Source organism: Lonchura striata, chromosome 1, assembly GCF_050655825.1.
Source record: "Lonchura striata isolate lonStrDom1 chromosome 1, ASM5065582v1, whole genome shotgun sequence".
NCBI classification, from domain to species: domain Eukaryota; kingdom Metazoa; phylum Chordata; class Aves; order Passeriformes; family Estrildidae; genus Lonchura; species Lonchura striata.
Window position 1 is genome coordinate 105,229,589 of NC_140703.1, and position 72,089 is coordinate 105,301,677.

General features: G+C 43.4%; 1 protein-coding gene and 1 long non-coding RNA gene across 3 annotated transcripts; both read left to right on the forward strand.

Annotated features, from left to right (window-relative positions):
* The first annotated feature begins 4,203 nt into the window (after positions 1 to 4,203).
* LOC110483240 (uncharacterized) lies at positions 4,204 to 12,267 on the forward strand. Of its 2 annotated transcripts, XR_002467537.4 has the most exons (3): positions 4,258 to 4,488; positions 4,665 to 4,838; positions 5,046 to 12,267. It is a non-coding gene; the product is annotated as an uncharacterized LOC110483240 (long non-coding RNA). The 2 variants fall into 2 exon arrangements; XR_013339530.2 differs by having other exon boundaries at positions 4,204 to 4,488; positions 4,665 to 12,267.
* Positions 12,268 to 15,562: 3,295 nt separating this feature from the next.
* On the forward strand, positions 15,563 to 48,517 carry PTCHD1 (patched domain containing 1). Its single transcript, XM_021553022.4, has 3 exons — positions 15,563 to 16,277; positions 28,532 to 29,192; positions 46,862 to 48,517. The coding sequence occupies exons 1-3, from the start codon at positions 15,849 to 15,851 to the stop codon at positions 48,514 to 48,516; spliced, it is 2,745 nt and encodes a 914-aa protein (XP_021408697.1). The 5' UTR covers positions 15,563 to 15,848; the 3' UTR covers position 48,517.
* The last annotated feature ends 23,572 nt before the right edge of the window (positions 48,518 to 72,089 follow it).

The following is a 72,089-nucleotide window of genomic DNA, read 5'->3' on the forward strand; positions in this document are numbered from 1 at the left end:
CAGCAGTTCTGGCTTCAGTAAATAAGCAGACATAAGCATGTAGACACAAATGTAAAAGTAATAAAGGGTCATATTGGAGCTTTTCTATATTAGGGCTGTACAACGAATTTCATGTGCTAATTCACAAGAGAAGGCTGGGAGCATAAAAACTGAGGAACTGAGCCCTATCCCTTCCTTTTTTTGACCACTTATTTCCTTCCTAGACATGCCTTGGCACATCCACTTTGTAGGCACAGGTTCTCGCCATCTTCTTTGTGTACCTACCTAAGTTTTTTCCAAGCTGGTTTCTCTTCACCACCAGTAACAGCAGTGCTTACTGCAGCCCACATGCTAACATTTTATACATTTTTACATCCCTTATACATTTTTAAGGGCTGTTGTGGACTAAGATATGTTTCATGAAGAGACAGAGAAAATAAGAGAGAGCAGGAAAATAGAGCTAACCAGGGATTAAAGTGTTAGAATATCAATACAAAAATGTATCTGTAAATTATGCCCTTTGCTATTTTTAGCTACCATTTCAGAAAGAGCAATAATGATGGATACCACCTTTGCACCTCAACTCCTCGAAGGCAACTTGTCCTCACGACTTTGCCACTGCTGCATGAATAGGAGATGCTCTCTAAGCAGACAAGGAAGGCAGAGCAGCTCTGCATGGGACTGTGCCCAGTGATTTAGCTGCAGAGCTGCCACTTATTTTGCCATGTTGCTGTAGAGAAGCTAATTAGCCCCACTGAGAGTCAAGCTTTATTAGCCTGAGTGCATGTTTGTTAACCTTGTCTCACCATCAGGGACAACACTTGGCCAGCACAGGACAAGGGTCTCTGCACAGATGCCTGCACACAGACATGCCACATGTTCTGGGTCTGTCCCTGGTGCAGTGCTCTGCCCCAGTATCTCCAGTGCCACGGCCATGTGGGGAAAGCAGGGGCATGATTCACCCTGCTCCCCATTTCTTTCCCACTACTTCTTCTCCCACATGCAAACATTGCAGAGGGCCTGCACCAATTCAGCAGAAACAGCATTCTGCCCTACAGCTGCTGCCCACCACAGGAGTAACCATATACACTTCTGGGACAGCAGTGCAACTTCAGCTTTGGCACTAAGCTGATGCTTATTCTCAGGAAACACTGTCACCAAGTATTTGGCACCTCCACTCCTGCTGCTCCAACTGCACTTCAGGCCCAAAGTGCCAGTGTTGCTTACTGCAAGCAGGACTGAGGAAACCTGGTGGTGGACCACCCCTTGAGGTATCTTGGCCTGAACCTGCCTCTCCACATAGGATGTAGGAGGCTACACATGCATGGCAAGGCACCAAAGGTGCTCAAGATTGTGGAATTGCTCAGGGGCTGCAACTGGCTGATTCTGGAGCAAATGTGGAGTGTGTATGTGCATGGAGATTACATCAGATGATGACTTTAGGCTCTCACCCTACAGAGGGAGAAAATAAAACAACATCCTTAATCTGAAGAGAAGAAAATAAGGGAAACAATCTGGTCAGAACCACACAGAATCGCCAGGCCAGAGACAGGAATCAAAGCTGCCTTGAGTCCTTGCTTACTTCTTGAATTAAAATCCAGCCCTCCTGCTCTAAGCATCCTTTTGGTTACTACTGAGAATATGAACTAAGGTTGTGTGTCATCTTTAACAGAAATGCCTCAGATGACCCAAGGCATTGGGAATAAGTTCCTTAAGCCTTTTGGCTCATTCCAGTTGTGGAGCATTTCTGAAGTGTGTTGCCCTTCTGTACTGAAACAGCTACACAGATCAGGACCTGGGCACAAAATTCTCTCCATGGCACCCTAAGCCTCCAGGTCTGCCCATGGCCTGCCTTCTCCAGCCATCCCTGGGCTCGGATGAGCACATCTCTGCAGTGACTCTAACAGGCACACACTGTCTCTATGGCAATGAGAGACAGGAAGAGCCTGGGAAAGATGCTGCAGAAAGAACTGTCTGGCACCAGGAGGAGACAGCAGAATGTGCAGGAGACCAGAGAGAAACATTCCCTGCAGGCTTAGGAAAGTGATGTGACCACGGGATGACAACAAAGAACCCAAAGGAAAATAGCAATAAGCGTCAGTTTGTTCAAGTCAGGTTTTCCTTACCATTAATATTTTCATTACCTTTTATTTATAATAGATTAAATTTTAATCACACAGTACTGTAAAAAGTGCTTACTGCACACCACCCAGCTCAATCTCTATCAGGCTCCTGAGAACTGTGAAATGTAACATTTCCACCTTTCTAGTGCAGAAATGCACTGCATGTTATGTACTTTGCTGTGGCACAGGAAGGGTTATTTTGAAATAACAAGCACTGCGTAAGAGTACTTTCAGGTGCTCTCTGTATTTGTGTCAGGCTTTTCCCTCTTTGGAAGAACTGCAGTTAAAAGGCATTACATTAGCATAAAAACCATATTTAACTAAAAACATAACTACTATTATAACTGATGATTCAGAACAGGAAAGGAAAGAAGTAAGACTTCTAATTCACTCTTACCTCTTTATTGTTTCATTTTTAACACTTCATTCAGACAAGAGCAATGAAATGGCCTTGCCAGGCTCAGTCTCTGTTTATAGCTATCTTTCAGTTCTCAGGTACTAGTGCCTTCTTGCCTCATACACAAGAACAAGAAGATGTTTAAAAATGTACATGTTTTAATTTTGTCAGGATTTGACGTGTCACCAGAGAAAATGCAATAAAAGTCTACAAGTTTCTGCTTCTGCTACAGACCAAACTACTGATCATGATCAAGACAATATGACAGGGATTATTAGTCACATTAATTGTTACAATTCATACTCACAAATTGGTTTTAATCCTGCATGAAGCTATTTGCTTTCAAAATCCAAAACAGAAGGGTCAATATTTTACTTAAATCCCTAAAAATAAGTTCTCTACAAAAGCTGCTGAATTTTGTCTCTTTAATTTCAGGGAGCAGATTAAGAAATGGGGCAAATTTTTACTTGCACCAAATAAATTAAGAAGAAATGCAGCGTATATTTGCAGGCTTATTCACCTGTACTGTACCCCTACTGCGTGCTTTTTCACAGCCACCTATTCTCTACAAGTAGGTAGGAGTTAGGGAGAAAGTGGGAAGAATGAAATATTGGGACAAGAAGTAAATAATCCTGAAATCACTGGAGAATAGTATAGTATAGGTAGTATATTCAAGTTCCACATGTGTGTGTAAACAAAAGAGCAGGACTTACATATAAATCTGCATATGGTATATGGGACTTCTGAAACAACTCCCTGAGACATATATTGCTGCCCTACTGCTGTGCTTTTCAAAACCCACATCTTTTCTGAAAGAGAAAATGTCTGCACCTAGCAGATTCTAACTTTGTGTGGGTGTGTAACCGACTTGGTTACCAAAGAAACTAGTTCATGTTCTACACCACTGAAAACTAATATTACTATCAGAACAAATAATTGGAAGGAGAAGAAAGGAGAGGGAAAGGGGGAAAAAAAGAGAGAGAGAATTACTGCACTGCAGATTTGTAACAACCAATTAATGGCCAGGGAGAGAAATGCCATAGCCTCTGTCACAAAATTTTCAGTCTCCCTACACCGACCAAACAAGCCTTTGCTTTCAACGCAAATATTTCAAAGCCAAGCCTACACTGCTGTGTTCACGCACCACTGCACTGCCTACACGACGTGTTTTCTGCATAAGTGAAGGAAAGTTGCAGACATCTTGTACTGTTGCCAAGACACTCTGACACTTGCTCAGAGACACTCTGCTGCTGCCGCTGCTGCTCGGGAATCCTCTGACTCCCTGCACTCCAGTGCCGCACCTGGGCACTCCCGGGCTGCTGGCACCTTCTGCCTCGCTTTTCCCTCTGTGGAAGGTGAACAAAACCCCAAAGCGCAGAACCGGACCATTTCTTTGGGGCAGAAATACTCTATTACTTCATGCTCGCTATGCTGGCCGGGTAACACCCATATGTTTAACCCAGCCTGGCGCCAGCACCACCAGCTGCTTTTTCAGGGATTTTTGGCCGGTTTTCCCAAAGTGCCACACCAGTGCTCTAGGTGGCTGCCCGCGTCCGGCGGCAGCTCCTGCGCGGTGCCGCGTCCCGGCGGGGCGAGGCGGGAGCGCCCGGCAGCGCTGCCCGACACCGCCGCCCCGCGGCCCCGCCGCCTCCGGGATGCCCGGAGCGCCGGGAGCCGCTCGGAGCGCCCGGAGCGCCCGGGGGTGCCCGGGGGTGCCCGGACAGCCCGGGGGTGCCCGGAGTGCCCGGGGGTGCCCGGAGCGCCGGCAGCCGCCCGCGCCTCCCTCCCCGCTCCCCGTCCCGCCTCCCCGTCTCCTCCCGCGGGCGAACGCGCGGGGCCGCGGGGAAGGCGGCAGAGGAGCGGTGGGAGCCTACAGCGGGTCTGAGGCGAGGGGAAAAGGGAAACAGGACGCAGCAACAAAGAGCGGAATGCTCGGGATCTGACATGGACGTAGGACGCAACTGCACCTTGTGCAGCTGCCCGGCAGAGGTGGGGATACGGCCCCGTCATTTGGCCGAGCGCGTCCCCAGAGAGCCAGCGAGCCCCTTGGTAGGCTCTTTCCAAGAACTGGAGGCAAAGGAACCCCAAAACATCGCAGTCAGTGTAAATGGAAGCGCTCTTTTCCTTATAAGAACTAATCGACTTTTTTTTTTTTTTTTTTCCAGGTAATCCTCTGTTTACAGTCTGTGGCTGATGCATCAGCGGGCTGGTGGCATCCCCAAAGAACGCTGAAAGCAGCAGAGACTCAGCAATGGCAAATGGGAAGAAATTACAAAGCTATACCAAGAGAAACTGGAGCTTAGCAGCCACTCTCGACCCTGAACAACACCTTACTGAAGGTTTCCCTTTTTCATTACCTTTTTTCTCACATCTGTGAGTTTGATTGTGCCAAAGCCTAGCCATTCTTCATATCCTACTCCCTTTCCTCTATCAAGCTGCAGCCAGTTTCACCTTTGTCCAGGCCATTCCATGCCACCTGGACCTCTGGCTACAGATCAGTGACCCAGGGATTAGTGTCACTTACCTTGATTTTCTCTTTCACTCAGAGGATCTCCCAGCCCTGACAAGAAGACAGATAACAAATTCAGAAGCCAAAGCTGAGTTCACCCACCTTACTGCAGCTGTTCTCCACTCAAGCCCTTTCCTCCCATACTTTTACCCAGACAAAACTCTGCTTTCTCAGCTCTCCAATATGAGTCTTCACGCAGCCAGGCATAGCAGTGAGAGGCAAGGACAAAGTCTGGTGTGCAAGGGGGTGTACAGCTATGTAACTCTTGAGTCTGTTCTTTAAATCATCTTTCCTCTTGTTCCAGTCACAGCAACATTCCAGCACCTACAGCAAAAGACACAGGGTCTGGCCTCCAGGGAACAGACTCATTCCACAGTTCTGATTCCTTCCTTAATTGACCCTGGACACCTAAAAATGAATGGCTTCATCCTAAAAAAAGCTAATGTGTCAGCATGCAAGTAAAATGTATATTTACACTAAGGCCAAATTAATGTCATTTTGGGACCTGAATTTAGGTCCCAAACAGAACATTTCAGTGCCTGACTCTGCAACAGGAATTCTCTTTAATACATATCTGTATATAAATTCTGGAATGGGGCTGGGGGTGGGGGAAAATGTCTCTAAAACAAATGGCTTCCCACCCCCAACATGAGTCCCTGAATACATTATTATCAGAGGACTCACTGAGAGATCTGAAGACCTAATATACAGGCTTTGGCCTCACAAGCTGAGAAGGAAACTTTTCAAGGGACAATAAAACACTCCCTTTACTGTGATTGTCACTAGTCTTCTGTGGCAACAGAAGAGACACAGAAACACAAAGAGGGGTGATGTGTGGTGATGGGGAAAGACATTTCTCCCCGTTCATTTTCCACTCCTGTAAGTAATGTGTTCCTCAAGACCAGGATTAATCCTCTCACTGTTTTATCCCTCCTGCTGGTCCCAGTTCCCCTCTGCACCATTATTCTCCATTAACTGCCTAAGATTTCTGTATCTTCATGCACCTCTCTTCCTCTCCATTTCAGTCAGGCTAATTCACCTTCCATCATATCAGAGAAGGATGCATTAAAAGAAAAAGAAAAAGTAACCCACAAAAACAATCTCCCTCAACTTCGCAGAATTGCCAGGGACCAGAGCAGCCCCTGGCTTCCAAAAAAAGCAATTGCAAAGCCCCAAACAGCATGCTAAATACCGTGTGGTTTAAGCAGCCATCTCTTAGGAACCATCTGCTTAGCATGTGCAAATAGTGACTCTGGAGATTATTATGATTTACCGAATTTTGGAAGAATTTTGCAGGAACAGCAAGAGAAGGCTCTAAGTACTACTGTGACATAAGTATCACAGAATAATGAAACATTGATTTTAGTTTTAGGAATAGAATTCATCTCCCATGAACCAAAATGTAAGCTTGCAGCAGCCCTGAGGGAAAAAAAATTACTCTTAATGATTTCCTCAAATGTACAGTAAATTTCATTGAAATATAGAACAGTCTTTCCTTGTATGATATTCCCATGCAGTCAAAATAAAGTGTGTGCTTTCAGGTGCAAAGCCAAACTCAATTAGTATTATACACAAACCAGAATATACCCTGAATGCTGATCAGAGGCAGGCTGATGATTCATATTGCCATGGTCTGCACATTCGGATTTGCAAGGAAAGCCAGTGTACAGCTTGATAAGGGGTTTTGATCCAAAAATAGGCACAGATGTGATTTTAAACATTTGCCTTAGAAAATTAGTTTTAGACACTCTTCTTTAATTGTGTGTCATCTAATGCTGATGGGCACTTACCCAGGTAGAACACCAGCTCCTCAATTAGAATGTAAAGCAATATGTAACATTTACAGTAGTGTAATTCTATATTCATGAGCAGAAAGAACTGCTTGGAATGCAGCTTTCATAGAAAGCAAGCCAAAAAACCCTATAAAGATCAAACATGCATCATACAGGAGGATAATTCTGCTTCTCTTTTTATCCCAGAAACATCAGGAACAATTGGAAAATCAAGCCAGTCTTATGAAAAGTATGTAAGAGACAAAGGAATACGATGTTTTCTTATTTTCAATACACATCTGCTTAATTATCTGCTGGTTTTGAACTGAAAATGCATGCCTTAAGAATAACTGACCTCTCTCAAAAACTGTATGCATTTCACCTGCTCATTAAAGGTACACCTGTGACTTACTGATACAGCACTGTACAACCCATGCTTTGTCATGAGAGACTTTTAGTGCTTAAAAATAAAAACAGACAGACTGTTGTCTTACCCTAAATACAGTACTCTTAGAAACCTTCTACTGTCCTGCATATTCTTCACATGGCAGTGTGGGGTAAGCAAGTAATGGGACATTTTAGGAGTTATTTTAATATGGTTGTGGTATGTTTTTAGTGAACATGTGTTAACATAAGGGGTGTTAGAATGGCAAATCCCTTGCATTATGATAATGTAGCTATTCTGTTTTGTCTGTTGTTCTGCTTCTTAAAGGTCCTAAGAAGCTCCTCTTGTATTTTTCTCCTGATTATAGCCATTCCCTGGCTTCATCCACAGGTACTTACAGCAATGCAGGGGAAGGATGTGTTTGTGACAGATAGAAAGGACAGCAGCACAGAGGTACAGCAGCACAGAGGTTCTTCCAAACTGCTGACAAACACATCCCTGGTGCATTTTTCTGGTGTTTGTTGAGAAAGCACTGGTGCAAGGCTGTAACAATGGCAATCTGGGATCCATGTTTGCGGAAAGTTGAAAATGGGCTGGTTAAAGAATAGGTAAAACTCACTTTCTGTGGTGTCAACAACTTTCTCTTTACAATTCATTCTATTACTTGGCTCATGACAAAATTTTAAAACAGTTGATAAAACATAACAAAGTGTAATGTTAAGAATGATATTACAGTAAGGGTTCTGAATAAAACTCTGCACTGGTTTATCATACTATATTTCCTAAATGCTGTTCAATTGATGATTATGGTCATTCCAGTCCCTATAAGAGGCACACAACCTTTATCATCCCAGTTTTAAAGATGGGGAAACTGAGGTAAGGAGAGAATAAAAGTGAGTTGCCTACAGCAACACAGCAGTTGTAGAACCTGATTCCAGCAGCTTTCAGTCCTTGGTCTGTTATCTATGCTGCATCCTATAAATGATGCAAAACCCCTGTGATATTGTCTAAAATCTACTCAATCTGATACCAGTCCATAAAGACATTCTGAAAGACTGGAGAAAAATTACAGGGTTTTTTAAAATGTCCTTTACTGAAGGTCTCTTACTTTATAGCCAACACTGTCAATATGACTCAATATGCAATCTAGATGCGGGTGGAATAATGTGACAGAGCAGTTTGAAGACAATTCTGAGTCAGTGTGCTGTCCCAAAGCTGTACATCTGTAATATATATTTAGATAATTGTTTTTACTAATAGCTTTAGAGACACAAAGCCTAGCCAAAGGCTATAAAGGGGATGTAAGTCAGAATATAAAGAAGTAAAGCACGGGAGAAATGGGTTGATCAGGCCTGTCTACACAACTTGGCTGCTCTGCTAGGGAGTTCCATCAAACCCACATTTTCTCTTGAAAGAGAAAGTAGATGAGCTAAGTAGGAGCTGTTCATGTGCTCAGTAATGAGTCTCTTTACATCACAGATCACAGGCTATTTTTCTTATACTTCATCAGAGATGGAAGTGTGACATCTAACCTATTCTTTGCCCATATCTTAGAGTCACAGAAAATAATGCTGTCTGACAGAGTCCTCAAAGATTCCTAGTCCATTCTTCTACACCAAAGTGGGATTAGCAATCCCACTTATGTCACACCTTTTACTTTTATCCATCGTAACCCCACCAGTACAGGAAATTCTGCACCTTCTCAGGTGACCCTCCTGCTCCACAGTACTATTAGAAAAGTGTCACCATGAAAAAGCATTTTTAGTATCCAACTCAAACATCTCCTGCTTTTATTTAAGCCTATGTAAATAAATATAATATATATATATAAAAATAAGCATTTACATATATTCCATATACATAGTGTGTGTGTGCCTTCACATGTGCATTTATGTGTGCATATGCATATATTCATTCCTAAATCTGAAATCAGATGCTAACCTATTTTGATATCTCTATGTGTTTTCTTCTGCTTTCACTTGCAGCCTACTTCTTTTGCCCATTTTTGTATGAAGGCATATAAACAAAAGAGAAACACTCACACTATTCTAGGAGTTACACTCTGCCAAAAATCCCAGGATCTCCAGACATATTTACTAAACTCCAAGTTAATGTTTTGTTTTATACTAAACCTTGTCTCTTAAAGCAGTGCTTTACCTTTAAAATAGAGATTTTATACACTTAACTGTGACAGTTAAACTAAAAATACCTATTTTTCAAAAATAATTTATCCAAAAATGAAACTTCTTTTCCATTTTGGTCCCTTGAACCCTGAATATTATAATTCCTTTTCTAGAAGTATTCCAATATCAGAATAATCAGGGTTATTCCAATAAGAATTTAGAATTGCACACCCAGGGTAATACATACAGCAATGCTTCTTCATTGGCTCACAGACATTTTTCCCAAAGAATATATTGTTTAAGTCTATCCTCTCCTTTAGACAAATTCATGTTCATGATAAAATTTGTGCATTTCCTATTTTTTTTAGAAAGCTGCATCGTCCAGTTATCTAATACAACTGCATTCAGTTAACATCAACCAGACAAAGACACCAAGCAGATTTATTGTGTTGTCGTCTGCTTGTTTTGTTTCTTAAAATGTAGTATGAAAGCTGTAAATTGACTCGTCTGCTTACATTTGCTGTAACATTTCAATACATCAGGACCATTCAGACTGCATTTCAAAACAAGAACTTAATCCATCTTTCTGCAAGGAAGGACAGTTTTTTATCAGGCCATTATTATTTATTATGAAGGAAGGACCTTCCCCTAGGTCTGGCAGAAGTGTCAGCAGACATTCTTTTAAAATAAACAGGGGAGAGGCCATGAATAGTAGTCTGGTCAATCACAAATATCAGACAGTGGAGTCAAAAACACAGCCGGAGAGCAACCCAAAGGTTTCAGCTTAAGAAGCAAATCTGGATCTAACAAAATGTAGGGGAACTCAAACAAAAGCAGAGCTGTGGTTTTGTGCAGCCTATGCCAATATGCAAAGGAACAGATTCATCCTTCCCCTCTACTGAGCTTTCATTGAAGCAGAGGGGTGGAAAAAAAAGGGGGGGAAGAGGCAAAAAGAAAAGAAAAAATAGCACAGGCTCACTGGCTCCCTGTTAAATTCCATGGTTTTTTTTCTAATCTATTCATATTAATGGTGCAATTGGGGATTTCCTGTTTCTGTATCATCACTGCCAGGAGCAGCCTAATGGAGCATCTCAGAGACAGACTACAGTTCCAGCCACACAGGGCACTTTCCTCCTTTTATTGCACTCTGTAGAAGATGTCACACATGCTTTCTCTTAGCAGTCCTCATTAATCAGCAAAGAGCTGCCGAAGAGTGACCACCAGGGCACTTGGGAGAGAATCAGGTGCCAGCTGTCAAAGTATTTCTTGGTGATTTACATCATTTTCGTATATCTCTCTTTCCACTTGGAGTAACAGGCCAGAGAGGAGCATTTACATGTTTGTATTTTACAGGACAGACTGCAAAGAAGAGATGTTGCCATGCAGGAGCAGGAGGGAAGATTTCTTTCCTTTCAGCAGATGCAAAAAGCTATTTCAGTTCCTGTGATTTCTCCCAAGATCTGCATTAGCAAGTGCAGTGTGTGGAGTGTGTGTGTGCTCTCACGGTGGCAGCACGTCAGGGCACTGGGGAGTGTAATGGCAAAGGGCATGCCCAGCCATAGCTCCTCCTCATCTTTGTCCCTCTCTTCCCTTCCGTTCAGTGAACATTTGGGGCTTACACACACTGAAGACAAACTTCCAACATGACTGATTTTGTCAGTAGCCTGTTTCAGGGAGTTAAGAAATCAGCCATCTTAAATTCCAGCAATGAAACCTGTGGATGCAGTTGGCAAAAAGTGTGGCCATCCCTCGGCAGGTTATTGCTTCCTGGTTCCTCCGCTGGGTCAAAAAGGCAGCTCTTCTTGAGACAGCCCCATCCTTCATGACCCAAAGGACTCGTGTAGAGAGGGAATACACAGGTTGTGATGCTGCTTTGTTGTTCTATTTCTTCTTTCTCTGGTTGCACAGTTTAAAAACTCACTTTAGTTGTGGGGTTCTTAAGCTCTAATCATGCTGTTTGGGTGCATGATGCCCCACTCCTCGGTCCCAGCCAAAAGAAGGTGGGACTGAGGTAAGGAAAAGAGGCAAGTGAATTTTCACTGATTAAATATAAACTACTAACTGCCCTGAGACCAGCTTTCAATTTTCCAAGGTTACTTCTAGAAAGCCCTTTTTAGTCTAAGAAAATTGTCATCCTTCTGGGAGAAATGCAGCACATAAGAGCAAAAAGAGTGATACTTTTGTATAATATCCCTACTGTGATGGAAGTCAGGCTGGAAATAAGGTGGATGCCTCCTTCTGCTTCATGTTTCTGATAACTGCAAATGGACGAAAGTTGCAAGTTGAGAGGATCCCTCACCAATCAGCAATGAGAGATTAACTTTATAATTAACCTTGTCTGTGCCCTCACCAATTTAATTGGCATTGGCCCAGGTCTCAGACCCGAGGCCAAGAAATATAGAGCAGAGTTTACTCCTCTCCCCAGCCATCCTGGACTGGCTACATGTTGTCTTGATCCTTTGGCACAAAGCACAGGGCCTTTCCATCTCACCAGCAAGACTTTCAGCCAGTATAAATGAGCATAACATAACCAATGTCAATAAGAAAGGTTTTGCAAACCTTAAGAGTCTAACAATAATTATTAAACTCTCCTTGAATTTTTTTTTTAATTCCCTTTTAAAAAAAGTCTTTGCTACCCATCTCCTCACTGTGGGTAACCTCCTCTCCAAGCTCCAGCTGGAACCTGCATTACACTTTTCTCAGTGCCCTGTTGCAAAAAACATTCCCTGCACATGCTCCTAAAATATCTTCTGTGGTTCCTCATGCCTAACTAAACAATGCAGATTCCTGATTCTCTGCATACCTCCCACAGCCATCCCAGCTGCTCCTGACACCTTTTCTTTCCCCTAGGCCCTCTTCACTCATCTGAAGCTACTCATCAGGAATGCCCTCCTCCATCACTTCTCTCAGTTTTTTCTTTCATTGGACCACTTTTAGGGAGTTAGGAGAAAGTTATTTTAAATAAAACCTTGCCAACTTCTTTCTCTCACATTAGTTTTAAAACTTCCCATCGTAACACGATTTGAGCAGATGCATAAAGATATGCTCATTTCTGGATGTTCAGCCCTCTGGCCTGGGCTGAGGGTTGTTTGAACCCACCAAGGCCTTGCAGGCCCTGGGAATGACACCATGGCCTCATGCTAATCCACATGATCTGTTTGACCTTGAGAGCTTCTGAGTGTGGGTCAAGGCAGCCTTTCTGCAGGGATCTGAGAGTCAACAAATGCTCCCCAGCAGACAAATCTGCTCCTGAGAGCAGACCTGAACCCTGTGCAGATGCTGCCTTCGAGTCACATCTTCCCCATCTCCCTTTTATACTCTGTCCCCAAAAGTAGCTACCCTGAGGCGTTTGCTTTGAAAGGACATAATCATATTTTTCCCCCCTCATTATCCCTATTCCCAGCATCTGCACCTCATTGTACGGTCATCTCTTCCCATCATTCTCTCTTAATTTAGTTTGGAAACTCTCTGGAGCAATGAGACATCATTATCTATTTTGTAAAGCGCCATTCAGAGCCGTAGCAGAGTGGCACACATACGTGACAGAAATCCTACCCTTCCATTTTGCTCCAAGAGAAATGCAGAGCAGGGTAACACTCAGTGCTCACTGTGCAGCACGTGCTGCCAGCTTTCCCTGCAGCAGAGGCCAGAGCTCACCAGGCTTTGGTCTTCACAGAGTGCTGTGGGAGGCGTCCTGCTGTTCCACTCCTGACAACCACGTTCCCACAGAACGCATTTTGATGGCAACTTCTGGCACGCTCAGGAACAAGGTGATTTCACCACCTGCAAAGTCAGCAGTATGCAGGTTTCCCTGCTGGTTTGGGAACATCCACAGGGTGCTCGCAGCATTGCAATGTACTCAGCGCAGTTCCAGCACACAAAGCTGGTCTCTGACATGTCCAATAGCATATGTCAACATCCCCCCTATATTCATCCCCTACAGGCAACCCCACAGTTAAAGGCAGGGAAATTCCTTGGGCCAAAGAGAGTAAGAATTTTGTGGAGTGAAATCCTATGGCTTTTCTTGGAAAGACATAATTTCCAGTGCAGCTAACAGTGCAGCCTGATGCTGGTTACAACAGGCAGTAAAACTGAGACTGCTCTGGGAAGACAGAGGAACATGCAGCAGAATTGCTGATACATCAGTTTTTTCCTCTATGCTCCTGCAAAAATGCATATATATTGTTAATGGTTGGGTTCAATTATGTCAAATGAGTCTTCCTGGGGTCACCTATAGCTTTCCCAAAGTTAATGTGCTGAGAACTGGGCTAGATGTCAATTCCTCAAACTAGTTTTCATGAGATACCTGTGGAGTGGGGACACGGCAGATACCCTGGAGAACTGTGAATTGGCCACTGGATGGTTACTGAAACAATTAATAATCTCCCTTCCTTTTTAATAATTATAAAATATCTTTAATGGAGACCCAAAAAAACCAGCATAGATGATACTGCCTGCAGCAATGACAAAAGTTCTTTACTTGTTGCTAATGATGTAGAGCACTAGGCACATCCCGACGTTCCCTCGACACACACAGGGGTGAGTAAGCCTGTGTTCAGATCTGTGTACAGCCATGGCAGGGAGGGGAAAGTGCTGGACGGGGAGCCAAGAGACCTGGGTTCTGAGCCTGAACTAATAGTGCATGGTCACCTAAACTCAGGTCCAGTCCTCTCTCACGTCTGTGCTTCTGATTCCGTGTTCACCTTTGAAATGCTCTTTAAAATATATTCAAATTAGATTCTCTTTCTTAACCTTATGTAGGACTGATACAAGCAGTGGGGACCCACGTCTGTGGGAGTGGAACTTAGCAGGGGTATGATTGTGTTACAAACCCCGGCATGCCTGGACTGGGCACTGTAGATGCAGCTGCAGCACTGCCCTCACAGGCAGATCACTCATAGAGTAATTCCTGGTCTTGGGCATGAAACCCAGAAGAATCACGAGATGCTGGTTCTGACCTTGGCCGTGCTCAATCAAGCCACTCGCTCGCCATGTTACAAGTGAAACATGGAAAGAGTTTAGCATTCAAGCTGTGTGACCTAGCAGTGAGGAGACAGGAATGATGTCAAGGTTTTGTGCATGAAGCGCCCATGACAAAACATCAGCTTAGGTCAGACACTACTGAAATGTAAAAGGGAGAATGACTGTCAGCCTACCAACAACCAGAACAGGGAGCCACTGCCGTTTTATGCAGCAATACATGTAACAGCTGTCAAACAGAAACGTCCTTTTCTCAGATTTGTAAAACCACCAGCCTGGGTAGTAACTGCACGTTCATTACCAACACCTTCGGATTGGGAAGTAGCAGCCTGGGCCAGGTTAACAGCGCTAGGAATCAGCGTGCCCGAATATGCCAACACCCAGAGCTCTTGTTCTCGTTCCTGCTATTTAGATACAATTTGTGTTTAAAAACGAGGCCGTGCCCCCGAATCCTGTCCGGTCATACCTACACACAGGGGGGCACCGCCGCCGGGGCTGCGGTTCGCGCCGAGGGGAGCGGCAGCGCTCCCTGGGCGCGGCGCGGAGCCGGCCGGTGCCGGGGCTCCCCGCGCGGGGCACTGCCGGGGCAGCCCGGGGCGGCTCCGGAGACGACGCCGGGTGGCCGGGACCGTGAGCCGGGCAGGGACAGCCTCGCCGCCGGCACCCGCTTTCCCTAATGGGCATGTGCGGCGCTCGCACATGCCCACTCGGCCGCGCGGGGCCGGCGGGCTGTGCCGCGCCGCGCTGCCGGCGCCGCCGCGGTAGCCGTGCGGCGGGAGCGGGGCGCGCCGTCGGGCACCCCGGGACGCGACCCGGCCCCGTCGCCGGGGAAGCGCCCGGACGTTTCTGGCGGCGGGTCCCCGCAACAAAGCCCCGCACGAAGCACACCCAACTCCCCACTCCACGGGGCACGGCCGTTCCGCGGCCCGCCCGTCGGGGCCGGGGGCAGCCCGCGCCGCCCCGCCGTCCCGGGGGCGGCGGTGCCGGCGGCGGCGGGCGGGGCCGGGCGGGGCGGGGCGCGCCGCGGCGTCCCGAGCGCGGCCGGCGGGCGGGCGGCCCCGGCGGGAGGCGCGGCGCTGCGCCCGCCGCCCCGTGCTCGGCGCCGCCCGGCGTGGCCCCGCGCCCCTGGGCGGAGGGCGGCGGCGGCGGGGGCGCCGCGGAGGGCTGTGCGCGCCCGCCCCGCCTCGCCTCGCCCGCCGCGGCCGGGGGATTAGTCAGCAGTCTGCGGGCAGCCCCGCTCCCGCGCAAACTCCGCGGCGGGGGCGGGGAGCGGCGCTTGCCCCTTCCCCTTCCCGCGGCGGGGCGGCGGCGGGGCTGCCCCCCCACACACACCCCCCGGCGGTCCGCGCCGCCGCTCCGCGGCGAGGGGCGGCGGGTTGGGAAGTCAGGCACCGAGGGGCTGGGAAACTCCTCTCGGGCACGGCGGCGTTGCGGGAGGACGAGCGCCCGAGCCGCCCCGCGCACGCACACGGGCGGGCGGGCGCGCACACACACCGCACACACACGCACACGCGCGGCGGCGGCCCCCGGCCCCCCGCAGCCGCGGCCGGCGGGGAGGCGGCGCCCGGCGGGGCTGCCCCATGGTCTTGAGGGGGCCGTGGGGGAGCTGCGGGGGCCCCGGCGCGGCGCTCGCTCTCCTGCGCGCCCTCCGCACTAGGATGTTGCGGCAGGTCTTGCACAGGGGGCTGGGGACGTCCTTCTCCCGGCTCGGCCACTTCGTCGCCAGCCACCCGGTGTTCTTCGCCTCGGCACCCGTGCTCATCTCCATCCTGCTGGGCGCCAGCTTCAGCCGCTACCAGGTGGAGGAGAGCGTGGAGCACCTCCTGGCCCCCACGCACAGCCTGGCCAAGATCGAGAGGAACCTGGTGGACAGCCTCTTCCCGGTGAACCGCTCCAAGCACCGGCTCTACTCCGACCTGCAGACGCCTGGGAGGTACGGCCGGGTGATCATCACCTCCTTCCGCAAGGCCAACATGCTGGACCAGCACCACACTGATCTCATCCTCAAGGTAACCCCGGCGGGTCCCCCGGCCCCGAGCATCGCTACCCCGCCTGGCTCCCGGCGCTCCGCATCCCGCCCCGCTCCCCGCACCTGCCCACCGGCGCGGAGCCGCCCGCGCATGCCGCGCTCTGCCCGCCAGGCACGGGCGCTGCCACCGCAGCTCCCCGGTCACCTCCCTGCAACAGTTGGGACGCCAGCCCGCCGCGGGGAGCCGGCACCGCGCTCCCCGCCAGCGCCGCGGGCTCCGCTCTCTCCCTCCTTTTTTTATTTTCTTTTTTTTCCTCCCCCTCCCCCCCCCCCCATCTTTTTCTGTTTTCCCCGTTTTGCTTTTCTGTGCTTTGGGTGAGCGAGAAGAGCAGTCTGGCTGGCTTAAATAATTTTTTCGGTGTCTCTCTACTCGCGTGGCAGTTTGTGCTCCCGAGTTAGGGCGTCTCGGGCTTTCATACACTCAAACTTCAAAAACAGTTAGGTACCAGTCTATCAGGCTGCCGAGAATGGTTTGGGGGGCTGCTGCTGTGTCTGGACTGCACTTCTGCATGGAGAGGGGCAGCACAAAACCTTCTTCTCACTGCTCATCAAGGCAAATGATATAACTCAGCAGCTTATTTTTAGTGAGTAGTGTTTTTTTTCCCCTCCACTCCCAGCCCACCACCACCGGTTTCATAGATGAAGAGAAAATCCAGCCCAGCTACAGACTGCAGGCATGGTGCAGCCTGTGCTGCCTGTTCAAGTTAGAGCGGGCAGTATCTTCCCACTTGAGCAGCACGGAGTGTGCGAGTCACAATCTGACAGGACATCTCACTGTACTGTATATCATAACATGTCAGAAACCTGCGCTTCTTGAAGCTGGTACTCTAGTTTATGCCCCAGTAGTCTTGAACAATCCTGGAAAGAAAAACAGGGATGATAGATGCAAAAACTTGAGTGTTAAGAGGGTCAAGTTTACTCATGAAAAAGGCAAGGAACATTTGGAAATAAGCAGAGGTGTGGCTAGCTCGATCCTGCACATTTTTGCTGTTGCCTTGTGGAAACCCAAATGATTTCAGCATCATTTTGTTGTGGTTTTTTTTCCCTGAATGTCAAACTGTTAGTCCATATAAAAGCCAATCTTAATTCTTCTTTATCGCTTCAAGAAGTGTCTCTTCTGAAATGAAAAAACAGACGCAAACACCTACTGTAAGAGACTTCAGGGAGACCTCTCTCTTTACTAAACAATTAAATAAGTGTTACAGTGAATATATTTATATTTTATTTCCACTGTAGGCACATAGAGAACTGTGGTATGGAGCTACACAGTGTTTTCTGTTTTCCTTTTGACATATTACCCAACAGTAATGAGCAAACATTTAATGAGTGTCGACTCACTAAGTACAGTAACAGCAATGTTACTGGCGAATGAGAAAACTCTAGAGAAATGATTTTCATTCCTTCATTTTCTTGCACTGTGAATTACATTTGCATCCAGTATGTGCACATTTACTCAGTCATAGGATAATAATGATAATGGATTTTTTCTCTGTACTGCTTTCTCTGGAGATCTGTAGTTTTATCAATAGCAGAGTGACACACAAATAAATGGTACTCAGAATCTTTCTGCAGGCAAACTTCTGCATAAGATTTATCATGTCAGCAAAAGAGCTAAAACTTTAAAAGTTCTGTCAGTATTTAACACAGCCTCATTTTTAATAGGCAGAATTCACTAAAAAATTATTATTTTCTTTTAGTGAGATAATGAACACCATTGCCATTTGATTGTTTAGACATTGTCAGGCGTGTCTGATGCATTATTTCCAACTCTTTACTTATCTAGTTAATTCCAATATGCTTTGTGTACAATGGATTAAGTTCCTTGTCCTGATTATGCTTCTGTTTGAGGGCAGAGGCAGGCTCAGGCAACTGCCTGTCCAACCCTCTGGATGACCCATCCCATGGGCCACAGAACAGCAAAACAGGAGGGCAGGATGAGGGCTCCTAGCTCCCAATATTGTTACATCTGTGGAGATGCAGGCCTACATCATCTTGTGTTAACAGGGCCCACAAGGGAAGGGGAAGGGGAAAGGAAAAGGTGGCCAGTCATGGCTTTCCTATGCACATTCGGTTGCATGAAAGGGAGAAGGGAGCAAAGGCAGCCCCAGCTGCAGTCCGGAGCCAACCAGCTCCAAGGACTGTGCTTGTGAGTTAGTGTCCTGGGTGAAACCACAGAGTAAATCCCACTCACGTTTCTGAAGCTGCCATGTAAGCACAGGCAGGGCAGAGAACCTACACGGCAGCTTTTGCTTATCTTTCCTTTTCTGGAGGATGACCTCCCCAAGGGAGAGGTTTTGCTTTAGAATAAATGTCAGGTTGGGCGCTGGCTCCTCCCACATGGCTGTTGCTGCATCTCCACCCACAAGCAGGAGGATGGGAGACACAGGAGGATGGTTGCCCCAGGCAGATGCTGAATGCTCTTGCAGCACATCATGTCGGTTTCCCTACCTGCCATATCCCACTTCATCTGCCAAAGAGGGAAAAGAATGAGCAGCTACAGCTTCCCTAGTCATGTGCCAAGGAAAGGTTTTCCCGGATCTAGGCAGAGGGAAGAAGTCAGCTTCTGTTACTGTTCCTTAGCAAAGGGATACAAAGTTTTGGGCCTCTGAGCGATTGAAACTGAAACATAGACCTGTCAAAAGTTAATCAGTCTAACATCCAAGTCAGTTCATTATTCAATGAAATGACTCTTGTGGTACATCTCTAAAGCGCTCTGGTTAGCTTAGTGCAGTACCTGGTGGGCTCGTTACCAGGCTGAGAAAGTCACCATTGCCAGTGCTGCAGGGACCTTGTGGCTGGCTGGGCAGGGATTCTGGGCAGGGCTCAGCCTCAGAACAGCCTCAGCCCAGGGCCAGGCAGCGCTCCCAGAGCAGGGGATGCTGAAGGGCTCCCGCTGTCAGCGCACATCTGCCAGCGCCACGCTGGCTGCTCCCAGAACAGCCCCAGGTCCTGCTGGACACACAGGCTGCTCCACACAGGGTCTCTCCTCATTAGCAGAGAGGTGTGTGGCTCCCTTATTGAATAGTTTTGCTTTTGAGACGATGCCAAGTACTCTTCTATTTCTTATTTTTGTGTAAATCTCTATCCATTGTTCTCATAGCTCCCTGTGCTTACACCATTCTAGGCCTGCCATCCCAACATTGCATTTTCAGCTGCCATGGTCATCTGCAGAACGGAGAAATCTAAACATATCATCAGTCTCTGATCTTGAATAGGTGTTCCAATAAAAAGCCTTGGTAGAATCCCAGATATGGAAGAGATGCATCCTGAGACTGAGATATCGTGGGAGGACAATAATGAAATTTTACTTGCTGCAGTACCTGCTCTATAGCTGAGCATAGGGAACTGGCATCCTGTGCTGTTGGTGTGCAGGACGTTTCTTCCTCAAGATTTGTCTTTTGAGAGAGAGAGGTAGGAGGTAAAAACACCTAATTTAAGAAAGTGTGGTTTTACCCTTGTATTCCCAATGAGTGATTAGTGAAGCAAAAATAATTGGGATACTTGGTGTGAACCATCCTGCAGAGGTTCAGATGATTATATAAAGTCTGTAGAAATTGTCTAAGAAAACCTAGAATTCCCCCTAAAAATAGTGTTAGAACGGCCCCCCTATCATTTCACAGTGATATTTTCACTTGCAGCAAGAGACTTGTTAGGTTAAAGTTATACAAACTCTTGGGAATACAGACCTAGACAGATTTTTGAACCTCAGAAAATACATTCTAACTTAGACAGAATTTGAGACACTGATCCTTCTGATTCTGTTTATTCCTGTATGCTAACAGTGAGTTAACTGCACCGTACTAAAGACTTTTTTAAATTAAAGATTTACCTTTTTTTGCAGAAAAATATTCTCTCTTCCATTTCCATTACTGTGTTTATAACAATAACACAGTACTAATATTTTTTTTTGGTGAAAACTCCACTTAAGATATCAAGACATAAAGATGAAAAGGGATTGAAATGTAACATGCCTTACTGAAGGGGACTGTATTTGCAGTTTCCTTCTATAAAAATCTGTAGATAACAGGGTTTTTTTTCTTAAAGAAACCTTTACTAACTACAGATTTGTAGTGCTTATAGATTGCTTCTCTCATACACTGGCCGTTATTTGCTCTAGGTAACTAAATATGTATTTTTACACACAAATGAAGTAAAGTCAGGTATTTCTGTTTAGGGACACATTTATTTAAGAACTTCATAGCTTCTGATAGCTGCAGAACAAAACAGTTTAGCTTCAAAATCTTGCAGACTTCATACTTGTTGGGGTTTTATTTCCTCTCTCTGCTCCTTAATTATTCTGTTCCTGTTAACATGTGTGTTGGCACGCTCTGTCTACGGTCCTCACGGATTTCCTCACTCACTTTGTACGTATGAGGAAATTCGTGGAGGAAACAACCTTGTTTAGAAATAACCATGTTCCCTTGTCTGTGGTATTCCCAGTTGCTTTGCTGTACAAACATGGCACACTTAAACCATTACTTGCAAAGTCAGTGGAGATGGGTTGTGGTTGTTCAGCAGAGCAGAAAGCTTGGTCTGTTGTGATCCTGAGTAATGCAAGGTACCCCTTTTGAGAAACTTTTGGCTACTCCTGAATGCCTGGACACAGGCAGTCAGCTGTGGATCTAGCAATGGATGTAGTAGGTCTCCACATTCTCAAGGTAGCTCAGGCACTAAAAACACTTCTTGGGAAACAGTCAATAGAACATACAGTGCATTCTGCTGAAAACAAAATAAAGGATGAAGTCATGTCTTTAGAGCAAGGCTGTAAGATGAGGGGAAGAGTCCTAATACGAGAAAAACAAGGGTGTGAAAGCAGCAGAAGTGCAAGCCTGTTGTCATAGCAGCACAATGCTGCAGGGCTAAAATGTATCTTATGCGAAAACAGATGAGAATTAAGATATGCAGGTAAGATCTGGGCACAGCCAAGGAAGATGGAAGGTAAATAGCACGTTGCAAGGATAGTGTGGAAGTGTGTGCAGAAACCCCCCTGAGCTCCCAGTGTCAGCAGCAGCAGCAGCTCCTCAGAGTGATTCCTGCAGGCAAGATGGTTCGGTCTCTCCCGCAGGCACTGGTCAGTGCTTGGAGCAGGAGTCCTAAAGTTGTCTGGGAGGAAGATCACATCCCCCTGGTGCCCACCACCCCCGGCCCTGCTCCAGTAGCACCAGTCAGGACAGGGCCCCTCCGCTCTCCCTCCTGCTTCACTCCGTGGTGCGATGCTCCCTACCACCCTGCGCTGCTGCCAGCCGAGCCGCCCGTGCTCAGAATGCCCAGCATCCCACTGCCTTGCCTTTCCTGCCTTGGAAGGTCAGACTTTGCTTCCTCTCTAGCAAACAGAACACACGGAGGATAGGTGTTTTCAGTAGGTGGCTGGATGTCTTGTGTGTGCTGGGGGCATCACCCCTCAGGGAGAGCGCACGAGCGGGCAGGGCAGGCATCAGAAGCCAGGGATGTCTGTGCGTCACAGCCACCGAGACCAGGCCACCCCCAGGCGGTGTCACAGGGCTGAGGGAGAGCTGCCAGGCCTCCCCATTGACCACATTTGTACTTCCTAAAAGCTGTGACAAGGCCCTGCCTTTAAGTTGGGGTTTACAGCAGGAGAACCCCCTCTCTCCTATTGGAAGACAGAAGGAGGAGCCGAGTTGTTAATAACACCGTGGGCTGTGAACCTGCAGCTGTTAAGGTTTCCCTGCGGTGCAAAAGGGGCTGTTCCTCAGGCTTCTGCTTGGCAAGAACCCCCCAAGAAGCAGTATAAAGATGGAAGGGTGTTCATGGAGACATCTGAAGGGCATGGAGAAAGCCACCCGTGGTGGAACTGATGCAAGATCAGACACAAGAGCGAAGTTTTATTCTTTTTTCCCCATCATGAAAAATTGATCTTGTTGCCGCACACCAGGCTGTGCAGGGAGGTTTCTGCCGCCCAGGTGTCCTGTCATCCAGCAGCAGTCAGCCCAAAAAAACACAGTGGGCTTCTCTCGGTGGAACAAATTCAGGCAGATTTACAAGGTGTCAGAATTAAGATGGTATTGATTAGAAAAGCTTCTCCGCTTCCGATTAGAAAAGAAAAATCATACCTAGCGATTTTCTGTAGCCACCAAGAAGACAGATGGAAATGTAAATATACGCACATCTGCCGCTTCGAGCACTAATAGTTATCCCTCAGTTGATGACTTGTAGTTTGAACAATTTTTAGATTTTATTTTTCTGAAAAATGTTCGGAGAAAAGATAAATCATTGTGTTTTGGACAAGCTGAAAAAATCAGTTGCAAAATTAAATCCCGTGCATAATTAGTATCTTAGTGTCTCTTCAGGAAACCTGATTGTAGGGCTGAGAAAAAGCCAAACTACTCATAGCAATCCTTGCTGCTTGCTCTCCAGCTGTGACTTCTAATGTTTCTCCCGAGCCATTAGGATCTGTTGGCTTCCTCCTCGGCTGTGTGCCCGTTCTTCATCCCTTGTAGGCTGGCGTGGTCAGGAGCCACTGCCCACCACCCTCTTTGAACCTCTGCCCTGGACCCACAGTCTCGGACTGACAGCAGGGCACAGCCCTGGCCAGGGGCTTCTTTACCCTCCCTCTCTGCACCTTCTGATGAAAATGCACTCTTGAAAGTTTAATTCTGCCCATATCTGCAGAACCCACAGTGGGGATGTTTTTTGTAAATTAAGCTGGAAGCTGTGCAAGTCTTTTCCTTCTCATAACCTTTGTACGTTTTGACTGAGGCCACCTCTTGACGTGAATAAAAAAGTACACTGCAAAGGCATGAAATGCCAGAGATTACTGAGATCATAGAAAAAGTGGCAAAATTTATAGCCATCCATTAAAGGCATTTGCTCCTCTTCATTTTCCTTGGCACAAGTTACCTGTGAAAATTACTAAAAGAGTAAACCAGCTTCTCATAAAAATGAAGGGTATATTTAAAATTATTGTCTTCATCCTGCTTTCTAGTTTTTAAGTCTTGAATCCAAAACAGTGATAAAATTTTAAGCAGTAATAGGTAATGAGTTCAGAGCCTTCTCAGTCTTTCCTCCATAACCACGAGATCAGTCTATTTTTTTCTTTTTTTTTTAATGAAAGCTGAGATTAAAAAAAAAAAAATCACAATACTTCAGGCTCCAGGACTCACAATAAAAACAGACTTGGTGAAAATGACAGCGAAAATATTCTAAGAGTGGCAACACTGAAAAGCGAAGCTAATATTGGATTTGAACCATCAGATGGAGACTGCAAGACTAAATAAGTCAAATAATGGCAACAACAACAAAGTCATACTGCTTTGCAAAGATGATGCTCCTGTGAGTAAAACATGTCTGCGTGCCAGATCATTTGCAGTGCAGGAGGACATCCATATATCCAGCTAGTTTTGTCTCATTGGCCATTCATTGACTGTATGTCAAGTACAAAGTATAGTTGAGTCCTTACAATGAGTGATGTCCTCTATAAACACCACATATCACTGCTCAGCAGCAAAACCAAACATATTTTTGAGGTATACATGATAAGCAGGAGGTAGTTGTACACATCCTTATGATTAAAAATGGTGTCTGTGACTGACCCTGATTCCAAGAGTCAGGATGTGTTTTCATGAGCTGGGCATGGCAACTTGTTGAAAACTGAATGGTCCCATTGCATGTTGCTGTCACTGTCACTGTGGAGTTTCCCTGGGAGCAAAGCTGTGCCACCAGTGAGGTGAGATCCAAGTCGGACACTGGTGGTTGGGTCCTCATCCCCTTTGCCCATAGATTTGATTGAGGTAGGAAATTATGTAATGTGAGCTTAAAGGATTTCTGAGATTGGACCATTTTGCAGATGAATCAGCAGTTTCTAACCCATCCCTGCTGGGAAGGGATCTGTTTCCTTCACAGGGAGGCTGCAGGCTTCTTTGTTACCTGATTAAATTAACAAAATTCTGGTAATACCTTCTCACTTTTGAATTCAAGGATTTCTCCACAAAGCAAAGGGGTACAGGTTTTTCTCACCCCTTCTTGTAGCTTCCTGAATTTTTTGCAAGGACTTAAGAATAAAAACAAGCTTTCCTTTCTGTCATGACCATACATCTTCGAGTACAACCCTTTTGCCTTCAGGTTCAGCTTTGATGGCACTGCTGAAAGTTGTGCCAAGCTCTGTACAGTGAAGAGCCAGCTCACAGAGCCCAGTGTGGGGCTTGGCCATCCCAGGGCACCCAAACTGACCCTACTGAGGGGCTCTGCTTCCCAGCACCTCTCTTCCTGTGCTGGTGGCAGAGGTAGGAGGACCAGCAAAAATAAAACAGTTTGAAGAACTTCCAGCCATGGCTCTCTGAGGTCCTGGTGCAAAAGGCACAGCCCAGGATAAGTGGAAGGATTTTTGTTTCCTGGCATCCCCTCCTGGCCTGTGGACAGAACCAGCTGGCAGGTGTGGTATTTACAGGCAGGAAAGTGCAATTTCACCACCTCTCATCTGTCAGCTGTGCCACAGGCTTAAACATGGCTTGGTGGGGAGGTGTGAGACCAGTACAGCCCTCACCTGGAGATATTGGCTGAAAGGGATTTGTCTCTTTGTTGAAGCCATCATTCTTCTCTGTCTAAAATAAATAACCAAGTGAGCATGGGACTTAAAGTAAGCAAAGACCAAGACCAAGATGTTACCAAATGCCAATGACTAAAGACTAAAGGAAAACACTGTTCTAGAAATCTCTGAGGTGGTGCAGGACACATTAATACCATTTTCAGAAGGGAGAGGGGAAGTCCAAGGAATGGTCATTGTTTAAACAATGGCAAAAGGAAGAAGTGGATGTTATTATTTCATGTCTGAACACTCTCAGGGACTGTGTGCCACCGTGGTGAGGGAGCTTAGGTGGTGCTGTGCAGTTCTCATGCTGCAGTGCTCTGGCATCTCAGCAGTGAACTGCTTTTTGGTTCTTTGCACTGTTAGCTAGCTGAAAAAGCTGGGAGTGATGAGCAAGCAGTGCGTGTCTCCCTTCAAGAAAAAACATTCATTCAAGTTTTGTTATTCCTTTAAATTTCCCTTTCTCCTAATAGGATCGGTAAGGATAAGAACAGCTGGATAAATGAGGATCATTTAGTCAGTCATTTGTCCCAGGACTAGGTGCCAGGTTTATTCTGGGTATGGTTACTTGCTATTAGAATCCTCTGCACTGAGGAGTGCAATATGCATTATGCATTAGCAAATTGCTGATGTTGTCCCCATCACACAACAGCCTTTACCATCAGACTGAAGTTTCCTGGGAGACCTCCTGGTGTACCATAAGCAAGCCAAATTGCAGACTGTGCAATCCTTTGGACTCACAGGATGTGCCCTTGTAAGCTCTTGGAGCTTCTGTTTTCTGTGGAAACCAGTCACCCAGGGTTATGACTGTGGGCTCTGGATGGGTGGAACAATCTGTGTGGCTGCAGCTGAATTCCCAGCATGGCAGCAGAAAGGAGAGTGCCATGGGACTGCAGCTCTCATCAGGGAGGAGGCAGCATCCTGTGGCTCACAGGCTGCCACAGGCACACAAGGGAGAGAGAGCCTGCAGCCATGCTGCAGCACACCCCTGCCCTGTACTGAGGCAGCAGAGGGCTTTCCTAGCATCAAGTCTGAAAAAAGTGCAGGTAAAGTGTTGTGTTTGTCTTGAGAAGGAAGGTCTGGGTCTGAATTCCCAGTGCTGAATCCTTGGGCATGCTGGTGCAGTTCTCAGCACACTTTGTTGGGATGGAGGGAATGGCAAGTTTTCCTCTTCTTTGGCTGTTTGCCACCAATTTGAGACCAAACACCGTGGTCACTGGCAAAGCTCAGAATATATCTCATAGCTGCTCTAACTGCACAAGCTTGCAGCCAGCTCCAGGGACTGCTCAGCTGCCAGGATGTGCCAGGACACAGAGCTGTCTGCCTGCTTCCCTCTCTTCCCCAAAGCCCCATTGCTGAGAGGTGGGATGGGCAGGTCCTCCCATGTACTGCCCTGTCCAGCCCAGCACGATTTCAGAAGCACCAGGCCACTGCTGCAGAACAAACTCCTCAGCCTGAAAGGGTCATTTCCAAGAGGAAAGGAGTATTTTAGGTATGACATTTAGCTTCTAGCCATTCACTAAAGATGAAGTAATAGCTGTAATAGATGAGGTTATTTTATAAACTAAATATTAAAAGAAAGTGCTTCAGATGTGGAAGGAAGCAAATGCTGCAGTGAGGCTGGGTGGGTAAATAGCAACACACACTGTTTGATAAAAGTTGCGTGTCAGTTTAGTTTCTTCTGCATCGTGTCACTCCACAGATCCTCTCTGAAGGAGTTGTATTGTGAATCTAATAAAGGCAGGAAATTCCTTATATTCCTCCTGGTTTCTCTCAGCTGCACTTCTTTATGTGACATCTTGTTTTATAGTTGTTGTCAATGAAAACCATTCAGTAGTTCCCATTGCAAAAAAATTAAAATCAGATCTCTGTCTTTGATCTGGTAAATCAGGGCATTTTTTCCCAAGTGCAGTCACATACAATAGAATTTGTACCCCAAAACAGTGGAACTTTGCAATTCCAATATGAAAAGATGGGAAGCATTCCCCATAGAAGTTAATTTCTTTGTCATGTTCCTGCAAATATTTTGTTTTAGAAGAAAGTTGTGCAAAAGACCCTAATCTGTTGCACAGACAGTTACATTTTTTCTCCCACCACAATGGAAAATTTTGCTTCTCACCATGGTCAGGTATCGTGTTCTCACAGTACTGTAAAAAGATTTGTTAGTTCAGTTCAAACTTATCTTCCTAATGTCTTTCTAACCTGTAATCTTCCTAAACTTATCTCAAACTTATCTTCCTAATGTCAATGTTGAAATGTTATTTCTGTCAGAAAAATTAAAACTACTCAAAGGTGGAAAAATACACCCTCAAACTGCTAGAGAAATAAGATGAGAATATAGGAATGTTGTAATCTTTTTCTATATGATGTCACATTATCCTGAGGAATGGAGGCAACATAACTAAATTTCTACCCATCACAGAGTGTGCAATGTAATCACAAAACAATAATATTGATAGTACCATATAAATTAGGAAGGGGGAGGGTGGCTCGGTGGGGTGCTGCAAGTGTCTCAAATACCATACAAAAGTCACTATGACTGTTTAGTTTTCAACAGGCACAGGAGGTTAGCCAGGATTATTAGACATTTTTTCCTTTGTCCTCAGTAGAGTGTACAAGCTCTACTACTCTCCTGTACACTAGCTTGTATTTTTTAAATTGTTTATCATCAGACAAAACGATATACATTAGCAAACTCAATATTTTATTTTTGAAAAACATTGTAACTTTTGCCATATTTTAAATTTCTTTTTTCTTCTGTGTTGACTAAAACAGATTCAGAAAAAGTTGCAAGAGTTTTCTATATTTTTTCAACAAGAGATTTTTAATTTTTTCTGCCTTTCTGATGCTCAGAAATAACTGAATATTTTTGGGTCAGAGCTCAGGCATGGAAAATTTCAGAAGGATGAGAAACAAAAAGGAAGGTGTACTAAGAGCTGCTAGACCCAAAAATAACCTACAAACCCTAAAGTTAGGGGACCCTCACTCATTAACAGAACCTCTCAGAGAGAGCAAGAGAAAACCTGTGTCTGTCTCTGCCATTGCTTCATGCTCTCAGACTACTGAGGATTTGATGGGGGAAAGAGAGAGGAGAAAAGAGGGCAAATGAGTTATTGCCAGATCTCTGTTCCCTGCTGTGCCAACCATCTCTATCCGTAGGACATGCAGCTGTGGCCTGTGCTGGTGCCCTGCACTGCCGGGCTGCCAGTGCGTCCTGCGCAGGCGGCACACCTGGTCACGATGTTCTTCTGCCTTCTACACCTCAAGCTGATTTCTTGAGATAATAATTGGGCAATCCTGAGCACAACAGTGTCCCTGGACACTTTAGCTGGACCTGTTGACTTTACTTATTTAGAGAGGCCAAACAGCAGCTGCATGTGGCACATACGCACATCACATTATGCCAGAGTTACCAGCAAAGGACACAGCAGGGGAATAATACTGCTAGTTTGATGCATGTTTCCTTTTTTTTCTTTTTTTCTTTTTTTTTCTTTTTTTTTTTCTTTTTTTTTTTTTTTTTTTTTTTTTTTTTTGCAATGAGTGTGCTATTAATACTGCAGTGACCGGAACTTTTGTTGTTGTTGCTTAGATCAAACAGACAAGGGACGGTGCTGAGGAGCTGCTGTCGTTCTGGCTGCTACTGTGCGAGATGAACTGATGAATAACGTGTGTGATTTCTCTTTCCCTTGTAGTTGCACTCTGCAGTGACCAGGATCCAAGTTCAAAGACCTGGTTTCAATTACACGTTTGCCCATATATGTATCCTGAACAATGACAAGACATGCATAGTGGACGACATAGTGCATGTACTGGAGGAATTAAAGGCTGCTCGTTCTTCTAATCGAACTAATTTTGCAATCACTTATCCGATTACTCACTTAAAGGATGGCAGGGAAGTGTATAATGGGCATCAGCTCGGTGGGGTTACTGTGCACAGCAAGGACCGGGTGAAGTCTGCAGAAGCCATTCAGCTCACCTACTACTTGCAGGCAATCAACTCCTTGAATGACATGGTGGCAGAGAAGTGGGAATCCATTTTTTGTGACACTGTTGAACTTTTCCAGAAATCCAACAGGAAAGTCAAAATGTATCCTTTCACTTCCTCTTCGCTGAAGGAGGATTTCCAGAAGACGAGCAGGGTGTCAGAACGCTACCTGATCACAAGCTTGGTCCTTGTGGTCACCTTGGCCATTCTCTGCTGCTCCATGCAGGATTGTGTCCGCAGCAAACCCTGGCTTGGCCTGCTGGGATTGCTGACAGTGACCCTTGCCACCCTGACTGCTGCTGGGATCATCAATCTCACTGGTGGGAAATACAATTCCACCTTCCTGGGAATCCCCTTCGTCATGTTAGGTAACTATCTCCTCTCTCTCTTTTGTGTGTTTGTGCCTCCTTGATGCATTTCCCAGCAAGCAGACAAGCATCACTGCATGGTTCCTGTTGTCTCATTCCTGCAGCACTGCCCCATGCCACATCCACACTGCCTCTTTTCCTAAACTGTTTTTATGGTGCCTGGATGTTAAAATTATGCCTGGGGCTCCAGTATGGCATAGCACAGTGTCGTGGGATGTGGAGCCGAGGGATGTGGATGTGTTCCTGTGCAGTAGCAAGGAACAAGGATGTGCAAATGCCATGCCTTTTGCAGAGAGGGAGCCCAGCTGCTGCTTCTCTGTGGATGTTTGATTCTGGTTTTGGAGGGAGACCTTTGCAGTGGTCCCCATGCAACACTGACAGCATCAGCTGTGCTGGCAAGTCAAAGGGCTGCCCATGTTGGGCATGTAGGGAGTGGCTCCTTTGGAGACCAGAGCAATGCTGTCCTGATCTGGCAGGTGCCTGCCTGTGGGATAAGAGCAGTGGTTGGTTCTGGGTTGCATTTCTCCAGAAGTCCCTGTATTGGCTGAGCAAGTGTAGGGAGAGTTTCACAGCCCTGGGGGAGAGAACGTTGGCACCCCTGGTCAGGGATGGACCTGCAAGCTCAGCACCAGCACATCCCACAGCACAGGGTTACAGAGGGAAGTGGCACTGGCTGCTCGCTGGCTCCTGTGCCAGCAGAGAATCTTTATCTCCCTGGGTTTTGTACCACCTTCACTCACTGTGGAGTATGGAGTGGTTTCAGTTTGGTTTGTTTTGTTTTTGTCAAGGGTAGGAAAGGGGAGGACAGAAGTCTGGTCATCTTGCTCCCAACCCAGAGTCAGAGCCCTCTCCTGCTGGCACCAGGGCATTTGTGGGAATTCTGCATATTGTACCCAGAGAGGCAGGAGGACTTCACAGGGGACAAAATGAGAGCTCTGGAGAGTTCACAGTCTCTTTGTTTGTTGTTGGTTCATAACCAGTGTGAAAAGCTTTGTGCACTGTAGGTGTTTAATATGTCCTTGTTCACGCCATTATTCATTTGTGGAGAATAATACATGCATTGATTTGGTCACAGCTTCCCCAGCTGAAAATCAGTGTTCAGTAATACTTCAGGTTTCAAGTGTAAGAGTGTTTCCACTGGCTTAGTCTCATCATGTAGTGATATGACACGTTTTGAGCACAGCTATTTTTATATTGAGCACCAGGTTCCTGTGCCGTGCCGGTACCGTAGTGCTGCTGCACTGTGGTATTGTTGCACTTTAATTAAAGACTATGCTTCAGTGCATCACACTACCAGTTAACATACAGAGCATATTCAGTGACAAACAGAATTCAGCTACATTACATCGGCTGTCATTTTCAGATGACATCTGTGAAAATTAAACTACATTGTAATCTAGAGGAAATACAGAGCAAGAAAGTCAGAGTCAAAAGAAGGGTATCTTTCTGATCTGAGTCTCTGGTTTCTTTGGTGGGTTTTTATGCCTGTTTATGTATTATAAAATTAAATTCCTCAAACTAAGTAGTTGTATATATCAAGTGTAACTTTAGATAGGACGGGATTTTCAGACATGTTACAAGAGTAACAGAAAAGTAATCTAAAGTCCAGACATATGAACTGAAAGTACATGGGGAAACTGACTCAAAAATATGAAATATTAGCTTTGATTAGGGATGAAATATCTGCTCACTGGGACAATCTTTCAGATCTTTAATTTACTAGTAGTGACAATGCTGAGAACTGAAATCCTTGAAGACTTACAGATAACTATGAAAAGTTTCACATGTCTATTTTACTGCTCCATTAAGTGCCAAGCTGTATAGTCAACTCTGCTTTTCTCTTTTTTTTTCTTTTTCCTGATTTTTTTTTTTTTTTCTTGCTTGGTTGAAGTATTCCACTCTAAAAAAGGCAGCTCAGCTCCCACTGTGAACAAGTCAAGATAAAGTAGCCAAGTTCATGTAAATCTTGCCTGCTTCCCCAGCTGCATAAAACATCCCAAGGGATGGGAATATCAACAGGTGAACAGAAGGCACTGACAGCATTATGGAGTTTTTAATAAGAACTGTTTAAACTGGCAGATAGCTAGAAAGGCAGGTTGGCCTTTTTTTTTCTCTTCCTGAAGTACAACGAAAAGATTCAGCACGTGTTTTGAAATGCATTTCATACCTACATGTTGTTTTGCTTATAAAGGATGTTTTAAGTCAAAGCAACTGAAGGCTGCAGACCCCAAGAACCCTCCATTATAGCCTGCTGAACTCCTTCCACTTAATTGCAGTGACCGTCAGATTAGATCATAGATTAACTGACCTTTAGAAAGCTAAAGGATTTCTGGCTAACGATGTAGCCCTGTATCTATTACTCATAATCTCATGGCTAAAAGCAGAAATGAGATAGAAAAAATGATTACACCGGACACATTTCAGGCACAGCCCCTTTACTGCTATACATCATTAATGAAGTTTCCCTGGTTTATAGCAGCTGAGGATTTTTAACTTTTCATCGGCGTTGCGGAGGCGGGGGGACACTCTCCAGACATCATTTGACACAGGATGAGATTACATCTTTCATAGCAAATAGTTTTCATCATGCACTTTGTCTCCTCCTTGGACCACTTCCTCCTGTGTTTCACTGTACAACCACTACAACATTTGCATCATGTCTAACCTGAGTTCCCCTTTTGCAACTTAGCTGTCCTCCTTATTTATCCATTGCATCTAGAAAATAATTTATTTTCATTTTCTTTGCATATTTGGTACCACTCTCACTTGCCCAGTTTTCTTCCTTTTCATCCCAGCTTTCCTCAGACTATGTTTACCAGACTTCCAGCAATCTTCTTACTTTTGACCATTCCACATCTTCCAGGGAGTGTGGTGCCTAAATTCAGGCACAGGATTCAGACTGAGGCTTTCAGCAGCACGTAGAGTAGGAGGATGATTTTTCACATCTTGCATATGGCACTGCTGTTCATACATCGCCATATGTCATTCATTTTTTTCTCAGCGGTATGAAATGGTTGGCATTTGGTTGGTGGTACATGGTAATTCACAGATCCTTCATGTCATTTTCTACCCTGTTTTCACAGTCATTTATTCCAAACAACATGTCGAAGTTTGCCCTTGTCCTTGCTGAATTATAGGTTGTTTATCTCACACCGTTTCTCCTCAATAAGTTTATCTGGAGACCATCACTGTCTCCAAGATGTATTAGCTGGTCAGCAGTGCTTTGCAATTATCAACCTTTTCATATTTTCAAGAATTACTTTCTGAATAGGTTGTCCAGTCACAAGCCCATTCTAAAAATATAGGCAGTATATCTGGAAAAATAGTCTGATCAAAGTGCTTTGTAATACTTCTTTCATTTATCCTGTTTTCTTTGACATCCCTTATTCATCAGCCATTTCTAAGAACAAACAAGCTACGGTGAAGGGTACCAGCCTCTGGAGATGTTGAATCCTCAGCTTTTGCATCAACAGGGAATTTTAAAAGTTACTAAATTACCATGACTTACCAAATTACAGTCTTAAACTCAGGCTGTGTAAGTGTAGGCAGGAATATCTTTTGCCTACTCTGCCTGTTAAATATGACATGCCAGTTTAAATACTTCATATTTTGGTTTTAATCATGGTAGTTTATTCTAATTTATTTTACTTTTAAATTAAAGCAGATTACTGTAACCCATCTTACAAAAGATGACTCTACATAGTCTGAATATGTCACTACTGTGACGATTTTTATGGTGAGGCATGTTTCTTTTTTGCCATCCCTGATTTCTAACTCGATGGCAAAAACTGAAGCCAGGAGAAATGTTGCCAAACACTCCCTTCCTCAGCAGATACTAAAAGAGTGAAGGTTTCCTTTTGTGCCTGGAGGTCCAGCTGCAAGAGGTTGTGGCTGGGGCAGGCCTGAACCCCACCGAGGTGCTGTGGGGTGAGGCAGCAGAGTGCAGGCTGGCTGCAGCTACTCTTTTCTCTGTCAAGTCAAACTGGGAACTGCTCTTCTCCAGTTATAGGTTAACACAGGTACTTCTAACCTGAAAGCAAAGCCTAAAACCTGGGAAAACTAGCAGGCTCCCGCTATTCATCAGGACATCTTATGAATTAGCATATGTCTCTGTGGTTTTTTCAAACTGCCATCCACATCTATCAGTGTGCAAAAAGTAATTTAAGGATAAGTTTGCTGACATGTCTAGATCTTGTGAATACTTTGCTGAATTAGGGATGTTCATTTTTGACCATAGGAACAAAAAAAAAAAAAGAAAAATCCTACAATTAGGTTGGGTTTAAAATAGCTGATTTATAATGTCAGCTGAAAAACAGAATTAAAATTCTGATTTCTTATTGACTTCTTCATTAAAAACTACAGATGTTTGGTCTGGCACAGATGCTAATATATCCATTGTAAGTTTCCCTTACACATTAAATGCTGTTTAAAAACTGCCAAACCTTTAAAAATAATGTTTTCCTCAAAAAAATCACAATGTTACCACTCAAATCATTGGACAACAACCAGCGCTGTCTGAACAAGTTTTTGGCATGACTTTTCTTCCTTCCCAGAGGCAGAGTGGAACCTAGGCACTCAAAAGAAAATTGCAACATAGCCCTTTGCACTGCAAACTAGTAATGTGTTTGCTGTTCCTCCAGAAATGAATGCAGCTTACTCGAGGAGAAGTGGCTCTCTTCAGCTGCCAAGTCCGTGAAAAGCATCGGCTGTGTGAAACCGCGGCGGAACGCCGGGCGCTGCCAGATATGGGCAGGGACTCGGGGCCAGCTCCCAGAGCTTATATTTAGCCTCCAGTGCTGGCAGGGGAAAACCAGGTAGAAGTTATGAGAGCGGCTTGAGCTTGTAGCACACTGTAAAAGGAAATGGTAGCCAGCCGTGTGCGAAACTCAGCAAAAAGAGGGACAAATGAAAACCCCTTCTTAAAACCTCCATCGCATCCCGCCCTGCAGCATGCCCTTTCTCGGGTGAGAGAAGGGAAAAGCAGTCAACAGAGAGATGCAGGGAGGGATGAGTGGGAAGGAGCAGGTGGAAATGTCAGGTAGGACCCAGGCAGGGTTCTCCTGAGGTTCAGTCTCAAGTGGAGGAAAGTCAGGGGGAGAAGAACAGCCTTACAGGGCTGCATCTGGCAGGAGGAATCACAGGAGCAGGTGAGGTGTGGAGCACTTTGGAGCACCTGGAGGAACCAGGACTCATAGTGGCACCTTATAGATGCAGAGAAGTTCCAGTCACTTCTTAGAAACACAAATTTGTTGACTGCACACTGTCCACATGGCTTGCCTGGGGGAGAACTGTGCTCATGGAGAAGTGAACTGATACCTGTATGGGGGCTTGACAGATGCAAAAAGTTGGAGCAGCATAGATGAGATCTGAGGTCAGAGACAGTTGGGAAAGAAAGCTGGAAGGAAAAAGGCAAAAGAAGAAGAGGGGAGGTCAATGTGTTTGATGATAGGAGTGAAAAGAACAGGAGAGCAAATGAGAGGACTGCTGAAGGTTAGAGACCCCAAGGCAGCAGGCAACTAAACCAAGCAGGACAGCTGACAACTAGCACAAAAACCTGAGGGTGTTCAGGCCAGCACACACCACTACATGGGGCTCACTGGTGCTGTGCCTCAGTGCCTGTAAGGCATCTGGACTGGCTGCTGCTTAGTTCTCTGGAAGAACATGCTGGTAGGGAGTTGCAACATATGCCAAATTTATACACCCAAAAAGCATCCATTATCCTCCCTATCAAGCATCCAAGTGTTTGCTATGTTCCATAAAGCTGAAGAGTCAACACTGGTTCCATATAGAGAGTTTCAAAGAGAGAAACAGCCCCTCCAAAGGTCTCCCCAGTGCCTTTCAGTCTGCATACAGAAGTAACACACACCCCCAAATGTTTGACTTTGCATTTTTCCACCAATTTCCCTGCTGCCAGTTAATAAAAATGTGAAGCTTACTGAGTCTGTTTTTTTAATTCCCCGGCTAAGCTTTCTCACTCTACCTGTCCAGTTGTCCCTCTGCTGTCTTTTCATGCTGTGAAGAAGCATGACCTCCTTCAGCTGGCTCAGCTGGCTGCCCCCATGTCCCTTTCTCCCATCTCATCCATCTCTTTTGCAATATCTGGCAGCCTTCTCCAGCAGGTCTCACCCATGTTCCTCCTCCAGGCCATGGCATCTCCTTCCTAATGCCTGCACAACTCTCGGAATCTTTTGGTCTCCCTAAGCTTCCTTCTTCATCTTTTCTGCTGTTTTTCGCATTCCTGTCAGTGTGTCCTCTGCCATTTTGGTTGGGTTTTCTTTAAATTTCTCCTCTCTCATCCTCCCCTCTCCTCAGCCACAGCTGGGCCCATTGCTCCCACCATTTTCCCTATATTCCTCAACAACTTTCTTGGCACTCAGATAGGTCCCCACTATGCCCTGCAGTTGTATCTCAGCTGCTTGTGATTTCCACCATTCATCCTTTCCTTTTTCATACTGCCAAAGCACTCCAAGAGTGCCCTGGAAGTACACTTGGTTTTTTGTCACTCCATCTGCTCAGCTTTCCCAGTTCAACCCTGCACAGCTCAGTTACAGTCCTAAAGCATTTTGTGGTTTGTTCCTTTCATCCCTCTTCTAAGAAATGAATAAAATTATCTGGTTCTATCTACCCTGAACAGACAGAATCCCAGGCGTGTCATTTTCCTCATCATGCTTTTTTCTTCTCCCTTTTCTGTTCTCAGTCCCTCAGTCTTTTATGACATCTCTAAGCAGCCATGCATCTTCTGCAGTCCTTCAAGCATCACCTGGCATTTCTGTTCCTCGTGTGGAAGAGGGAGTAAGAGCAGAAGCAGGTTCCCAGGCCACCCCTCCTCACTCAGTGTACCGATTAGTCCTCTCACCAAAGTCAACACTTTCCACCCAGAGTGGAGCTGATTAATCACCTCCTTCACCTGCCTTCCTCACTCCAGCTCTCCTCCTGAGGGATGATGTCTCAAACCCTTTAAGGAGCCCAAACACAGGAGCCATTATTGTGTGAAAAAGAAATATACTTGAAAAACTAATGGTGGCAGACTGTTTTAGATGCTAGCCCTTTCCTGGGCAATTCAAAAGCAGCAGGTAGAGCTTACATGATATATGACATGAGCACACATGACACAGAGCCAACATGGTGTTCAAGTTCCCCCTTCACCACCACAAAGCCCAGTGAAATCCCTGCACACGTATGTGCTTCTTGGCTTCAGAAGGCTGCTGATGACTCAGATAATTTACAATGTTTTTTGGAAGAGAGGAGCTGTATCCATAGGAAGTCAGTCCAGAGTACATCTTAATATTGAAACCAAGTGCTGTACAGCCATTTCCTCTTCATTTTTGGTGCTCCAATATACACTTGTGAAAAGTACCTTACAGGTGATGCAGAGTGTTCAATGAACATTCATTTATGCAAAGAGAAAGCTGTTACACTTTTACTGTCTGCATTCTTTTAACTGTGGGGAACTCAGTGCATGCAAGGGCTCAATGGAGGGCTTTGTCAGAGGTGTCCCAAACAGTCACAGGTACCAAGAGTTTGGCACTAACATCCTGATTTTCTTCAAGTAGTGAAGTCCCTCAAGAGAAACTTTCACATATATGAGAATATACTGGAAGTTGAGGTTATTCAGAGGTTAAAGAAAGGAACCTTTTCTCTATGTCTATATTTACATGTAGAACGCATGTATATTTGTGGTACACTTTATTTACTGGGCCTAGATGGTCAATGAAGACCTGGGGAATGTCAGAAGGAACTGATATGACTTCATTTTAGGTCTGGCTGTGAGAGAGAAGGTGAAGGTTGTGAGCTTCAAATAAATTACATCCCTCAAATATGCAACAGCCTAGAGGTATGCAGAGAGGGGACCAGTCATTTTCAGGTCATGAAACCTCTGGCAGAGAATCCAGAGGTGGATTAAATAAATTGGAATAAGTCTGGATGCTTTGTGAAAAGCCCAAGTTGAGTACCAAAGCTGTTTTTTTTTTTTTTCCTTTTTTAATCAGTAAAAATAGTAGGTTGGATGTGCTTTAACTGAATTTTTGCAACTTTCTGAACATTGTGTTTCACATATGGTTGATCTATATATTATGAGTAAGAGTAGTGACAAACATCACTAAAACAGGAGAATTTAAGTGTATGCCTGAGATGTTGCAGTTGTAGCTTTCTCACCAGAAAAAGAGAAACTTGAAGAGTGGTAAACAAATTCATGTTCCTCTGGGACAGCAATCCTAGAAGCAAATGATATTTTAGCCTTAGAAATTTAAAGCAGATTTAAAAGATGTTTGCCCCAAATGTACCCAAATGTCTTACTCCATCTTCAGGAGATTTGCTGAATGTCCTTTGGCTGTTCTGTAACATGGTAAATATTAACCTAGCATGGGTGATTGCAGGAGGCTCTCGCTTTTAAGTGTTTCCTTTCCACAGCATGCATAAAATCTGTCCAAAAATCACTTAGTGATGAAAATCAGTTTTCAATTTTGTCTGCTGATATGAGTCATAGCATGTCATGTGTGAGACGAGCCCAGGTTTCTTAACAGACTAACTCCACCTGTGACCACCTCCTCAGCCAGCGAGGCTTGAGTTACATGCACCACCTGGTTTTTGGTTCAGATCTGCAACAGGTCTGGGGAGTCAGTAGATGAGCAAACCATGCAGATATAAATATTCCAGCAGCTAAAACCAAATTTTGCTAAAACACAGCTCCTTCTCTTGCACTGAAAGAAATATGACTTTTAACTTTTGCCAGGTATTTTGGAAACATAGGAACATAGGAAAGCAAGTGACACATTTAAATAGAGTTGTCAGCATGCTATTTAAATGCCAAAACAACCCTTTACTGATTTTTTTTAGGTGGAATAAATGTTCTCTTTATATATAAAAGTAGATTTTGAACTATAACTCAGTTTGCTTATCAAAATACAAGAGCCACTCAAACTTTCTCTCAAATGTATCTCTTTTTTAAAATGTGTTTATATGACATTCTTGCTATCACTGTAACAAAAAAAATCTCAAATATTACATTGTTTCAAAAGTAAAAAAAGGGTAATACAAGAAAAGCATCCATCATTCTCCCAAAACCTAAAACAATAACTTTATTTAATTGAAATCAATGGGTCTGTTCAGTAAGTGCTGAATTGCATGTATAATCATTACAGTAGGAGGCTTGTTAATGTAAACAGAATTTGGCATACTTTAAAAAAATAATTTGAAAATGCAATATTAAATAGTAAGATTTTTGTATTAGTAAAGCACTCTAAAATACTCCAAAAAGAAAAAGTAGTGAACCATGTTACCACCATTGTTGATTAGGGATTGTGGTGAAGTCTAGGATTATGAATACCAAGGCATTGTTTAATTCTACTTAATTATCTTTGTTTATTTATTTTCCCCTTAAATAGATAGAAAAATTACAGAATGTCTATGTGTTTCTTGTGTATGTGTATGTATTTCTTCAAAGACAGAGATTTATGTGTAGAACGATTTTCATTTCAATACTTATATGTCATCACGGTTTATATATATATATATATGTGTGTGTGTGTGTATGTGTAGTATGTGATCATAGTTTTAAAATTAGGTTGTGAAAATATTGGCTCCTTGTTGTTTGTTTTCCATGATAAAAAAATCATACTGGGGAGTTTATAGTTGGTGTGCACCACGTATCCCAAGCATTGCTGACCGTGTCCCCACAGTTTAGGGTGAGACCAAGGGGATGATTTAATTTTGTCTGTGCCTGCTTTGTGCAAATGTGTGCTTTTTAGTACAAGTCAGAAAGGGCTGCACCTGACCAAAACAGTTTCACAGGACAGCAAACAGTTGACTGGGTGCTCCATTTCCAAAAGCTCCATTTAAAAATGTAGGATATTATGGCAGACATTCATTGCCAGAAGATTGGGACCTAAATTACTCTGGTGCAGCAAATCCAGACGAGTCTTATGAGGAACCTACTCCCCTTTTGTGACTGGGGGACTGGGCTGGACAAGACCTGAATGAGGGCTCAGCCTTGGGCTGGATTTGCAGACACACTCCATTTTCCTGACTGTGCATCCAGCACTTTGAGCGCAGGCTTAATGGCCCGGAGAGCCTTTCAGCAGGATCTATGACTGAAAATATCATTGTGGTCTCCAGTGTGAAGCACTGAGCACCAGCTGAAGATCTTCTCTGCACACACCAACCAAGCCAGCGTGTGCTGCACGGGGACACTTTCTCTTCACAGTGCATTTCTGTGGGCACAGCCGCCCACAGCTGTGAAACACAGCAGATTCTGAGAGAATATTATTAAACATTTTGGTTTCTCTTACTTTGTTGCCAAGTAGATACAGCACAAAACACAGCTCTCTCTCCAGAGACTGAGGCAAATTTTTATCTGGTGTGCATGCACCAAGATCCTGTGTTTTTGATGCTGGTAGTAAGTTGAGGAATACTTGGGCATGCATGGGGCTTTCTGACTGGGATGGCCAGTGCTGTTGTAAATCTGTTGGACAGATCAGCCTGACACTTGAGGGTGAATGGCTACTACTCAAATATAAAGCAAAACCAGAGACTGATCAAACAGTTTCATGCCTAGATACCTAACAGGCTCACCTACCTAATTTCAGTATGTTTCTCCTTTGGGAAGATCCCAAGTCAGATGTTAGCACCTGCAGCCATAGTACATCTTAGGTGATAGTATGTGTAAAATTTAGTACCCTTTAAAGCAATAATTGCAAATACTCAAGCTACCCAACAGTATCATTACCATATGTTTGAAGTGTGATGTCATACCTGTAATGCAGTTACAATACTGACATGCAGAGTCTGTGGGACAGGAGGTGAATAAAGCACTGCAATACATATAGCCCATACTTATACCACTGCATCCTATCCCATGTTGCTCTTCATGTGTCCTGAATCCATGTTCCATGCCTGCACATAGCATTCAGGCTTACTTGTCCTTTGAACCTGTTCTTAGAGGTATGAAATGAGGTCAGGCTGCAGTTGTGTGGCGGGGACTTCAATCACTTTGCCAAAAAGGATGCATTTAGCACCACTCAACTGTCCAGAGCCTGCAGTCCCATAGTCACAATTTCCCAGAGACAAACACTGCTGCCTGGAAACACAGTTGTTTAGATGACTACCTTACAGGATGTTAGTATCCTCCAGGATTTTACTCTACACTGTGAACTGGGCTCCCACAAACAGGCAAGTGTAGGAAAAGCAAGTAGGATTCACTGTGCATTTCTCAGCTCTGCACAAATGTTTGGGACAGACAAGTCTGCACTGTGGGATGTTCAGCAATCCACACCCTCCTTCACGTCTGACATTCATGCAGCAAAACCATTTATGTTTTACATTCATGTGTTGCACCATTTATGGACCACAGAGTTGGACATTGCTTAGGGTTTGTTACAACAGTGTGCTAATGATGGTATAGCTCAACCTTCAGCACAACCTTTGCCAGTCAATTGTTATCCACTCAGTGAAAAGTGTTGTATAAATTAGGCTAGTGCTGATTCTGTCTGCATGCTGAAGGATCTCGTTTAGCTGTAGTATTTTATTGTTTTAGTGAGAACAGGGTGTGGAGCCAGATGTTTGCTTCAGCTGGATGCAAACTTTCTTGCTCTGCCTGTCACATTCAGTAGCAGTTTGAGCCTGCTACATGGTCCAGGCTGAAATTGAGCCTGCTGGGAGATGCCACATGAGGCTGGCCAGGTATTTAGGCAACAACTGGTGGATTGCAGCCCCTGTGACAAAGGGAGTCTGGATTAGTGGTTTCACTTGGCTTGTCAGAAGACGGGAGATGAGATCACTGATCTAGCTGGAAAAAAATAAGTCAGCAGGGGGAAATTATCTCAGCCTCTTTGTTGACATTACTGTAGAAAGCAGTTCTAGAGTTGAGCAGTGTACATTGTTATTTTTAATACTGTCAGCTAGGAAAATTCATTGCACCTTCATTATATCATATGTTATTGCAGGTACCGATTTGGAAAGGGCAATTCCTGCGATATGATTCTGATCTCCTATGTACTATTTTTGCACACAAGAGCAGTTCTTGAGACCTTGCCTGCGTTGGCAGCAAGCTGGGATATGAATTTACAGCATCCTAGTTATTTCATGTTAATTCATCTGGTGTTTGTCTCTGCAGATGATATTTCACTCCACTTTGAATGTGAATCAAGCTGTGCTTCACAGATACCCACAAAGAAAGCTGGTGCAACATAGTTTATCCTCTGTACATTCACATCCTTTTTCACAGGACACTAAATTCCTCTTGCAGACAAGTGCTCCAATTCAGTGGGGTGATTTCAGGCTCAAATCAACCTGAGTGGGACAACACTGGTCCAGCTGAACTGATAGTGTTACAGGGATGCAGCCATTACAGTGCAAGCAAAAACCTTAAATCAAAATCCTCACTTAGGCTCCAAAATGCCATCAGAGCATGCTTCCATTTCAAATTTTCAGCCACCCAGTTTACAAGGCTCCCATATATCCTACCATGAGTCATCACCCATTTCAGACAGTCTTTTGTGCCATCCGCATCAGGAAAAGGTTACTTTTTGTTTCAAAAGTAACCTAAAAAAAAATAATAATAAAAAAGGCTACTTTCTGATCCTCACCATTCCTTTAGTCCAGTGTAGACTAAAACAGGTGAATTAGTACCATGTGGCTATTAATACTAATACAGTAGGAGAGGAGAAGTAATGCCTGAGAAGGGAGAAACCCCATAGCCCAGCTTTGCCACTAGTGAAGTCTGGTCCCTCTGGAAGACACTTTGATGCTTTATTGGTGTTAATTGTGGCAGCTAATGGGCACCATACATCCTGGTGCAGTACTCAGCCTCCCTGAGGGGCAGATCTGTTGTTATTAGTGTTTTGTACCTTTGCATTAAAGTGGGATTAATAAAATCTATTAGCCCTGAAATGCTACCTTCCTCATAGAAGTTTGGAACTTCACAACCTGTAAGTGGTATTTTACTCAGAGAGATTTTACTCAAGTATCAGACACATATTGAAACATACAACCTTCAAAACAATAAGGACAAAAAAGATGAGACCCACAGTGTACTATTATTTTCTACTTTCATAGATGGGTAAAAGTGCAAAAAAGAGAACCAAAAACTTATTTTTTAGTCATTCCCCTTTATTTCTCTGATGGAAGAAGTCTATTTGGATATCCAAGCCTCGTATTACCACAATGAGATCAAAACTTCACATGATTTTAGTTCAAAATGGAACATATCCCTCACTTGTTTTACAAAAGCATGCAGGAGCCCTTGCTTCAGGTAAGCAATTAAGCCAAGCAAATAGAAAACTGGTTTGTGACTGCAGTGACCAGAAGGTCACTTTGCTGCCCTCTCACAGGCTCTAGGGCTGCTTAAATCCCTTCTCCTCCCTCCCTCTGCTTTGGTCCTGCCATTTGCAGTCAGGAGCAGAGCCAACACTAAGCCTGGGCTGCCCGTGCCAGCTCATGAAGGCCCCTTGCTTGAACAACCACTTAACAAGGGAAAGGATGCATTTCTTTTTTGAGGTACTAGAAAGAACTGTTTCAGTGCCTGCACATAAGTAGTATTTTAAAATGAGGTTAATGATTTGATAATCTTAAGGAAGATAAAATTTTGCTTTCGTTTTCACAACTTCCTACAAGTGCTTTTTTTCTGATGTATGCTCTGCATTGATTTTGCAGAGCATGTGTAATTGCAAGATTTCTTTCTGAAGGAGGCAAATGAAACTTTTTATAGCATTTTCAGGCTACTCATAAAAGTGCTGTATTTAAGCTAGGCCTAATTTATTTGGTTTATTGGTAGTATTACTATTATTATCATGTTCTAAAATTAAAGGTAGCCCATCTCAGGTTGAAAAACCTGTGGAAATCCTCAGCATTAACAATAATTTTCTTCTTCATTTTCTTTGACTACGTAAGTCAGATTGTCTGCTTTTAGTCCTCCAGCATATGGTAGGAGTATCTCCTAAATGCAAAGCAGCAGAAAAAGAGAATAAGGAAAAAAGTGATTCCCATTTTGTCCAATACCTTTCTCCTATCCCTTTAACATTTTCCTTTGACCCTGAACCTCTTTTTCTTAAAAAGCTCACATTTTTCTGTGTTCTTCTTGTTAGCTCATGATTGTACAGCCTGACTGTAGGGCACGACCGGTGAATCATAACAGTAAATGTCAGCAGGAAAAGATCTCCAGTAGCCCATTAGCTGTTTGAGTTCATATTTATTATTTACTGAATGACCGTGAATAATGAACAAGTTGCTCTAAATGATTACAGATTTGTGGCTAAATCTCTATTAAAAAGGGAAAATCAGTTGAAGCAATTACAGAATTTATTTACAAGGAAAAAATTCCTTTCATCTCATTAATATTACATGGAGTAGATGTAGCAACAGCGAGAGAAATAGAGGTAATTGGTGCAAATTGATTAGGGATGCAAAAAATGAAAACTCTGAAATGACAGAGAAGTAAAAGAAATTCTCTCAAAATACTTCCATGGAGATATCACCCTAGTCTCTGTGGGCTAGACTTACATGAACATCAGCAAGTTAGAGTCTTGGAGATTTTTACCCAGATTGTGTTTACAGTCCGTATTTAGAGGCAAATTAGGTTAGGTAAATCCCATCCTAGCTGAATACAGCTAATCTTTTGACTGCCAAGCCTAATTTGTGCTTGAGTTTGGGCCTAATTTTTTTTCTGAGGAAACTGGATCAGGTCAGGAGTGTCACTGGTGCAAAATCCTGCAACTTTAGGCATGTCCTCCTCAATGTAAATGATAATTCTGTAGCTATTGTACACATGGACAGAGAAATCACCAACTGTACAACTGAAGGAAAATACCAGCTCTTAGTACACAGATTGTGTAGCAAACAACAAAAGGCAACAAAAGGAACCCATCCTAAAATAGGAAAATATCCAAATATTTTTCTCTTGACTTTGTGGAGCACATTTGGTGACGCCTCTTCATGCATTTACTTGAGAAGTTCTCTAAATCAGATTCCATTTTAGGGTAGTCTTGAAGATTATGTAAGAGCAAATGTGGTTTTATCTTTTCTGCTTAAAGAAGGAATGTGGTATCAGAAGTCATGTTATCAAGCATTATCCAAAGCTTTATACCTGTTAAAACGTCATGTTCAGCATCATATTTAACTCACTGTAATTTCCTTCTCTCATTTACAGTCAAATGTTCCCCATATTAATATGGCTATTTGAGTATTTTTAGGCCAGAGCCTATTAATGGTGATTTTTTTTTTTTTATTTTTTTTTTTTTTGCAAAAACATGCTATAGCTAAAGCTCATGACGGAAGTAATTTGTAATATTCAATGACCTCATTTTATTCTGTTTTGTTCACTCAATGCTAATGTGTATGATGCCACGTGAAATTCGCAGACAAGCTTGTCTGCAGGACTCATGGGAGCCATAAATGGATTAAACCTCTCACTCCCTACTTTGGCAAGTGATCAGTTACATTTAAATAAAGGTCACTCTGTCTTTACAAAGAACACACTAAAAGCAAGCTTAATAGCTTTCCCTACTGAGCCTAGAACATAACTATTTGAAGCATAATTAGCAATGGGGTGCCAGTCACTTGATTGTGCATTTTGCTTGATTTTATGTCTGGGGAGTTCCAGTATTCCCTGTTAGCTTTAAGAGGGGGCACAGTGCTAGTTATCAAATTGACAGTCTTGACCTGGCCTCTGAAAGCAGCTGTAAAACACTGTTGGGGAAAATTAAGATGAATGCCAAAGCCAGGTCTGTAATACTGCTACAAATTGGACATTTGAGATCTATGCCACGACTCTAAATAACAAAATAGGTAAAATATCTGATATACATGAGTGTGAACTGTGTTACACTAAACACCAGGTGATAAGGAGATACACCAGCTGCCCTATTATCTCATCTTATGAGCTCTGTGCTGTGACTTCTTTATAAAATACTCCATACCTATTCTTTTCAGCATAACAGAGTGACCAGATCTGCCATCTGTCAAAATACAGATTGCAAGAAGTGTGGATTGAATCAGCAACAACTGCCCCTACAGTAAAAGGTGCTGACCACAAAAGGGTTATTTTGTCAAGTTAATTAAATATTTAGCCTGTATGAGGCATTTAAGAATTAACATGGTTATGGACTCACAGCATCACAGGTTGGTTTGGACTGGAAGGAACCTTCAAGATCATAGAGTTCCAACATCCCTAATATAACTTGTGGAATTCCAGTTCTTCAAAATACCTCATTTGCTTGGGTTCCATGGACTGGCATTTATAGCCCTTGTAGCAAAAGTGATTATTGTCTACAGGTGGAGAGAACAGAGCTGATACAACAATTTTGGTACTCTGCAGACAGCCTGAAATTCTAAGAGATATCTGTGAATTACCTTGACCTTCCTGACTGGAGCATCAGCTTCAAAAGTTCAGCGATTGCACTTCAGTATTATCAGCAATTAATTTAGCACTGATAATTTTATCTAATACTATCAGAGAAGATGGTAAGAGCACAACACAGTGGACTGACTTTTGGGAATTTCTGGAGATAATCCAAGAGCAGACCAGAGAAGCAGAAAAGTGACAGCAAAATCAGCAAAAGAATAAGGAGGAGCAGGAATTAAAAGGCAGCAAAGAGGCTGGGATTATATGGTAAAGAGCTCTTAAGTAAAGATGAACATTATAATGAATTATTATGAGAAAATATTACCATCTCACATTTTAAGTATGATGCAAAGACTATATTCTGTTTATCTCTGTGTAAATCATCAAACTACACTGACTTTAGCTCCTCTTACCTGGTAGATGGTCAGTGGCTGCATTCCCAGCTCAGGGAGAGCAGAGGTCTGCATCCTCCAAATGCATCTTCACAACATAGAAACTGTAAGAGGAAGATGATCAACCATGAATTAAAATAAAAACATGCACTTTTCCTGATTTACCTGCACTTGGAGATTAAACACAGGATTTTAGGTCATTCCTTTTGTGAATGGTATATCCATTTTAAGAGTCAATTAAATACTTTACAAAATGTAGGCATTGCCAAGAAATATAGGGCTATATTTGGTTTTATAAGCTCTCAGATATATAAAGAAGATCAATGCCTTAAGCAGCTCCATATCAGTTTTACCACTCCCCTCTAAAATTTATTTGTTCTTTTATTTGTTTGTTTCATTTCTAGGATTTCTTTTTCCCGATGGAAAATTTGTACAAGAAGTGGAGAAATCAGTAACTGATTGAATTGATCATTTTCAGTTTATGTGGAATTTTCATTTTTTACAGATTTTCTACAATGCAGCCAACTAATGCTCTGCTTCCAGCATAGGCACTTCGAGGTCGCATTTCTTTGTTTTCACCACAGGTCAGCTGCCATCACCAGGAAACACTAATTTGGAAGCATCTTCCACCACAGGCACTTGGAAATAATGAAACTAAACAGCCAAGCAGAGTAAAAAAATCCTGTTTCTTTAACCCATGAATCCTGTGCCAGCAGTGCAGAACTCTCCTCAAGCTCTGGCAGTAAGGTGTGCTAGGCAGGTAGCAAACGCGCTCCTGTGGTTTACACCTCCCTAATAATTTCTCTCTTCTGCAGGACATTTCCTTCAAGCACTGGTAGCATCCAGCTGTGTCTCCTTTGAGCCTTTTAGCGTGTCAACATTACTTTCTTCTGTGTAATTCAGGATTTGAATACATTAAACACTGCCTTTGTTCTCTATTGTAGGTCATGGGTTGTATGGGACTTTTGAAATGTTGTCCTCCTGGAGAAAAACTAGAGAAGACCAACATGTTAAAGAGAGGACTGCAGCTGTATTTGCAGACTCCATGCTCTCGTTTTCTCTCACCACTGCCATGTACCTGGTCACTTTTGGAATAGGTGCCAGTCCCTTCACTAACATTGAAGCAGCCAGGATTTTCTGCTGCAACTCCTGTATTGCAATTTTCTTCAACTACCTCTATGTACTTTCCTTTTATGGTTCCAGCCTGGTGTTTACTGGCTACATAGAAAACAACTACCAGCATAGTATCTTCTGCAGAAAGGTACCAAAGCCAGAGGTATTGCAAGAGAAGCCTGCATGGTATAGGTTTCTTCTGACAGCCAGATTCAGTGAGGACACGGATGATTCAGAGGAAACGAACACTTACGAGAGTCATCTTTTGGTGTGGTTCCTGAAACGCTATTATTGTGACTGGATAACAAACACTTACGTCAAGCCTTTTGTAGTTCTCTTTTACCTTGTTTATATTTCCTTTGCCTTAATGGGCTACCTGCAGGTCAGTGAGGGGTCAGACCTGAGCAACATCGTAGCGACTGCGACTCGGACCATCGAGTACACGACTGCCCAGCAGAAGTATTTCAGTAACTACAGCCCGGTCATTGGGTTCTACATCTACGAGTCAATCGAGTACTGGAACACCAGTGTCCAGGAGGATGTGTTGGAGTATACCAAGGGCTTTGTGAGGATATCTTGGTTCGAAAGCTACTTAAATTACCTTAGGAAACTCAACATATCTACTGGATTGCCGAAAAAGAATTTCACTGATATGTTGAGGAACTCCTTCCTGAAGACCCCTCAGTTTGCCCATTTTTCAGAGGATATCATATTTTCCAAGAAATACAACAATGAAGTTGATGTTGTGGCCTCCAGGATGTTCTTGGTGGCCAAGACAATGGAAACCAAGAGGGAAGAACTTTATGACCTCCTGGAGACCCTGAGGAAGCTCTCTCTCACCTCCAAGGTGAAATTCATCGTTTTCAATCCATCATTTGTGTACATGGATCGTTATGCCTCTTCAGTGGGAGCCCCCTTACAAAACTCCTGCATTAGTGCTTTATTTCTGCTCTTCTTCTCTGCATTCCTGGTGGCAGACTCTCTGATCAATGTCTGGCTCACTCTAACTGTTGCCTCGGTTGAATTTGGAGTTATAGGTTTTATGACCTTGTGGAAAGTGGAACTAGATTGTATTTCTGTGTTGTGCTTAATTTACGGAATTAATTATACAATTGACAACTGTGCTCCACTGTTATCAACCTTTGTCCTGGGCAAAGAGTTCACAAGAACTAAATGGGTGAAAAATGCCCTGGAAGTGCATGGGGTAGCTATTTTGCAGAGCTACCTCTGCTATATTGTTGGTCTGATTCCTCTCGCAGCTGTGCCTTCAAATCTGACCCGTACACTGTTCAGGTGCTTGTTTTTAATAGCATTAGTCACCTTCTTTCACTGCTTTGCCATTTTACCTGTGATACTGACTTTCCTGCCACCCTCCAAGAAGAAGAGGAAAGAGAAGAAGAATCCTGAAAACCGTGAGGAAATAGAGTGTGTTGAAATGGTGGATATGGATAGCACCCGAGTGGTTGACCAAATTACAACAGTCTAACTTGATTTGTTGGTTGTTTTTTTACACTAGGTCTTACTGAGAAAAACAAAAAAAAAAAGAAACCAGTACTGACTAAATGTGTGGGGACAGGAAGATTGGAGGTTTTCCCCTCCTTCCTTTAAGCTAAATCCAGGAATATTCAAAATTATGGGAGAAATTAAAAATAAATTTTAAAAAATAAATCAAAAGAGCCAGGGGTATTGTACCTTGCTCAGTTCCTATAACAGGTAATATGGGAGAATTTGCACACCCATGCAAAGAGAGGTTAAATTTTAGATGCATGAAGTAAGATCTAATGGAAGAAGTTGGATTCTTAAGCAGTCGTCTGCATCGTCTGTACTGCAGATGCTGCAATTATTGTGGCTAAACCAAATCATGTTGAAAGGTCAACTGTCAAGGCTGAAGTAGCACTAAATGTTCACTGGATGTAAAGGCTTTACAAACTTTCTGCACAGCAATAACTCAAGTCAGTGAGTCAGCTCTTATAAGTCTTTGCCATCACATTTAATATTTCTTTTCTCCCCTAATCTAAACATTTATGCAAGACTATATAAAAGATAGCAAACTGTACTGGGAAAGAAGGCAGTACACAGCAACCAAGTGCTTTCCAAACACCTTTATGTTATGAATCACTTTTTTTTTTTTCTAAAAGTATCATTATTTTAAAATTTAAATCATCCCTTGTAACATTTTTAATCATGGTTTTATAACTGTTTCTTTTTCTTATAAAAACAAAAAAGAACAAAAAAAAGGAACAAAAAATCCATGTGACTCTGTCACTCTAGAAAATATATAATTCTATTTTATACATGTCTCGCTACTAGTTAAACATGTAATCTGCTTTACCAACTGTAATTTTGTTAGCACTCTACTAAGATATGTGAGTGGATCTAGCAGCAGACAGAAGATGGTGTACTGAATATTTCAGCACCAAAATCCATGATACAAACCTCAACTACTAAAATGTCATCAAGAAAGTGAATGTTGGGGCTCTTTTAGTGAGAGCCTATTTCAGGCCATTCACTGGTAATGCACACTAAGAGGATTAGTGGGTAGTTTTACATAATGTATACCTTAATCCCTCAATCTTCCTAGAGTACCTGTAAAGCAATAGACCTTGCAGCTATGGGCTCTTCCAGGAGACAGTAGGCAGTAAGAGTTGTGTGGAACAAACTGAAGGTTGGGGCTGTGGTTTAGCAGCAGCAAGTTTATCAACGTCCCCAAAGAGCCCATATCTAAGGGGCCTATTGAAAACATCATGTGTGAGAGGGAAAAACAACAACCCAAAAAAACCCACCAAAAACAACAACTTAAAAAGATTACAGTACTGAGTCTTTTTGGAGCCATGAGTTCTAAATCAATAATTTTGTCAGCATCTGTGATGTGGAGTAAAACAGATAAAGCAGCAGCATCTCTTCCCTCCTCTGACCCCTCCACCCTTAAGAGCAACAGGTTCATTACAGTAAGGTTTTATCATGTGGTTGAACCCTAGTGGGGATATGTAAGCCAGTTCTGTAGGTTTTGCTGAGAGTATTCTGACCATACATTGCCTGTGGAAACTCAGTAGCAGGAAGCTGGCTGGTGTGCCAGGTGGTTTCCTATGGACTGTTGCCTTGTGGTGCAACATGAATGTATTCCAACCAGACTCCCTTTTGCAGCTCATCTGGAAACTAAGAGTACTTGAAAAGTTTTCAGCATTTGGCACAAAGTTTGCTTCAGTGAGAGTATCTGGGGCGGCAGGGGTATTGCAAGAGCCACGGGGCTTGGAGCACTGGAAGCACCGTGGCTCGGGAGGCTGCCTGTGGTACCTGCACAGTCACTAGGACGTCTGTGGTCACAAACCCAGGATGTGGTTCATTGCATGAAACGTCTCTTTAGCATCCCAATCCCAGTGACCCCCAAATGCCCTATAAAAAAACCTGTAATGCCACCTACTGAATATTAATTTTCAAGCAAAGAGATATTTCTGAAGCATCCTTCCTAGCAGAAAATAAGATAACCAGATATTTTGCCCTGAAGCAAACTATTATATTCTCACTAGCAAAACAAATCAGCAGAGCAGCTGGCAACATTACTTTCCCCTGGATAAGTCCTTTCCCTGACCAGAAGAAAGGAAGCTGTGCCCAGGAATGCACGGGCTCTTTGCTTAAGTAAACAGCAGTTGCTCCGGTAGCAGCTGGGAAGCTGTAACAACAACTTCAGCCTTGGCAGAACACAGACGGACACCTTGAAGACAGCCAAATGAATGTAAGGCTAGGAAAAAGATGTTTCCCCTGTTTTTTTAGACTCAGGCTCGGGGCTATGTTTTCCAGCCAAAAAATATTCCTTAAATATACTTCACTAGATTTTGTGTGATCGTCAGTATGTTGTTTAAATACCAGTCACCCTGTCCCCTGGCTGTTCAACAGGAAGCTGCAGTGGCTTTTAAACTTCTGAGGGCATTAGCTAATTAGCTGAGAGTTACAGAGGAATTGCAATTCCTCTGCAGTAATCTACTGACTTGTGCAACGCTTGGAAATGGGACGTGTCAAAGAGGTTGTTTGTACACTGCTGAGAGGAATGCATGGCAAACACGGATTACACCTCTGCTATCCCTCATGCTATTCACTTGCAAACACCAGACTCCAAGATAGTTACCATAAACCTCCTCACATCTACTTGCAGTGCATAGAGCAGGAGCATCTTTAAAGCAATGTCCAAAGACAAGCTTGCAGTTTCACAGATCTCTTATTAAATCTCACCATGTGAGGCCTTCAGAGATCTTAAAGAAAAGTGATAAAACCAGGGATAAAATTACTTCTCTATCTCCAAACCTGTCAGAAAAAGGATGTGGAGGCATTCCTGTGACAAAGTGCTGCAGAAGAAGCTGGCGTGTCCACAGAAGGCAGGGTGAGAAGTCGTGAAGTCCACGCCCTTGCTCCCAGGGCAGAGCCAACAACATTTAAATAATTTCTGAAGGATGTTTGTCCAGCCCATTCCTAAAAGTCTTTTTAAGGGCAGATTCCTCTCCCAGTAGTCCCCCCTCAATGCCGTGTTACCCTCTCCAGTAACTCCTGCTAGCCACCCAAGACTGGGATAGAAAAGAGGAGCCGTGCCCCTCTCTACACAGGGATAGGACAGGCAGGAGACTGGAGCATCCCCAAAAGAGTGAAAACCCAGAACAGAGCCAAAACCAACTTACATACATTTTTCACTGTGTTTCCCATCAAGCTGTCATTCTGTTCCCCTCTCCAGCATTGGCAAGGTACAGCCATGGAAGTGTCCAAGGTGCACTCAGCCCAGGTCCGTGAGACTTCGGCCTGAACCCTGATGTGTCTGAGGGATGCACCCAATGCTCCTTCTCTGCAGGTAGCTTGAATACCTCAACATGAACCATGTTCTCAAGGTTTCAGACTATGCTAAGCCACTCTGGCCTTCCTCCCCTTCAACTTTTTTCTCTGGAGCAATTATCTTCACCAAAGTCAATGGACCTCCCTGCACTGATTGATTAGTAGGTGCAGATGCAGCACTCTGTTCTCAGTCCAAAGCACTCCCAGTGGCTAACTGTGCATGAGATTTTACCCTTACTGGTGAACCTCCAGTTTGGAAGACTACCTAGGCTTAAGCAGATTTTTGTCATACTCTTAAGTGGCTTTTTAGCCCAGGTATCACTGTGGTTTTGTTTGCAATATAGATGATCCAATTTTTTTATAAATGCAGTGAGCAGAAGAGAGTATTATACACTGTCAGGCACTGACTAAAATCTAACAGTGAAAATTTTAGTTAAGGTTAACAAGACTATGTAGGACTATGGCTCACTGAGTACATATGTCTTCTACAAACATGAAAATTCCCATACAGTAAGGTATGGTGTACAGTATATTTTTACTACAGGGTAAGCATGGCAAAAAAGAGCCAACCTACGTGCATTTGGCCCTCAAGATCAATCCAGTTTCCTTGTAATATAACTTCTGATATTGTGTTAGCACAAGTCCACTTTCTATTTACAATTACTCTAACTAGAGGGAAAAAAATTAAGAAAATTCGTTATAGCTGGAATAACTATGCCATAAACATTAATTGATGAAGGCAGAATTTTCTGCCCAAAGCAGAAATGTGGAAGTGTTCTAGTTAGATTAAAATTAGAGTTGGACTTGTTGAGAAAAACCTGTCTGTCAAAGAAAAAGAGCTTCTTTTCCAAAGACAATGGTCAACTGTGTGAACCTGGAGGGAATACAGTACCAAAGTGGCCTGAGGTTATGTTGAGTCACAAGAGGATTCACATCTGCTCTCAGAAGCCTTCTGAGCCAGCACTGAATTCAGGTAAAACATGTACTGTAAATTGAAAGGTGTACTTCTAAATGTTTTTTTCTAGGCTGACTGTCCTCCTGTGGGCCATGAAATCCCACATCAGCCAACACTTTTATTTTTATTCAAAGGGAAAACAAAACTAAGTGGTGGCATGTCTGGGCAGAGATCAGGGTAGTCCAGAAGGAAGGCTGGCTTCTCTGAAAAACAGAGAGAGCCAGCAAAGCAAGTGGGTTGTGGGAGAAGATCTGATGATTTCAAAACTTATCAAAGAGGTGGTTTTTCCTATTTCATTAACTCGAAAAGCAAACAGCATGTTCAGGGAGACACGGGGAAGGGAAGCTGAGTTGGTAGGAGTCAGCTCTGGATTTGCTGTGCACTCCAGGTACAGTAGCTCCTCTGGCATGGTTGGGAGCTGTCAGCAGATGGGAATGTGGGAGGGGCGGTGCTGGTACTGCTCTGTGGGTGTTGGGGATGCCAGACCAGGGGCTGTGGTGGTGCCATTTCCCTTGTCCCCATCCCACAGCCCTGCCCCGGGGTTCCTGGGGTGTGCAGCCTGCAGAGAGCATCAGCTGCCGTGCAGGAACAGTTCTGCACGATTCTCACACTGTGGCAGCACTGCTGGCTGGTTTTGCTGGGCCAGTGCTTTCGTGGTAAGGCACCAGCCCTGTGGGAAACCACTTTTTGGAAGCTCTTGGTTAGAAAGAATTACCCAGAGCCTTTTCCTCCCCTGCCTTTGCACATGTTAAAATCCTGATCCATAAAGATCAGATTGTACAATTTAGCTATGTAGGGACAAAGTACTACTTCCGTGGCTTTATCCCTACATTTATCCCTAAAAGTACCTGTCATTTATTTTCTTATAAACATTGTGGAATAAGTAAGCCTTTCTGGGATACACACAAGTCTGATGAGAAGAAGGTGGGGAGGGGGGACAGCCCCTTCCCTTTCCCAAAGGTAGGAAGCATCTTCCACCCATGGCCAGGCACTACACCATCGCTGCAGGGCATCCCCAGTGACCCCAGCTCAGTGCAGTGGGGAGGGCAACCTTATCCCTCCTTCCCAATCTTATTAGAGAACAGGGAGAAGCTTTAACTCCAAACTGGGGGTGTGGTCTCCCAGGAAGCTCTTGTGAAACGCATCCACTGCCAGGAAAGCGCAGTGGCGAATTTCTTGTTTGGTTGGGTTTTTTTGAGAAAGAGATGGCAAAAGGATCCCAGGAGGGCATTTGAACACAAATTCCTGTCCATGGTGTGTGGGTTGGAGCAGAATGGCATGGCCTGACATGCCACCCCTTGCCCTGTTGTCCTGGCACAGCTTCCTGCCTGGAGAGAGGGCACCTCAGCATCACATGCGCCTGCCTGGGGCAGCCGCTTCTCAGGCACAAATTGTTCTGATGTCGTTGGCATTCTGCAAGTCATTACCTTTTTTTTAATTTTTGGGAATAACAAAACAAAATAAGTCGGCAGAAACAATTCTAGGTTATTTAAGCTCCAATAAATCTTAATCTGTGCATCAAATAAATGGCTTGCAAGATGTCAGGGGTTTTCATTTAGGCTTTTTTTAACCTATTTTTACTATTTTTGTATTAATTTAGGGGAAAAAATTGTATAATGAATCTCAATGTATAGCATAAGCCTAAAATAAAATGGCTATCTCTCTCTTTGCTTCCTGTGCTCCCAAACTGCTACAGAAATCCCATGCCATCGCCAATGCAACAATCTAGTTTTCCTGGCCTAACCCAAATAATCAGGATGAGCATGTTCTCCAAGTCCCCACAGAGAGGGTGGTGGAGTAGTTCAGGGGCACCTACTCAGCACAGAGCCAGCAATGTCCCCAGCATGATGGGCATGCTGTTTCTGCAGGAACCCCTCTTGTTCCAGGCTGCACACTGCAAGCACAGGGAAAACCACATCTATTCATTTCCATGATATTGGGATCTAGGTGCTTTTTGGGGGTGTTCTAGATAATCCAGCAGCAGAACTCCAGCCTCAGCTGGCAAACCAACAGCTAAGGCAAAAATCTGAAATTCATTTGATCAAAAACTACAGGTTATTTCCTCAAACAAGACCCAGACCTGAGATCTGGTAAGTAGGTAGACCTGCAGCATTACTGTTGAACAGAAGCATTGCAATTGAACAGACTTATTACTATTAAAAATGTTCTAACCAATACCTTACCATTCACAAACTTAGAAGCCCCATCATCTCTGAGAAACTCACCTCTCTCACCAGCAGAACCACAGCTGCTGCTCCAGGATCTTCTGATGACTGTGCTCAATCATCTTCTTCCCATGCCCAAGCAGATAACCCATTTACATTTCTTTCCTAATGTTTTGGAGAAGGGGAGCATCCCTCCAGACCCATATGGACCTACTGCTTAAGCAGAAGCAAACCACTCCAGCAGGGGATGAGGGTGACAGCTACGGTGCTCTGTCACACATGACTGCAGAAACGAGATATGCACCACTTTACTGTAAAAAGCAGGTGAGCCAGATCCAATCCCAAGGCACTGCAACAAATACCAAGGGTTAGGGGTTTTTGGCTACCAAGGGCTTTCAGACACTTTAGTTTAATGGGAAGTTTGGATCTGCAATTTAAAGGTGATTCCTGTCACCTGTTATGGCTCCTGGCCTTGTCCCTTTCAGTCATTCTTTCTCTCATTGCCTTAAATTGAGAATTCAGAAGCACTGTTGCCAAAAATTCTGCCTGAAACTGAAACTCAAATGATATCATTTTTTCCAATTACTAGTGTAATGTACAAGGCTATGTCTAAACATCACCCAGAACCTAAAAAACAAAACCCCTGGTACCAGGCTGTTCTTCATTTGTGTTAGTAAGAGCTCCTTCCTGCAAATCTCCACCGATATAATTTACAAAATTCAGGCTTTCCAAATGTCTAATCAGTGTGTTTTATTTCTGAAAGTTCATCTGTGCATATACCTTCAAAATAAAGGCATATTAAATCTGATTTTTAGCTTATCAAGGAATACAGTTCAGCCCAACAAATGTTCGTGAGCAGCATGTCTGAATTCCACATGCAATTCTTTCACTGCTGCATACAAGTCAGAATATTTTCACTCCCAAATACCACACTCCCTTATTTATACAACTAATTTGCACACAGAAACTAGGCAGGATTGTGGGCCCAAAACAGTGAAGTGTGCTCATGTTCACATTCATCCTGTAAATATCACTTAAACTTTTAAAGGTTAATGGCAATATAGAACTCATTGAGAAGAATGGGGGTTTTTTTTGCAGACTTCAGTTTAATGGCAGAATATAACTATATATATGCCAAGTGCTAACTAGAAAGAACCAAGAGTCCATCAGCAAAGAAGAAAGTCCCCTTGAAAATTTATATGTGTGAGAAATGTGAGAATCATGTTAAAGGCCTTAGCTGGGTATCCAGTCTATACATAGCATAAGTTATATATAATGCAGAATATTCCATCCTGATTCTTTTTGGCCACACTGAATCCTCTGAAATATGCTCAGTTCTGTGAGGAGGCATACTTTTGAGCTAAACTGATATTTATCTTCTTAGAAATTATCAATTTGCACAGGTAAAGTTTGCTGGAAACAAAATTTTAAATGTATACAAACAAACTGATGCAGAAAACACAATTTGTAAAAAGTGTGCCTTCACATACTGATTATATTTCATAATAAGCAATCTGTTCCCTGATGCTACAAGTAAAAACTGATTTTTTATTTGTCAGCTATATTCAGGAAAATGAGATGCCCCACTAATGTGTATATATAGTACACACACCCCCATATCAATTATGTATTATACGCCCAACACAAGTTGGCTCCGTATAAAGAGGGGGAAAAGCCAACCTAGAAATGTAGTTGAAAGCTGGTAGGAAGAATATTTTATCTGTACTGAGATTAGTAATGGATCAGCAGGGGAGGAGCAGCAGAGAAGTTTGGTAAGGAGTTTAGGAACAAAGAAACTGGCTACAGAAATGCAGAGCTGTCAATAAAACTCAGGTTTTATTGTGTCAGGAGGATGAGAAAGAAATCATATAAAACCCTCTGAGCTGCAAAGGGAAGGAAGGTGTAAGCTAGTATGGGACTCAGAAAAATCATATGAACATGTAAAAGACTAGCAGCTGTAATGTTTAAGGCTGTTTAATAAAAAAAAGACAGGATCTGTCTATACAAAGAAAATAAAAAATCACAGCTGCCTAATTATATGAATTCACATATAGATTCAATACCTCATTGTTTTGGAATAAAAGGAGAATATAATTCACAATCTAATCTAGGGCCCAGAGCTGAAGAATTTAACATGATCTATAAACAGTATCATACAGAAAAGGAGATTGGTCATGGATTCTGGCTCATAACTTACTTTAAAATGACAATTTGACCCTCACTATTTTACTGCAGCTCTTATTTAGAGAAGAGCAGCTGACTTTAATGTTCTGAAACAGTCATGCCCTCCTGACAAAAATACTTGTGTGTTGGAAGGATTTCTTTTCTTTTCTTTTGAAGAGACGATCAATTTTCCCTCCAGACAAAGTGAGCCCTCAGGTACATAACCCGCAGCAAGGAGTGGGAAACTCCTCTCTTAAGGTGATTCCTGATTCAAGGACATCCATCTGCAATTGTATTTCTCTTTTCTCTCCTCTCTGCATACTATTGCAGGCAGTTCCAAGCCTGTCTATTGACAGTTTGACCAATCAGTCCATCGTATCCCTCTTTGCAGGAGAGGTGGGGTTCTGCCAAGCATCTCCTGGCACTGGCTGCAGAAGCAGTGGCCACGTTGTAATTTCAGGATTATTCCTGCTCATTAGTCCCTCTCATGGGAGCCTTTCTGTCACTATCTTGGATCTTACTGGAAGGGTGGCTACAATGGCTGTCACAGGACAACCAACAACAGTTTGCTGACCTGCCATGCCTCTGATACACACAGGTGACATAGCAGTATTAGATCTAGCAAGGAGAAGCATCCAAAGCTCACTGTCAGGACATCATATTGCATGTAATATCACCATCTGTGAGGATGTTTATACTGAAGATTTATTATATGGAATTTGCAGAAATGGCGAGAGAAGGGAGAGAGAATATCAATTTAACTGCTCATTCAGCACTTTCCAAACCTCTCCATCAAAGGACGAGTTCTTGCCTCACAGTCAGTGGTGATACCAAACCTTAAGAATCTAATTTACAGAAAAAGATTAAAATAATTTGGCTTAGAAAGGAAAAATGTGGAGCAGTGATATGTGACTTCAGAATCATGGATAAGATTGCTAACATCAGTGAGTTCTTTTTTTTTTTTTTTCCCAGCATATGCTTCAAAGCCAGAATCTCAGAATACAAAGTATTTGAAGTGAGAAGCAAATAATAAATTCATGGAGAATATGTCACAGGTAGAAATGACAAATAGATATTGGAAACTTTAAAGTCAAGGGAGACAAAAAAAATCAACTCAGATGAGAAATGCCTAGATTTATTGTAGAGAACTCCATGAAAGCCTGAACAGAAAACCTCCTAAATGTACTTACAGCCCTGGAAAGCTCTTCAGGTGGTCTGTTCCAGCACCAGATCAAAAATAAGGTAAGAGTTTTAAATTACTGACAACTACAACCAATAGAGCTTTAAAGTGTGGAACTTGGGTAGGGGAGGAATTGAAATATTATGGGGAAAGTACTGAATTACTTACTCTTTGTGTTCATCAGCACCTCTCCACAGACTTCTCAGGAGTTACAGCTAATAGCATTTGTTTAAAGCACCATCCAGCATATTCCAGACAAGTGTTCTCCCCTTCCCCTGGAAGCCAAAGGCTGAGTTTCATTCTGTCAATCTGTTTTCAAGGCAGATGATCCCTGTGACAGTGTCTGAGTGACATAGGACCTGAGGCACAGAGGCAAGCACAGACCAGCACAGGAAACCCATACCTGAGCCATGGCAAGGCAAAGCATTGTTCCTCCATCAGACAGCTGTGCAAAAGAAAGCATTCCAATTCCTAATGTACTTTAAAAGCTTATAAGAAAAATTGGCCTCTGTGGTACACTGTGGTTTCCCTAAGTAGTAGATGTGCTATGGATGCTGTCCAGGCATCCTTATGCTTGTGCTTTCCCAAATTTTAGTAGCCCTCAGCCTTTGGCTTCATGCCACACAGTCCCTCTGACACTCATATTGCAAGTTTCATTGAGATACCTTTTTGGTGAAAAGGACTTCATTCAGTTAAATATGAACTCTTCTATTTGCCCCAGAAGGTTCCCACACCTGCCATCCTATTCTCGGTTAGTACATCTGGAAATTAAGGTGGCCACAGTGGGAAGGAGAGAACTGGATAGCAAGCAAAAGTCCCATCATTTCATTAAGTGGCAGCTAGTTTTGTGAGGCTCAATTACCAGGAATTTTGTGAGCTTCATTTTTCAGTACCAAATTTTTAAAAGGTGCTCACTATTCCACTCCCAATCCAGGAAAAACTGTGGATTTTCAGAATATGCCAACAGAATATAACTGCTGTATTGAAACCATGTTTCCCAGTGGAAATAAAGCATTGGGAAGGGGAGAAGAGGTGAATAGAGCTGCTGGGTTTGAAATTTTCAGCAGAAAAGACTGGGTTTTCTTTTTTTAAAGGAAGCTCACATTTTTACCTTTGTTTTGAAAGGAGAAGTCTTTAAGTCTGACAAACTCAAAGCACATAAAATCATATACAAAACCTTCCATTCAGGAGAGGAGGGGCCAGACGTGAGCTGAGAAGAGATATCAAGGCAATAGCAAGTGGAAACAATAGCAAACATTGCACTTCCATGGAAACACAGATTTGAATGCATAATTGGCTGAATGTTACCAAAAATCCCCTAATGCAGGAAAAATAAAGTCAGGGAAAGATTGTCAAAAAAACTTTCTATGGTTTTTGACTTCTTGTTCTGGCTTATTTCTAAGGTCACCAGATCTGTGGCTTTCACACTCCATTCAAATCTGTAACTGTTTCTTTAGACATAGTTATCATTAATATACATTCAGCCACTGACCAAATATAAACCATACTCAGGTGGCCAGACATAGATCTCAAGTAGTCAGAGGTCATCCTTAACAGCTACCCCCACTCCTAAAATACATATCAAGTGTGTGTATTTCACAGAATTGGAAAAATCTATACAAAATTCTAACCTACCTGGAAAAAAAAATTACTTTAAACAGGCCAAATAGAATTGAAAAATTATTTGCAGCAAATACCTTTATAAGCTCAAAATGTGAAGGTAAAGTAGCTCTATTCAAGCCTTTTGAAGAGAATGAATGAAAGAATGAATGTGAAAATGCACATGGAGTGCAATTTAAAGAAGCAAGCAAGCAAATCATGACCAGAGAATGTCTATAAAACCTTGGCAGTTGACCTTCAATGGGTGAGGATGGTAAGTGGTTTGGAGAATCAGCATTTCATCAAGTGGTTGAGTATATTTTTACCCTTTTCAAATATGAACCAGCTCATCAGGTAAAAACTGATCATGCAAGGTTTGTCCATTTGCCTGCTCTCAGTGAGCATGAAAAAAATCATATTCCTACATGAGCCTATGGTTTCTGCTGACTTTGGTTAATTCCAGTATGTTTCCGTTTACCACTAAGGGGACAAAAGACAGAAATAAAAATCCTCCAAATCTTTGTTGCTTTTTCTTTTCTCAAGAATGTATCCTACACCTGCCATTACCTTCTCCTTTTGCTATGCCAGACCCCTCTTATGAAATTCCCCAGTTTTGGCCAGTTGACTCAAGCGCTCCCCTAATGCACTCTTGCTATTGTAAGTACTCAGGGGTTCCACTAAAGGGGTGGCTGGATGCAGCTTCAGGACTAATTGTATCCTATGAGTTATAGAATTATGCACCAACAGCTAAAAGGACACAATTACAAAGTGAACTATTGTGACACACACTGTGTAATGTCATACAATCAAATGCAATGTTTAGTAAACATGAACCTCTTTGTCATTTTGTATTTATTTATACAGGTTTAAAAAAATAAAAATAAAGCACACATTTAAAAATATCCCTTTCTCCATTGTGTCTCTGCAGCATTATGAAACTTCCTGTCGAGGCTGATGGGGAGGCAGTGACTCGGTCAGTGCCTGGGGAGGTAGGCAATGACTAGCAAGGAATATGCAGCTCTTGTTTGAATTGAATTGTACCTGCAAAGAGAGGGAGACAACCTTCTAGAGAGTGTGGGAAAGAAAAGGAATAGCTCACCAGGCATTTGCTAGGAGCTGCCTAGGTGGGAACACCAAATTTCTACAGAAGTAGGAGCCTTAACTAGGTCACTGCCTAAAGGACTGCATTTTTCCAGCAATGTGCCAATAATGAAACACCAAAGGGTTTCTAATTGGGCTCCTCCCTCGGCTACAAAGTCTGAGGGAAAAAGGAAAGGGGAAAAAGGTCTTCCACTTGCAGTTGGAGAGCTGATAAATCTCTGGCATGCCCTGAAAACAGGGAGGTGACACAGCTCGCAGGAGTCAGGTCCTGCCAGTTTGCCCAAGGACCCATGGTTTATCCCAAAAAGTCTCTGTAACACACAAAGGTTCTGCTTTGCAGACCTCCAGTAGGAGATCTCTCCTCTCTCCCTCTCCTCTGGGAGTGACAATGCATATTCCAAGATCTCTTTCTTCAGAGGAAGATTCTCTGGCACCTTGCCCTCCTGCAATGCCTCCCTCCTTCTCTCTCCTTGCTTGTTCTCATCCTCATTTATCTCACAGACACCCACATAAGAGATTCCTATGCAAAAGCCTGATCTCAGTCCATTCCTCTGTGGCCTAAGTCAACACGACTTCCATTGGCAAAGGAAAGCAATCCACAATTTTGGCAAAATTATCATTTTTCTCCTTTCCTCAATACATCACAAGAAACAGAGAAAGATGATCTAATGACAGATATCCAAAATACTGCAGAGGGAACAAGAGACAAGCATGCTACTAATTTTTACAAAATACGTACTGTGAGTTTAGTGTAAGTACAATGTGTTAAGAAGGCATATCATTATTTTTTACAACTGGTTACAGAATCATTGTTTTGTGGTAGCAGTTTTGGTCTGTGCTTTGAATGCAAATCAATTACAATGTGAAATGGCACTATTTTTAAAAAAGAGAAGTGTTTCTGAAATTTAATTGTGTTCAAATCCCAGAGTAATTGTGGTGCAATAGGAATTATCAGGTCACATTTCAAATCCATCTCTACATTTGCATGTGTGTGCATGCTCACCTTTGGTGTACTCAGTGGTACTCTTAGCAGACACACGAGGGGGAGATCCCACATGACTATTCAGGGCCAGCTCCTATTCAGTGTTTTCACTACTACCAGCATGGATAGTGCACAAAAGAATATATTAATAAAGCATTAGTATCTGCCTAATTTTGGAAAAACTGCAGAAATCTGAGGGCCGAGAACAGAGTCAAAACACACTCAGACCATTGAAATAAAGAATGATGTGAAATCAACTGTAAGAAATTCAGAAAGCCAAGTCCGTGGGGGAAAGAGAAATCAGTGGTGCAAACACAAAGTATGGAAAAACTGATTAAACAGCAGTTTTGCAAAAGAGTATCAGAGATCGCACTTGGTCACTGCTTCACAGTGAGTAAAAACTGTGGCAATGCTACAAAGCCACCACAACTAATCCTTATCCAGTTTATTAAAAGAATCACATACAAAAGACAAGGAAGACATTTTTTTTCTGTTCTCCTTAGAGGAGATGAATCTTCAACTGAACACTGTGGGCATGATCCTTGTAAAGAGTATGGAATTAAATGAGAATGAGGAGTCAGAAAAATGCACTTTCTTCAGGAAAGCCTGCTTATTCTATGAGAGATGAATTTGAGAAATACAATAACAATCTTCTTTATGAAAAGGATATATAAGAACTGGTATCAAATGTTTGTGTCCCCTGAAGGTGGGACAAGACACAATCATTTTAATTTGCAGCAAATATAAGTCAATTTGTATATCCTAATTCCAAGAATAGGCATGCACTGGGAATATGCCTAGGCTGGCTGTGGGACCGTGTTTTGCAGGGTTTAAAGAAGAGGTTTCACAAAAAGCTGTTTGAAACAAGCTAGATACTGATTAAGCCCCTTTTTAAACAAAAATCCAGTGTTTTCCAGCTCAAGTATGGTATAGTAATTTAGGTTGCCCCGAGCTATGTCCTTTTAAATTGGGTTAGATTATGTATTCATAAACAGAGGCACCTTGAATTGCTTGTCATGTTACTTAGCATAAAAGCTGGATTCCTGGCCTGTAGAGGCTGGGATGTGTTCAAAAAATATGGGAGATTTATGTGTCTGTAACTAATACTTTTAAGCACGGCAATTTAAAATTCGTACCAATTCAGCCACAATAAGTGGAGAAAATGTGATGTCTTCTACTGTTTCCTGATGCACTTTAATATGTATCTGTGAAATTCAAGCTCTTTAGTTCACGGAAAATCTCGGCTGTAAAACACTCAGTTAGAAGGGTCCATGAAGTACAGAATAACAGCAGAAGAAAGAGACAAATTAATTTGCTCAACAGACAATTATTGGAAGCTTAGGAGACAAGAAATACCAGATTAAATACTTTCCCAGTTTCTTTCTTGCAAATCAGTCTTTTGGTGTTTAATGAGTTTAATGAGTTCCTATCGGTCTATGCAAATAATTCACAATGAATAATTTATCTGATATTTTTTCTGTTTGTGGGATATCTAGAAGCAAATTGGTTTCCTCTCACATATTCATTATTCAAAATTATATTAATACAGCCTTCGGTGAGTGTGTTTTCACTGCAGTTGCTTTGCTCCACAATCCAGTTTTCATACCACCTACATGTGGCAAGGGTCCCACCAAATTCCTCTTTTCCTCGGGGCAAAGATTCCTTCAAGATGAGTTAAGGTCCCACTTTCACCAGCCTCTGCAGGATATCTCTCTCTTCACTGATGCCATGGAGGGGGCTAACCTCCTAATCTGAACAGCTGGATCTGATGTGGGCATCTGGATTAGGCTGGCCAGTGGGAATTACTGCCAGTACTAAATTAAGGATCCTCTTGAGCTCCCACTTCCCAAATTAACTGGCTGAAGAGAAGCAAGATTATCCAGGGAAAGAAAAGCAGCACTCCTCCAGGCATCCCATTTCTGCCATTAATATTCCCTATCTCTTCCATTGGCTATTCTTAGTCAACATTATCATAAAATCATGGAATGCTTTAGGTTGGAAAGTACCTATAGGGTCATTCACTCCAACTGTGCATTAGATGCATGCTTGCACTTGATTTGCACACAAGAGGTAGGCAAAGGATTGTGACCTCAGTTTTCAATCTCAATAGTTCCTATGCTAAGGAAATTGCCACCATACTTGAAGTCTCCACCATTGTGGGTACAGTTCATGGAGCTCCTTCTGCTCCTTGAAACAGAGAATTAAATGCTTGTGTGGAGAACTTTCAATTCACCTTTGTCATGAAGCTTAGGGATGCCAGACAGCCCAGCTAACACAACAGGCATTGTTCCTGTCGTGTAAAACACTGAGAATGCCAAATGATGACCGAGAACTGGCAAGATTCTTCAGCAAGCAAATTTTGAATAGGAAGGAAAGCTTGAAGTGCAGGGTTTTGTTTTTTTTTCCAGATGCAGACAGATCTTTTGATAATCACATTATATAGAGGCAGTTGTATAAATTTTCTCGTGACTCCAGTGCAGACAGTTCCTTAGCTATCTTACTGGTTTGATAATTGAACACAATGAAATACTTGTATTGCTAGAGGCACTTGACAAGGAGACACGCTATATTAGAAGTTCAGGGTGTCCAGCTCCTTCAAATTCCTTCTTTAACATTTTCAGAATGCAGATTGCACTTGCTTTTCCAGAATTGTCTTCCTCAGAAGCTCACCTCAGACTTCCTCTTTCACCATCTTAGACTGCTAGAAGAAGTCATTCAAAGTTATCAAGAATATTTTTATTTACAAATGGAAAGGCTCATTCTCTTTACTGACATAAAAAGACAGCTTAAACTGCTGACTGCTTGTGGCTAGTCAATGTAACAGTGAGAGAGCATGCATGGACGAGATAAAAGGGGGCAAAGGAAAGAACAGAAAGCATGCAGGGAGAAAAAAGATATTAAAAGAAAAGGGGGGAAAGTCAAAGAAATAAGTGGAATGAGAAAAAAGCAGAAAAAGAAGGCAAAATATGGAGATGCCATCAGTAGAAAAGAAGAAATAGTGAAGGAAAACAAGGTTATTGGGAAAAGGCAGGGATGATACCAGATCTTAAAATAATTTTGAGAAAATAGCTAGTGATGTCAAAATCCCAGTAATTGAATTTTTGCCTTGAAAAGCCACTGACAGCTTTGCTTAAATGTTTGGCCACATAAAATCAAACTCCATGTCCCTGACTGCATGTATCTCTCAATTAAGTCAACAAGAATCAATAGCAAGAGTAGCATTCAAATCCATGCTGTTTTCACTGTAGAAAAGGTAAATACAATATTCTTTCCATACCTGAACCATTTCTCTATCTTTTTGTAGCCTCTAACACACTTATATCTATCCCAAAGCCACTGTTGTTAGCCTTCCTGAATTGATGGCATTCAGCTGAAGAGAAGCCAGTGAGGGAGAGCTCACATATTGTCTGTTCTTAATAAATAATCATTAAAGGGTAGATTGGCAGCACCACAGTATTGTCCAACACTCAGTCTATTTACCTTGAGTCAGCTGCTCTGTACTTTCTCCCTATTCTTGCATAATTGAATACATCTTACATTTCTTTTTTTCTCTGCACAAGGACTGGTCTTATCTGAAAAATATTGTAAACTCATTCAAATTTCATTAATTTATTGGACCTAATGCAAACTGGAGGTACAGGAAAACCAAATCAATTGGTAAACCAGCACCTCTCCACTACCTATTAATAGTGTTATTTTCTGTTTTCTTCAACTGCAACTCAGGCCTGCCTGGCTTCTCCCCCATCCTTTGCAAAGGACACTGAAAAATTTATGAGCAGCACAAACTTCCTCAATCATTTCAATATCTCAGACTAACAATGTATCACATAAAGCGAGTACTCAAATGCTTGAATCATCACACTGAGGCCACGTTTCTTGGACCAGTGATGTTTCCATCCATCCACCTGATGGGTCTGATGAGACACCTGCAAACAGGGGCCAGACAAAGAAGTAATAGTGTCACATAAGAGTTAGATAAATGCTTCACTAGTGGAAGCAGTTCAAAGATTTCTTGGCAGTTTAGGCAAATTCTGAGTTTTGCAAGCACAGGAGCAAATGAGTGAGTAGGTCTCATTTCAGACCTGGAGCTCAGGTGATCATGGTGGTGGAGGGCTGTGGATGAACCCAGGGGGACACAGTGTCACCAGGAGGGGCAGGGAGTCAGTGGGGGCCAGGACAATCCAGAGGGATGGCAGGTGGTCAGAGTGTTTCTGGAGCTTGTGGAGATGCCTGTTTCCTACATTTCCACCAATCTCACAGATGCCAATGCAAGATCTCCCAGTTACTTTATCTCTGGTGGGGCTTTGGTCTGTAACAGGGGCACAGCACAGCACCAGACCCAGCCCTGCTCCCTCGGGAGCCCAGTCCATGCCCTCTGCTGGAGGTGGTCAGGCTCCCAGGCTCTCCTTGCCCTGTCCCACCCCAGTGGTGCAGCTGCCCGAGGGGAGCCCCCCTTCTTCCCAGACAGGTGATTTCCATGTGAGCTCAGGCACTGCACACGGAGCAGGGGACAGCAGGGACACTGCAGGCACAGCTGCCAGCAGCTGCCAGTCTCCCTGCCCGCCTGCTGGGACATGGGCAGGAGCACAGGGCCGCCTGCGTCAGCCTGAGTCAGAAACACGCTGAAAAGCACATCCTAAAAACTAACAGGCTCAGCTCTTCAAGAGCATTTTGCCTGTGCAAAAGCCTAATGATTCTTCATTTGGACACCAGTCTAGATGCCACAGCCATGATGATCCAGAGGAAGCCATCAGGCTTGTAGGCTCCTCTCTATGTCTCACATGGGATGGGAAGACAGATAATATGCAATCAGGTTGATTAGCCAGAGGGAGTGACTTGCAGTTTCAGGTACTGTGTGCTTTGTACACCTAAGCAACAGAACAAATTCAGATATATGAGTGGCCTATATAATCAAAAATATCTATATCTAGGCCCTAAAACAGAGAGAGGAATTGTGTCCCTCTTAAAAGTCAAGATATCTAAGCACATAATATAGAAGAAAAGAAAACTTAGTATTTCCATCTAGAGGTCTTTAAACAGAAGAATGTGTCCCAATGACGTACAGCAGGTAGAAAATAAATTTGATAAAATGAATATATTGAATAAATATTATTTTTAAGGACAGTGTCCCACAATATTTTTTGTTATGATGCAAAAGCATATCTTTGATTTGCACAATAAGACCCTTTCCAGAAATAATCTCTATTTTTGTAAAATGTCATGTTGTAAAGCAGAATCATCCATCGAAATGCAAAACAAGCAGGTTTCTCATTTTGGGACAAATGAAGTTCACCAAAGATACGAGGTCATGTGAAAAGAAGGAAAATTTTCTGTATTTTTCAGCCAGCAGGGTTGTGAGAAAAATCCTTTCTGAATTCTTTGCATTTATGGGCCTGTGATGTACCTGTGCACTCGAGGTTCCTCATACACAGAAAGCAGGATGCATTAATCATGAGGAACAGAGGGCCTGAAGCTGCAGTGTGCCACTCCACTTGAAAAGCCTCTAAAATATGCCAGTGCCAGATCTGCCTGGGCTGAAAACTGTGTACTGCTCACAGTAATGCATCTGAAAAGAATAAAATTAAATGTATGCTCGCAGAAAACTTGCTGCACATCTACTCCCAATTTCTTCCCATTTCTGCCGTACCAAAGGATTGCAATTTCCGTCTGTGCCTTAAGCATGCTTCTTCTGTGCCTTTCATCAGACCAACAGAGCTTCCTCCTGCCTTTCTTATGAAAGTTCACCTTGATGAAATCACCGAAGTAAATAAGGCAAGCAAGATTTTCTCACTACCTCACAGGGAATTCATCTGCTGAGGCTTCATTTTCTGTAATGTATGGCTTTTGTTCCTGGCCTCCTCCACACAGCTGGGCACCTAGGCACGATGGTGCTCTGGCTTTCTCCCCGTTACACCTGGCAGATGGTGGTGAGCATTAGCTCTGACGGCAAGCACCCAGCAGTGCAGCCTGCTCATCATCACACTGGAGCAAGAACAGCCTCGGCCACGTTCCCAAGCATTTACTCTTTGTCTGGAGCTCCTCAGATGTTTCAGTGCCAGCCATACATCACAACTTTAAGAGCTGAGGTGACAATTCAAAATATGAAAATCATTGCAGAGTAAATGAAGCAAATGATCGTTTTTGACAAATACACATGAGCGTGGAACTCAGAAATCTGGCTTGAATGTCTCTAAATAATTAAATTTATCTACCTCAGTAACTACATTTGAATTGCAAATTAATTCTCCACCTCAGCCCTGCCACATGTGCGTGTCTCCACTGGTACCTGAGCTCCCCCAGCCACAGGCTCTGAGTGCAGGAGCACCTTTGGGCAGAAGCATTTCTGTGCAGAGAGCAGCGAGGGTGAGGACACTTGGCTTTGCTACACAGGGTTTTGTTGTCACCCTTTTTGCACTTCCTTTTGGCACCTTTTAGTGGGTGCTATGCTGTGCAACACATCCACAGCCCAGGGACAGTGCCAAGCATGGAGCTGCTGAGGCAGGGCTGTGCTCCTGTAAACCTGGCTCAGGTCCATCACGTGTGCTGTGGTACCTTTTAACTGCATTAATCATCCTCTCTAGCATGCTCCTGTCCTTTCTACACAGAACAGACAGGGCAGCACTGCTTGCCTGATATTCCCCACTGGGGAATGACAAAGTACATTGTTAAGTCCCTGTATTGTTTCCATCTTTGTTCAGTTCTCCACCAATGCCACCCTTATTCCAAGTCACTCAAATTCCATTGTAAAACAGAATTATTGACTTCCCTACCACTTCTCAGCATATGAGCATTTTCTCAAGAACAATGACTTTGTTCTCCCAGATGTCCTGTGAAATGAAGGAACTTCCTTAGATCCATTTTACAAATAGAGGCTTGAGGCACAGAGATATTAATGTCAACAGGGCTAACTCACTTTAAAAGTTTATGGTTTGACTTTCTTAGGGAACCAGGCATTTTATTGCACTATGTTTCTCCACAGCAATGCAGTTTCCATTGGAAACTCCAAGCATGCCTCATTTCATTTCAACAAGTCAGACTGAAGGGCTCAGATAAGAAATTCAGAAATTGAAGAACACACAGGCATCACCTGTGAGAAATATCAGTGAAGTGATGTGATTAAAATCCCAGTGGAATTCTGGCACGTCAGGAAGGAAAGAAAGTTCTCCAGGGCTGTATTTAACAGCCCATCACAGAAGACTTCCTCTTGTTCCATCTTATTCATTGCACAGATTCCCAGTTCCCACAACAAATGCAGAGATCCTGAAGGTGACAGTTTCTCTCCATAGCTGTGACACATCCCCCAGCCCATTGTACCCTGAACTATTTACAGCGCTGTGGAAAACCCTGTGTGTGGTGTGAAGGGTGAGCAAGTAACCCAAAATTGCACTTGTTACCATTCAGGATTATAAAGTCAGTTTTGCACAGGCAAGTTGAAAACTGGTATTTTTTTTCTAGTTCCATACCTTCTTCTGGTGCTGCAAGAAAACCCTTAGGACAAGTGCAGAAGGGGCTAGGAAGTTCCAGGTTTCATGCTTGCAGCCCTGAAGCAACCCTGAGGCAGGAATAATCCTCTGCAAAGATGTCACAAAGATGACAATAGCAAATGGCCACTCTTGGTTCCTTAGCAAAAGGAACTACACTCCACAATGGCAGTAAGTGAATTTTTGCCCTTGCACCCTGAGCTGTTCTATTCCTCAGACCAAGTTCAGCCCTCCTGACACCTTGTGACTCTCAATGCCTCGGGCTCGGTGAGCCCCACCCTCATCCCACAGGGCTCCATCCTGCTCCCCTTCCTCATCCCCAACCTTCCCAACCTTCCCATTCCCATGTCCCTCTCCACCACAGACACACACACACACACAATGACCATTCTGCACACAGAATGAAATCAGTCAGCAGAAACTTCAGACTCTCAAGGGTATTTTCACAGAGGGAGGAAGGGACAGATCCTGACACCAGCCCTGCTCCTCACCCAGCTTTCCCCTGCCCTAAAGCTCTACCTGATCAAGGCTGTCTGTCCCCTCTTTCTTGCAAACAGGCAATTTGTTTCAGAGAATAGAAATTGTGCACATGTTTTGGCAATGACAGTTTTAAATATAAACGCTTACATTTTAGCAAAGTTATGAAACATAGAAAAACAATTATAAATATTTTTGTATCCTGTAATGAGGCTTGATTACCTGTCTGCATTATTTAAGGAAAGCTTTTACAAAAATAAAGAATATGCATGTGATATCTGGATAATCAGACAACCTCAGCTGACAAAACAGTAACTAAACTGCCACAGTACTCAGTTTAATTCTCTCTGTCAGGTGGCCAATTCTCTCCTACTCAGAGATTAAGAATACTCTCTATAGCATCATTTCTCTATATCTGAAAGCAAAACCCAAAGCTTTTTAGTAGCACTTCCCATTTATCCCTTCCACTAACAGGCAGCATCCTCTTAAAAATCTTTTGATCTCTCTACAGTACTAAATTACACAGTCCTAATCCCAGCTGAATCAGATGATCGTGCCCGTCTCTACTGTAGAGGCACTTGGAGACAGCTTCACTCAACAAAAGCAGCATCTGCTCTGTAAACATCATACCTGCTATCCACACCTAAAAGTGGTTTTGGCTGACTAACAAGCATTACTCTTGTAACATTAGCCCAGCTGTATAGTATTCATTTATATAATCTATTTTATAGGTGTGTGTTTATTTATTATTATCATTAATAAATAATATATCGGGATAATATAATGCAATGATAAATTACATAATGGTTGGTTGGTTGGTTGGTTGGTTGGTTGGTTGGTTGGTTGGTTGGTTGGTTTAGATGCTGAATTTATAATCTGTTAGCCCAACTACATCTTTAGGTGTAAATAGAAGTTTGGGACAGCTATAGGCTTTCTGGAGTCATCTGCCATATGTACTGGCTACAGAGATATGGATAGCCTTAGCAGGGGAGGAGGCTCATGTGAGTGTGCTGTGTGTATTTTAGAAGGAGTTTTCTCAAATCTGTCAAACAAAGGATGTTATAGTGATTCCAAGTGACTCCATCACTGCAGCTGGATACAAGATGCTGGGTGGTCATAGTGCCTGTTCACAGTTCAGTGTGGGTTGCAGCATCACCTTTCAAACACAGACAGGCCTGGTTTTCCATGACATGTCTATCTTGCCTTCTAGGCCTAACCCTGAGGTCTGGGATGAGAAGCCAGCCTGGCAAGACTCCCAATGAACCTCACCGCTTGACAAACTCATCAGCAAGCACCTGGTTTAAGACCACAGTGCTCTGGCTGGACCCCTCGCACCTGGAGCTTCAGGTTGCTCCCATGAGGACAAGGGGGACTTTGGAACACAGTTCAAGCAGGGCATATGTTCATTTGCAAAGTAATGTGCAAGAAGCTTAAGAAGCTGCTGGGTCAGCAAGGAGTCACTCTCACTCAGCTGGGCGCCACAACCTCTGCTTAAGGAGCTCAAACTTGTTCAACAGCTCTGAGCTCTTTCTAGCACCAGTGCCAGCGCCCTGGACTGCTTCCCACTGGCACTCAGTGCCCCAGCACCACAGGCACAGATTTAAAGGATCAATTCCAAACTCCCTGTGTGTCTCCAGCAGAACTGATCCAACAGGAGCTGGAAGGCGTCACCATCCAGCCAAGAACCACAGGCTTGGACTGAAAGTCTTGGGAAAGAAAATGTGGGGTCTGGAGCCTGTTCCTGGATTCAGGGGAAAATTGCTGGTGCTCTCCCAAGGTTCATGACTGCCTGTTTGGCTCAGGGAAACATCCCAACAGCCCTGCTCTTGCCAAAGTCACTGGGAATGGGATTAGATTATCTTTAAGGTCCCTTCCAGCCCAAGCCTTTCTTTGATTCTATGAAATCTATGAAATATCCTTCATTATATTTTAAATATTCTTTTACACTCTGTTTTCTGAGCCTTTGGACTACCCTTATTCAACCTGGTCTCTTTGGCAATGGAAGCCTCCTTAAAATGCAGTTTAGTGACTTCAGAAAGGGAAGCTTCAAGGAAAACTCCAAAAGCTGCAGTAGAGCTCTCAGAGCTGGCAGCACCAGGAAGGGATCACAGGCAGACTCTCAGCACACTGCTTTCCTAGGG

Coding starts and splice junctions, on each gene's coding strand:
- PTCHD1 (XM_021553022.4), top strand. CDS start 15,849: ATGGTCTTGAGGGGGCCGTGGGGGAGCTGCGGGGGCCCCGGCGCGGCG. Junction 16,278..28,531: donor ACACTGATCTCATCCTCAAG/GTAACCCCGGCG, acceptor TTTCCCTTGTAG/TTGCACTCTGCAGTGACCAG. Junction 29,193..46,861: donor AATCCCCTTCGTCATGTTAG/GTAACTATCTCC, acceptor TCTCTATTGTAG/GTCATGGGTTGTATGGGACT.